The 72,089-nt window shown below is 38.8% G+C and overlaps 1 long non-coding RNA gene across 1 annotated transcript; it reads right to left on the reverse strand.

Annotated features, from left to right (window-relative positions):
* Nucleotides 1-35,270: 35,270 nt before the first annotated feature.
* Nucleotides 35,271-46,672, reverse strand: LOC140322999 (uncharacterized). Its single transcript, XR_011919290.1, has 2 exons — nt 46,547-46,672; nt 35,271-35,773 (listed from the first exon to the last, which is right to left on the reverse strand). It is a non-coding gene; the product is annotated as an uncharacterized lncRNA (long non-coding RNA).
* Between the last annotated feature and the right edge of the window lie 25,417 nt (nt 46,673-72,089).

Below are 72,089 nucleotides of genomic sequence, written 5' to 3' on the forward strand. Positions count from 1 at the left end.
TATTCATAAAATAAGACAAGTCAGCAAAAAAATAAGCTTGCCACCTAGGCACCAAACCAAAGAGTCCTGGCCAACCCCTTCTTGGCCAGCTGGTGCTTGTCACTCGATTGTTCCATCCAAGCCAAGGAGTCTTGGCCAACCTGTGCATGCCACTTCATCGTTTATTACAAACCAAGGAGTCTTGGCCAGCCAGTGTTTGCCACTCCATTGATTATCACAAACCAAAAAGTCTTGGACAGCAGGTGCTTGCCGCTCCGTCATTTAATCCAAACCAGGAAGTCTGGGCCAGCCAGTGCTTGCCAATACATTGTTCCATCCAAGCCAAAGCTCCTTGATTTAGATGAAACAATGATGTGGAAAGCACTGGCTGGTTGTAGACCCCTGAGTGGCCCCAGTGATGACTGGCAGCAAAGAGAACATACCACCACGTTAGAAATACAATATTTTCATAAACTTCTATTTACACACTCAGATTACCTAAAATCAGGTTAGGATTAGCAAAACACGAACAGGTTCACATAGCAAAGTGACTTATCCTCTTGCAAGATATTTTACATAGGTTAGTGAATGAGCTGAAGGTCTGATGATGTCAACCATGTGGGAACAATATTTTATAATAATTTTTAGGTTTCTTGGCCTATGATTGGATATTTTTTTGCAGAAATGGTTTCTTTTTCTTCATTATTCATTTCTTTATTATTCATTAAAATGATTCACCTTGAACAGCCTATATCATTTTAGTAAATCAGCTATTTTTCTAGACCTGTTATGCAGGCTTTTTTAAGGTGGAACTTGGTAGGAATTACTCTCACAGTAAATGGGCCTGACATATTAAAACTCTCGAAAGAGAAGACAGACTATCATGGTGAACCTGGCTAATCCAGCAAACCGGGAATTAATGTATTATTTATAAATCCTTTGCTATTAGCTGACTAAGGTTTAAAATCCTGAACCAGACCTTTTCAAGGTTTTCTGGATCAACCAGGTTCTCCCATGATAGTCTATCTTCACCATACTTTAAGGGCTTTAATTATTACATGCCCATTGGGTAAGGTTCCTCTTGTTGCATCTTCTGGACAGTATTTATAGGAAATTTTCCCCAGTGAAATACGGTATCAATAAAAAAAAATTTGATAGGGTTTAAGCCATCTCTGCTCATCTAAAACTTAAAAATTGGCTATAAACACTCTTTAAATCTTAGATTACACAGCATGTATATTGAAAATTGGACATGTGGGAAAAATGAGATTTAAGACACTTCATAATGGTAAGACCTATTGTTACATTTGTATTGTTAAAGTGTTGACTGGTTTTATTCAGCAGCCAAGATTTAACTCTATTTTCTATATTCTGACTCCTTCGTGTTTTGCTCCCATTCTATATAACATTCTGTAATTGCTGTCACTTGTCGCCGTCCTGTTCCCCAAGAAAGCACATTAAACTATACCTCAGCGGGTTACCTGTTAGCGCAAGGAGCGGATTTCTGCAAAAAAAAAAAACTTCATCTCCACTTGAAAATAATTGAGTTAAAATAAGATAAACAGTGCATTGTGTAGGACAATACAAAATGCTGAATTAAGAAAACAATCATTTAAATGCCTTCTCCTAGGAATAATTGCGTGCATGCAAATAGCTTTATGAGTTTATTTTGCCGTTGTTAATGCTACCAAGTGGGAACTGATCGCCTTACTGAAACGAATGTGAAAGCGGTTAGGCAGAGTGTCAGAAAAAGCAGTGAAAAGTTGGAGAGAGGAAGAAGTTAAAGGGAAAACGCAGTGTGATTTTATTGAGGGGGCATTTCATGTTGTCATTGTAACATTAATGTTGATGTCAAGGAAAACACAAAAGAAACATAGAAGAATGATGGTAGAAAAAGAGAAAGTGGTCTGTGGAGTTTGTCGTTTTTTATTTTTTAGTGTTTTTGTTTATGTTGGTTTGTTTTTGTTATTTTTGTTATACTTTGTTGACTATAATATAGTGAACAAATGATATCTGTATTTGTTCCAAACATGTTTACATTCACCTACTTGACTAACTGAACTCTGCTGGAAGTTTGTTCCAAGTATTAACTTTCCATTAGGGAAATAATAATTTCTATAACCAAAAATCCCTAACTTATTGTTTTTACATACTCTAATAGTAAACTATTTCTGACATTGTTTTACCCCTCAGGGATGGGTGAGAAGTTTGTGAATGGTAATGTGGATGGACAGCCTCCTTGATTTAAGGAATGAAGATAACAAAAAGTATTTTTCAAACAACTCACATTATTCACAATGAGGTCCAGCCCGCTGTGTCTGAAGGCACGAGGGTAATTTATGACCTATTAACTTGACAGAATATCACTGGCAATGTAAGAAAATAGGAGGTAAAATTGTGTCCCCGACGCGTTTCGCCTTTAAGACTTTTTAGGGGGCTTTTTAGCATGATGTTGAATTGCAACCTGCATATGAACATATTGTATGGATAAGTACATGATATAAAAAGAGTATATCAAATACAACATAAACATATTCTCTAAAATATTTACTCAAATAATGTTTAAGATATATAACGTTATAGTAGCTTAGGCATAGTAAGGTAGAAAGAGTACATCACATGGTTTCAGGCAAATATATAATATCCACATAAATTGGTCATTTCCTATGGAAAATCCTAAATAATAATGATATCTACACTTGAACATCACAAATGTAATGGCATTGTACTAATTATTATAATAAAATGTGATTTTGATGTGTTATGATTTATTAAAATCGATGTTTGTTTAATCTATCCAACATGATTCAATCTTGATAGGATTAATAAGTAGAAGGGTAAATACGTGAGGCAATCAATAGGTAAAGGTAAAGCCCTCTTCAGGGCTCACAACACTTTTGTACAAGCTCTAGGGCCCCCTAGAGGTTCCGTCCCCCTAAGCATGATAGGGGTGGACAATTACACTTGAGTGTACTCCATAGGCAGAAGTAAGTAATATGAATGGTAGCAAGTGTACACATCTGTTTTGGTCAATTATTAAATTAAACAGAAGATGCTTTCCTATAAGTTGGTGGTTTAATAACCAAGGTTGTATCCCACCTTGTGAAACCGGTTCTAACGACAAACTCATATTCTCTGGTCTTTGTGTTGGTTTGTCTACCCCGACCTGTAATACCACCTTGTCCGTTCTCTGCCTGACCCAGCCTTGGTATATGTATAGGTTATGCATTTGTCTTTCAATTCCATATCTGGTGTCATATTTGTTGTCAACAGTGGAGCAAAAACCAAGAATTGGTGCCCATCCGTGAAGTGTCAACCCCTTGTAAAAAGTGATCGGTGTTTGGTCTTTGCATGAGCCATATCTGCTACAGACTAGACGATCTGTTCCTCCTAACAACCTGTATGTAGAAAATGCCTCCAGAATTGGCCTTTTTTGAGAAATTTTGAGATGATTGATGCTGCAATTATTTTCTCATCCTCATAGAGTGTTCATAACTAGCTTTTCTTCTCCAGACATTTGGGATATTTTGTACTCTGTGAATAATTATCTTCTTTGTCTAACGCTTTGTAACATTTCTAGGCCTTTGACGTTGGAACACTTGCTGACATTTTATTAATTTGTACGACTGTAATAAAAGGTTTTGTCTTTTGACTTGACGTAGAGATGAAGGCAAAAACTGTCCTATATGAATTCTGTTTTGATCTGTCTTAATTTAATTTGCATCTATGAACTGTTTCTTATCAGTGCTTAATAATCTAGGACAGGTAAGGCGGCATGGGAAGAAAAATGATAGGAAATACCCATTAGCTGCCCAGTGCCTCTGATATATAAATTCTAAACAGGAAAATGTGTTTTCTGAGCAAATGTGTTAACTACTTAATGCTCAGTTGCATAACACCAATTGATGACTATGGTTCATCCATTTTTTTTTCTTAATCTGGTCCACAAAAAACACAAAATGTAAATTATGTAGTAGAATGATAGACAACTTATGTTTTTTTATGGATACAGTAGGGAAGGAATCAAAATTCTAGGTTGTGTCAATGACCATGACACTCTTGGCCAAGCTTGGGAAAATGAATGACCTCTTATTGGTTCCAAGTTGAATTTTGGCCAGGAATGGAATCTGTAAATTCTCTAATTCATAAAGGTTTCCACTCACATTCCCAAAACATATTGCTAAGTTTATAAGCTTCACCCCAAAAATTGAACTAAGATTATGTTAACAACACTGGGCTATGTCTACAATAGAAATAACTGATTGTGAGGTCTTCCGAGGGACAGGTAATGACATGACTATGTCTTCTATAGTGCTGTGCAGTGTTCTATGTTGATGCTATGTAAATATATAATACCAATCAATAGTAATACACAAGCTCCCTTTGCATTAACAGCATGCAAGATTAAGGGGATCTTTTCTGTTACTAGAAACCAATATTCATGAAAAAAAGGAGAAATTCACTTGGTCACAGATTATATATACTTGGGGAATATTTCATACATATGTTGTTCAATTTATCAGTTGTAATCTGTGACCAAACAAATTTCGCACTTTTTTCGGAATTCTTGGTTTCTGAATAGCAAATCTTTTGGTCATTTACTTTGTATACAGTTCAAGTTCTTTAACATTCAAATAGTTTGAGTCTCTGAAGCTCCCCTGAGGAAGCCTTTATGGCGAAACGCATCGCATTGGTAATTAAGAGACTTAAGGACTTCACTTATAAGGTTACAAATAGATCCGGTTTTAATACCCTATCAGGATCTTCTTGTCTTTTTTTGGAAATAATCAGACGTGTATGTCTAGTAACAAGAAAGACCCCTTAACCTTGTATGCTGTTAATGCAAAGGGGGCTTGTACATTATTATTGATTGTCACTTTCACTGTGAATATCATGTACAATATTTTTGTCTTAGACTTGCTTTGAATATAATCAGCCAATAATCGGTTCATTTATTGTAACCTATTGTTAACCTTAGGGATTGGCTGTAACATTTGGATACTATGCAAGAACCCTTCATTAACCTGTTGCTAAAGCTGTTGGGACCCTGCACCATCTTGCTGTCACAATTCTCACAGTTGGATGGTGGACCCTCCATGTAACCAGATTGCATGGCGGGGTTGTACACTAAGCAGAGATCTGAGAGCTTAAGGCACCAACCTCCGGCTTCACCAGTGCACGCTTGAAGGGGTGATGGACTTTAAAAGGCAGAAAGGCAGTGCTCATGTTGCATCCTCCGTACATGCAGAGGCTGGCGACTGCTGGAACCAAGGTGAGGAACAAGTGCAATAGGCAGAAGCGTAGTCACTCAGTCCAAGGTCAGGGCAGGCAGCAATCAGGGAAGGTCAGAACAGAGCTGGGATCGGTATACCAAGGATCACAATCTGGAGTCAAGGTGAAGCCACAAAAAAGATCTAGGAAGTGTGTACGGGGACCAGGAATACGGTGACTGGAAAGATCTCTATATTCAAGCAACATTTTCCACCCATTTCGAGTATCTATAAATTTTTTTAAATGAAGCTGGATTTTGAGATAACGGGGTTTATTTACAAAAGGAATATAGGCTGTTTACTTGGCAAAATTTTTTATATTATAGATATAATATAATAGATATTTTACTTAGCTAAATGAGGCAAAGGCACTTGATTGGGTAGTCCTTGCAAAGTGAATTTTCACTATCTTCACTTATTTAGGTGAAATATTTCTTGCAAGGAGATAAATCGATTAGCTAGATCAAAGGCCTATATTCTTTAAGTAATTTAACCCTTTTAAAACGCACAAAATCACATCATTAGTTGCTGCCCAATAACACTAGACTTAAAAAGAGATATTAGCTTTGATAAAGCAGTTGACGCTTGGACCTTGCAGCATTGGAGCACCTGGATGTGGGATTGCCATAAGGGCAAAATCCAGCAAAGGATTTTCATCTATGATGTAGAGTGCCATGCAGTGTAGAGCCCAGTTCTATATGCAGCATCACCATGAATAAACCTTAGGACAAAAATAGGCAAAATAACATTATCAGTGGCCATCTAATGGCACAAGAGCATCGCCATTGGCTCCCAAAGATGGTAGCTTTGAGTAATGTAGTGGTGACAAGTTCCTAGACCTCTCATTGTTGCAGAGAGTCTACGAAAATGTAAGTCAGTGCTACAGCAAACTTGCCAACTATAGTTAAACCTTATCTAACCCAACATGGGCAAAAGTATTTTTCCGGCACCACATAGCAAATACATTGCCATAAGGGCAAAAGTATTCTCCATGTTTAGTTCCCTTTAAGAAAGAAATCTGAAATGGAATTCCACATATTGAGAAGAAAGAAAACACATATTTCCCCTAACTGTGTGTCATGGTAGGAGTGCTGCATCTACTAAGTATGCATTTGGAAAATTGCAATCTGCAGTTCTCTGTAATGCCGTTTTCTTTTCATCTCACGAGCACGGAGGAGAATGTTTCGTTTTTCTTCCAAATATCCTTCCATTACAATTTTCTGTAAATACGATTCTATCCAAGACCCGAAAACATCAAAGCCGGAGACTTTTAAATGGAATAAACCTTCTTTCCCTAAGCTGCGCGGCAATGTAGCTATTAAATAGGACACGGCGAGAACGGCGGACTGACCTTTCAGTTCTGCAAAGATGTGTTGCGCCTGCTTCCTCCAGCGCGTGTGAGAAAGGTAAACCAAGGCCGTAGGCACACTCAGCTTGACTCTCTGATAGTGTAACCTCTCTGATTTCCATTACTTCTTAGAGGTTGCATTCTAGAATACCCGCCACTCTCCCTTGTTTGTTTTTTTTGCTAATGATTCCTAGCTCAAAGGGAATTACTGGCCTATTTTCTTCTTGTTTTAGATAAAAAATAATTTAATGAGTCTAAAATAAACCTGCCACAAACTGGTGCTAACACGAAGTAAAAGCACAAGTGGGGGTCACGTGTAATAAAATATTGTTTTACTGAATTGGTATACAAATGTTGACTTTTCCTATTAAAGTCACCACCGCCTTCTAGCTCCGGAGCCAGCTCATTGGTTGTTTGAAGTATACTTAGCATTGGATGTATACTACCACTCAAAGGGATCACAGTCCCTGGCAATGCTTTCATCTACTTTTCCCTATATATGGCTGGAACCATCATCCAGGGTTTCCATCTATATCCTGAACTAAGATACTAACTCAGAGATGATACAGTCTTGAAAATACAGGTGTCTTTGCAGTTCTTGTCTTTTTTAATAAAAAATTTAAAGAAAAAAAAAGATTTTCAAATATTATCAACTAGTTAAGTTTCTGGATCTACAGAGATCTGAATCAGAGGTCACATAAAGGTGATGGTCACTGGAGTTTTCATTGTAGGGCTTCTCTGTCGTTTTCAGGGCTGAACACCTGCTTATCAACAAATGCTGTTCAATGTACTGTAACAATAAACCCATAGTGTTGTTAAAGTACACAGCAGAAAATGTTCTTACTGGTATGTTGTTGTCACGGTTGGTTCTGGTCTGACAATCACCAGCCTGAGCACTTAAACCAGGGGTCAGCAAACTTTTTTGGCTACTAGGCCATTTTAGGAGATTAGGAAGGCGCACTACGCTGGACTCTTTCTTGAGTCCCGCGCTGATGGCTCCTTCCCCCACCAGAGAGGGAGAAATCCCTCTACTCAGCAATGCATATGGAGGAGAGGGAACGACCCTAAAAGGTAATCCCTCTCCTCCGGGTAGATTCCCCGGCGGCGGAAGTGGTAAGGGCGGCCATGGTAAAAAGGGAAAGGGAGGCATAACAAGGAGGCTCAAGAGCGAACCCCTGCCAGCTGAGATTAGGCTGGATGGACCAGGGGGCTTTAGGCGTGAACGGACAACTGGCCAGGCCATATCTGGCCTAAAGGCCAGAGTTTGACTACCCCTGACTTAAACAATGAGTAAAAAGACTTGCACAGAAGCATTTTATGTCAAATGGTGTTTTCCACACTATAAGAAGGAGGCAGTTGTTGCTTAAGGACAGGGGTGCTGTTAAGACTGCCCAACGTAGAAGAAAGGTAGGGACCTTTGGCTTTGGACAGTCCAATGGTCCTTTCCTTTAGTAGGACATTTTTTGTGTACAATGGTGCTGTATTGATTGGTGGATGAAATGGTCACCTTCATAAATCTCCTAGGATCAGTTCTCTTTGCAGCTCTCTGCATTTTTTTTTTTGTTCATATAACATCTCATAGCTGTACATGGAGTACAGCTATGAGATGTTATTTTTTATTTATTTATTATTGACTCCTTCACTCCATGAGCCATTTAACCAAAATTTAAATTCAATAAAATAAGGAAATATGTAAAACATGCTCCTCTATTTTCTTTACTTATTAACTGTTGTTGTCTCCCTAAATATGACTACCATTGTGATGCAGACCAAAGGGAAATAAGGCAAATAGTGAAAGACATTGTGCTGAATGTGGTGATTCATGTACCATAATTGTTGGCCATTGGGCTATGCCAGTTCATCACTTGTGGCATTTTTTTTTTTCAATATCTGAAATAGCTACAGTAAACATCAAACATGTCCGCCCAAGCCAAGATTCAATCCAGAAGGGGGAAAGTTTGTGATAACCAAACCTAAATAAAATTGCTTGACCATTCCTGTGCATTAGTTTTCTTCCCTTTAAACTATATGACTGCAGTGCTACAATTGTGAAACTATAGGACCAGTAGCCCATGTCAGTACAACATCATAGCCAGGAACTACTATGCTGATTGACTTCAGCACATACTCTGAAATCCCCTTCAGCTGTACAGAGCCTCAATTTATGTGCAGGGGATGCTGAGACATGCACAATCACAGCTAAAGAGAAACTAGGGATGCTGCAAGCTGAAGATCTGAGGACAGACAGCTAAATGCTTGATCTGTTGCAAGTGATCAGAGGGAGTAAACAGGACGTTCAGGATTTTGTTGGCTTACAGAAGGGGATTGCTGGCAAGACATGCATCTCCTAACAATACCAGTTCAGAAACATTCCATTGGGGTTCCCCTACTAAATTTAGAGTACTGTCATTCTCTCTGTGCTCTTTTTGTCTTTTGTTTTTGTTGTCTGGGATTCCCTTATAGAGATACAGCCTTTAAGTTTTTTCTGTGACTCGTCATTGACAACCGTCATTGGATTGGAAATCGAAATATTTATGGATGTCACTAAGATAAAATACGAGTAGGAACATTTATTCTAGTAACAAGCGTCCAAAATTTCTTTTAATCTGGAGAGATTTTGAATCTCCCCGGTTGGGAACACAAAGCAAAAACATGTTCTGGTTTTAGCTAAACACTTTCTGTTTTGTTTAGAATTTTTTCTATCTACTTCATTATAACCAGTTCATTTTTCTTTTTTTTTCTTTTGAATAACTTTTACATGAGCATCAAGATCTCTGAGCTTCAAAAAGATTTGGATAATATTTTATTACATTGGACTCCTGGAGATAAAAAAGTAGGTAGCGCAGAAGGAAAAACATCAGCGTAATGTAAGAGAGCATGCCTGGGGCAACTCTAATGCGTCTGGGAAAAGGGGGACTTTTTCTTTCAGATAATAAAAGTGGGAACATGTAATATTCATGCAGAGAACTGTTATTGCATTCTTGCCCAAAACCTTATGAGAAACCGATGATAAGAGAATTCCACTAATTAAATTTCAGACTGCTTCATGAATGCTCATTCTCTACCATGCTCCAGTCTGACTCTTTTACTTTCATCGATTGTGCGTTGTATGTTTCCTTCCAACTATCCTCAGGAATCACTTTGGATAGCAAAGTCAAGGTCAATTCTTGGGCATGTGTTACTTAAGGCCTAAATCCCAATATGTAGAGGATAGGCTTTATAGTTTATCTTCCTTAAGTAAAGGTGCCAACCCCTAAATAAACACTAAACATAAACTCTTCTCCGTGGCTAAGCACCTTTTACAAAACTTGTTACTTCATCTGACACTCTATACATCGGTTACTACTAATGTTATACTATCTTTATGTCTCATATAGAAATGTATTGTCACTTTGGTACGAATTATAAATTCCTGTAATAAGATGTCCTGTGCTACTTGTTCTTGAAATATTATCAATTAATTTTTATCACTCCCCACAATTACTAATAATTTTTCTTGTACAGCCATCAAAGTTTATTCCCACTAACTATTTCTGACCCTTTGTACTCACTACTCAGTATCCATAATTATATCAATGCTTCATTTTTTCCACTCCCTATTGAAATTTAACAATCTAAAACTAACCTGAACAGCATACTCTATTTACTTATTATACTATATTAGTACTACCACCATCCACATCCATAATTTTCCAACATGCTCAATACATAACGATTGTTTTATAATACATTTAGTGTTTCTGTATTATTTGATGAATATTCAATATATACTTTATATTGATGTTAGGTACATGTCTCAAGCTCCCCTGAGGAAGCCAGTTAGGCGAAACGCGTTGAGATTAAGAGGCTAATGGACTTTGTTTTAAGAGTTTCAAGCAATTTATTCCCTCATGAAAAAAAGGACTATAATTTACTATATACAGGAGATTTTGTTTAGTTATTTATTCCAAAAGAACCCCTCACTGAGCTGCAGGGCTGGTATAATAATCAACAAAAATTTTGAGTAACATATGGCGAATTTAACCTTTTGTAAATAATTTTGGTAATAAAAAACAAAAAAGAAAAAAAAACCCTGTGTGCCTCTCTGTATCTATGTTTTCTCTGTATCCCAATGTGTGATAGACCCAAAGACTTGATTGGCGATGTTTTTAACACACAACCTATTGATTTTTCAGAGCCTCTGAACAAAGAAAATCCAGCTTAGCTTGTGCAAATAAAAGATAGATATGCCTAGGATAACGAAGTCACTTTTTGGTTACCTGGTATTTCTAAATGGCATTTTCTACTACGTTTTTGACTTTTTTAGATATAACACACCAACCCACAGGGATATGTTGCACATAAATAGTTCCAACTATGTAGAAAACCTTTAAGATCCCATTCTCTGACCTCTAACTTACTATACAATTTAGGATTTGGAGAATGGAACCATGGGATGAATGGGGGGACATTTGGGCACAGGATACTCGTGTAGGTGTTAACTGATGAAGATTTTGATGTACAGCACTGAGTAATATGTTGGTGCTATATAAATCCTGTTTATTAATAGTAATATTAATAATAATAGAGGCTGTAGCATTGGAGCAGAGGAAAGGTTGGAGATTCAAAGCACTACAAAGATTACTGTAACAATTCTATCATGGCAGTGTTCTTTCTTTTTGATTTTTATTATGAACTGACAGCTCTAATGCACCCTATTGCTAAAACTGTCCAACATTTGTCAGTGCAACACAAATGGTCAGTTAAGTTTTTCTATACTGGTGAAGCAGATTTTCTACCCTTTCTATTTTTTCCATCTAAACTTTAACACCTTTAAACACCTTAAGTGTATTCCTGTCCATAGGAGGGGCAGTCGTAGCATCATTTGCAATTTTGAAGAACATTTTGGAATCGGTGTCTAAAGCGCTATCAAGATGTTCAATAGTTGTATTTTATGGACAGAGGTAAGGATGAGCACTATGCAGACAACGCTGTTCTGTTCCATGGGAAGGGGTGGGCGATGAGTGGAAAGCACCCTGCTGTGTCCTCCTCATTGAGAAATAACATTAGTCCTTCCTGTTGGTTGTTTTGTGCTTCAGCATTGGGAGAAAGCTGTGCACAAGCTATGTTTTTGCCAATCATGAATATTTGTCTTAGGCAACACAAATCTGGAGTCTGTACACAGCTTTACCACAGTGTGGAAGCAGCTGCATTACTTACTGAAAAATAACCAGTGCAGTTGTTATCACAGTAGTCACATCTCAGGTAACACATTTTAATTTAACTACAACCTCTTTAATAGTCAGGTTGGCAGAGCAGACATCACATCGCTGCTGGTTCTGAATGCAATCATGTTCTGTCTTTTTTAAACACTAATAGATATGTGGAGATGCATTACAGTATGTGTTCAATGGATGCTAACTGGCAAACACATTCGGATAAAAAATCCTTCTTTTGTCCGTTTTCTTTTTTAAGGGCTCTTTTAAACCCGTTATGTGAAACAGAGTGGTTTTCCGGTCCTGCTTGGGAGAGGAAAATTGCACTGCAGGAAACCAGATTTGCAAAAGGTTATGGTCTAGGCGCAAAACTTGCTGTGCTGTGATCTGGCACATCCAAATCCCAAAAAATGATTCTCCACCCCTCCCATTTAATTTAATGGGACGGCGGTTGAGCCTGTGGCTTACCATAGGTCTGAAATTGCTCCAAAACACTGCTTTTATGAACTTGAGGTTGAGGTCACTCCATGTGCTAAATTTGGCTCCACTGACTGGGAAAGAAAGAAGTGATGTTTGTGGACACCCTGGACATACACCACACAATGGGATTATTTAATAAAGGAATGTAGCAAAGTGAATTATCACTGTGCAATGGATAAATCACTCATCTTGAACGTTCACTTTTTAATCTGGTAAATGTCCCGGTAAAATTGCTTGCACATGATTAGATGGTTGAAGCCTACATTCCTTTAGTAGACGAACCCTATTGTACCCAGCACACAAAAATTCTAAATCATTGAGTTCAGGTCTCTCCATTGATGGGGTACTGTTAATGCTGCAGCATACAAAGACATTTTAGACTTGTGGCAACATTTTTGGAAAGCACTTTTGTGTTCCATTCTCATTAAACCACTGTATACAAATCCAGCAACGTAAGGCCATGGTTTGGTAAATCTGGTAAAGAAAATTGTAAGTAGCCTGCCCAAAACCTTAATCACAACAACACTGTAATTCTTTGGGATAATGTGGAAGGCTGATTGTGAGCTAGACCAGTACCTGATCTCACAAACACTTTTTTGCTTGAATTGGTACACATTCCCACAGGAACACTCCAAAATCTTGTAAAAAGCTTTCCCCAAAGAGTGTAGTTTAATATAGTCATCTTGTTGACCAGAGACAACTCCACAGGCATGGCCATGGTTTTGAAATGGACTGGTGGACTGATTCCTGTGTATGACCTCTGGCTCTGTAATATGCCTTTGCTGAAATCTTGGTACTGCATTATCCATGGGCTCCTGGTCCTCTGTCATTCCTTGCCCAGACACCATCCCTTGTCATGGGGGCAACTGTGTGCTTGGCAGGTCCATCTAGCCTCCTGAGGCTGAGCTGGGGCTTGCTATAGGCAAAGAATGGGGAGTTAAATTGGGGGACTGGCATCTGGTGAGCACTGGTGCTGGACCAGGGCCTTACACCAAGCTGGTGGAAGTATGGTATGAATTTAGGGCTGACCTATTAGCTTTTACACCAAGCTGGTGGAAGTATGGTATGAATATAGGGCTGACCTATTAGCTTTTAAACTAAGCTTTTAGCTTTTATATTATAGATATACTGTATGAGATGTATTGGCCTTTCCTGTCTAAGGTGATTGGAAGAGTCTATAGACCTTTTACTTTCTGCAGTCAATAGACTTTCTTGTCAAGCTACCACCTAACCTCCCGATTCTATTTTATTGGTCACAATATCTAACCAACCTGATGGTTATAACATGTATTTAAAGAAGGTTATGGTAATTCATTTCTCATAGATCTCCGACTTGTCACATGACAAAGTAGATGACAAAGTAGAACCAAAGTAGAATGCTTGTTGGGTTAGATGAGGTTTAGGTTGGCAAGTTTGCTGTAGCACAGACTTACCTTTTCGTAGACTCCCTGCAACAATGGGAGGTCTAGGAACTTGTCACCACTCTATTACTCAAAGCTACCATCTTTGGGAGCCAATGGCGATGCTCTTGTGCCATTAGATGGCCATTGATGTATGTAATGTAATTTTCCCTAATATTGTCCTAAGGTTTATTCATGGTGATGCTGCATATAGAACTGGTCTCTACACCGCATGCCACTCTACATCATAGATGAAAAAGGCCACAAGGAGCCAGGGATTTTTTTTTTGTCCGTAGAGACTACATGTCTATTCTTCCAAAAAAAAACTCTACCTCCTGCTGATTTTTAATTTCTTTTTGGATTTAGTTCCATTTTATCATTTTTTGCTGTTATTTTGGTATAGGTATGTGACTGATTAAACACCCAGAAAACGGTGGCATTGTCCAGTCCAGCATAAATGGTGTCTTTATTTGCAAAGCCCTTTTGGATTCCTATCAGTATTTTCTTGTCTGTGCTTCTCAGCAGCGAAAAGGCAGAAAAGGTTTTGAATTCAAAGGAGGAATGGTTAAAAGCTGTGTCTCCAGCTTCCTGCTTTTACAATTCATTGTTAAACAAATTTAAACCTCATATCTCCCAAAACTCAATTACAGTATATCCCACCCTATTCCCCTTACGATCACAGGGTATAAACGCTTCCCTGCGCAGTCAGAAATTCAGGTGAAATATTTTTTAGTTGATCATTTTTCTCAGCAGCTGTTTCGTTTGCGTCATTTTAATCTGACTTGTTGATCAATATCGCCCAAATTATTTCAACGTTCTTCATGTCATGTTGTCATCCTTAGATACAGTGCCTGCACAAAATATTCAATGTTACCAATCTGATTAATCCCAAATTTATGAGATAATAACAAATGCAATTATAAAACCTCCCCAAAGTCAAACGTTTATGGCAGAACAAATCGACTTATGCAAATGAATAAAAGGGAAAAAAAGGGAGAAGGCACACATGCAAGGACCAGCAGATGGCAGTACGAGAGAGCAATCTACTATCACTATTTTTATATATATGAAAGCTTAAATTTGTACATAAAAATGGTCTCATGTGTAAAAGGCATATATCCCCCAACATGCGATCTCTGGGCTAGTGGCAACCTTCCTCCAATTGGGACTTCTCACCTCTTCAAACTAACTGCTGCCAAAAAAGTAAAGACGGGTGATCTCTTTTTCAATTTCAGACACGTAATACTCCAAGATGGTCTTCTGTCTTCCTCTGTTTCTGGTGGGGTCATTTTTTGGTTTTCCATGTGATTGTCTGTTGGACATTCACACTTCCTTTTGGCTGATCCCAACAAGTTTTCAAAATAGTTTCAAGTTTTCAAAATAGACATCAGCCAGATAGGAAAGGCAGGAAGCAATCAGGTGCCTCTATGTAGAATTGAACCAATAGTTCCCAGGACAAGAAAATTGAACCCTAAAGGGACCTGGAAGGTGAATTTAGATGAATAGTTCTTCTTTTTAAGACATGGAAAAATTTGATCCCGGAAATGTAGTTAAAAGGGGTTAGGATAGGGGAGTCTGGCATTTTTTCTGGGAATGGGCTTTCAATTATAGGCCCTTTTGGGATTTTAAAATTTATTTTGTAAAGAAATGCCCTCTCCTCGTAAAAAAAAATGCCTTAAATGGCTACAATACTCAATCCAGACCTCCAAACCAAAATTGTAGGAGTAACAAAAGGGAGGATAAAAACAAACATTTCATTTTATAAATATCATAACACTAATTCTATGTGCACAAAGTCAGAGAAGACTACTGAGTCAACCAGACATCTCCAGACACAAATCCACTGACGCATTTCACCCCTTGGGCTTAGCCATAGAGGTCCTGCTAAAGAGGTATGAAGTGCGGCTCTGATGATTTTGGTTTTGGAAGTAAGTCTTTAAGGAGAGACAAACATGCTCCTTATCTCTGAGTATCCCTCCATTTTTTGTTGGTTGGACCAATATTACACCCAAGGGACCCATAGGTTGCTCAAGTACTGAGTGTTGGGTGCTGAGAGGCATAGGGACTGATTTAATAAAAACCTCCAAGATTGAAAAAGCAAGACTATTATGGGGGAACCAGGGGAATCCAGAAAATCTGAAATGGATTTCTTAAAAATAATTTATTATTAGTTGTGAATGTTTTCCATCCTGGTCCAGATCCATTCCATATTTGCTGGATCAACCATGTTCTCACATGATAGTCTATCATGCCCTGTCATGAAAAGCTTTAATAAATCAAGCCCATGGTGTTCATATAGGACCCATGTTTGGGTTTTTCACTGGTGTCCAATGATGGATCATGTGCCAGGGAAAAGTAAAAAACCTATGATGTCCAAAAAGAACTATGCTTGTTTGACTGGTTTACTTTGAAGTACTAGTCATTTATTTCCAATTAGTTCCCATTGATTGGTGGTTATACCATCACTGACATGCAACAGCCAACTGTAATGATGGGAACTTGCTGTACTGAGACTTGATGGGAGTTGCTGTACTGCTGTACTGCTGTACTTGATGGGAGTTGCTGTACTGAGTGGACAACATTCCCATTGGCTTGTAACCACTCCTAACTATCACCAGCCAATGGGAATGCTGCTTGCTTTTTATATTGGCAACCTGGCTCTCCGCCAACTGCACATCAGGTCTTGTTCACCAGTATGGGTTCTCAGTGAATGGATTCAGAATGGTAATGAACATTTGCCAAACCCATAGAAAACCCATTATGTGCATATTTGTCCATTACTATTACAGAATCATTGGATGCTATAGAAATATTGATTATTTTTACAGCTACTACGTTCTATCAATTAATTATTCCTAAATGTAAGTAAACCAAAACTCTATTATTCAGTGTGCTTGGCATTATGCCTTACTGTATACAGTTTTCTGAAATACAATAGACAGGCAAATAAAGTAGGGGTACATTCATAATGTATATTCTTTTTCTGCTTACTTTACTTCTACCCAGACTGTGAATCCTTGAAAAAGAACACAATCAATTTAGCTAATTTAAACCAAAATTGGACTTTATTGCTAGCCCCTCCAGTTTCATATACCCAGCCAGAGCTTACAAAAGCCTAACATATCTATCCTTTCCCTAAATAAGGGGTGCACAGTGTCTCACAGCAAGAGGACCCCAGACCCTACTCAACCAACAGGGACCCCTACAGCAGTCTTGTCTCTGCTTAATTTTTGTTGTGTTATAGTTGAGTTGAGTGGAGTCAGAGTTTACCTGAAGTTCTTTGGAAGGGATTGTGCAGTCAAGGAATTGACAGTTGCTTTGCTGTACTTAAGCAGCCAGTTGTTACATATTTTGTGTGGAGCCAACCACATGCCCATACCCAACAGTATTGGGCGCTAAATCTTTCTAAGACCAAATATAGTGGCATAGGAATATGTAGCTAAAGGACTGCCATTATTTGAATCAAAAAAATTGGCATTTTACCCCACTTACTATTCCATTGATCTAAATGCTGTTGCATAGCAAACAATGGCTCTGTGTATAAATCCAAAAGTCAGAGCATCATAGTCCAACATGACTCACTCCAGTAGGTACCCATTCAATTGAACCAAACCCATTGGAAGAGTTTGCTAATTAAACAAAAGTTAGTGTAATCAGAAGGAAAAATAAATAACTGATTTATTGTATATCTTTCGAAGTGGGTGATTTTGGAGGGTCTGTGTTTACTGGAATCCAAAATCAATACATCCAACTTGACATTTTGTGGACTGTGAGACCCTTTACCAAGGGATAGATTGTGAAACCATATTTATACTTTTGTATCTTTGCCTTGATTAAAGTAGTCAAGTCCTCAACACATCACAACAGTTGTATGGGTTATGAACCTCCAGTAAGCAGATAATGCCGGACCTTAGTGTGCTGGTTATCTGTTGACTAAAGTGAACCTGTTTTTTTGTTTTGCATTGAACAAAGCATGGGGTCACTTTAATGAGTCTTTACAGAGGCCACTAAAGTCTGTTTTTCGTATTTTACATTAAACAGTGAAAGCTATTTTTGTTGTTAGCCATTCTTACTAAATAAAGGGCTTTGTCATTATCTTAGGTCCTTTGTTGTTAATTCTCCCTCTACCTTAGCTCGTGCTCTGAAATTGGAGGATCACCTGTGATGGAGCTTCGTGTCAGGCAATTTATCCTTCCCCAACAAAGAAAGGGCTGAGAGTGAAGTTTGTAGGTACCTGGTCATTATTTCTTTTCTTACTGAAAATGCAGCTTTCAAGAATGAAAAATAAAAGTTAGTAAACAGCAAAAAATAAAAAAATAAAAAAGACAAACAGAAACATTCAGCAATGATGGATCTCTTGCATTTGTTATTCCGTATCCAGAAATTGCCCTTGGCTCCCTGCTTATCTCTTTGCATTTGTGAATTTCATTCCCAATTGTTTTATTTCTGGGCCGCGATGCCGCACCTCGCTGTCACGCTCTCGGTACACATTGCTGCTGTTAAACAAAATAAAATGCCCACGTTTTATCTTTTCAGAAGTGGAATACTGGCTGACTCTTTCAGGAACATAAATCTGCTGGATCAGGTGCCCTCTTTGATACATTCTTATTGCTTTGAAATGCTTCTTTTCAAGTGTAACCTTTTCCATGTCTGCAGTTTCTTTGATTGTTCCTTCTTTGGACAAAAAAAGCGTAAGTGGGACTTGAGGTTGTGTAAGCACAAGCAGTTGATACAATAATGCACTTTAAGTAGACTGGTCATTTTGTGGTTTAAGATAGTGGGGTAAGTGAACTGTTTATTAGCTCTAGAATGGCATTATAGTTTTATAATATCTTCCTGATTACTGTGCATTTGAAGCCCCTTCTGGAACAAGGGTCATTGCTAGGATTGTGATGGATTCAAGGGCACCCGTGAAGGTCCTCATTCATCCAAGTCATTGTGTATCTAGTAGTAGTTAGATCTTTTCTCAAACTTTTTACCCTTGAAATAACTTTCATGTCTTCAGGGAACCCTTTCTATAATTATTATATCAACAGCTCACATTACATTAGGATGGGGGTCAATGGAAAGAATTATGTTACATTGCGGGTCTTTGGGAAGAATATCACCATTACAGATAGCCAAAGAAAATATTGGTGTCACTTACACTGACCTGAGAGGCAAAAATGGTTTGTGGCTCAAGGAACCCCCAGGAACCTCTAGAAGTTAACAAGGAACCTCAAGGAACCTCAGTGCAGTCAACTGCACTGAAGATGTTACGCAGCTCTCCAAGCTGCTTCATCAGTTAAAGATGAATGATTGGTTAAGCATTTTGGTAAGCATTTTGGAGAGTTGTGTGTTTGGAGAACGTCCTCAACATTACAAGAGCAAGTCCAACTGAAGAGGACTAACTACTACTACTGAGAGGAGCAATGATGTGGCATGGAAAGCTTCCCACAGTGAAAGATGGGAATGGCCTATTTTGCTAACAATAGAAGGGGCATAAAGGGATATGGCTAACCTCAGCCTACTGTAAATTAAGAGATTAAGGTGAATATAACATACCAAGTACATAGATCTGGTCTACGTAACAATGTTATGTAACATATAGTGCAGGGGTTAGGTGTGTGTACTGTGCAAAGTGCAGGGGGCAGATGTATGTAATATGTTGAGTGCATAGGTTAGGTGCATGTACCATACTAAGTACATAGATCTAATTTATGCAACACAATTTTGTAACATATTATGCAATAGTCAGGTGTGTGTAATCTGCAAAAAGCAGAGGTCAGGTGTCTGTAACATGCTGAGTGCAGGGGTCAGGTACATGAAACATACTAGGTACATATATCTGATTTATGTATGAATATGACCAGGATAAACAGAATTGGTGATTTGTCCTACTTTATTATTATTGTAATTTTACCTGTTTTTGATTTGTATCATTTCTTTTATATACAAACATCTGCAACCATCCTTTTATTTTTTCTCTTAGCCTATTGACGCTACACTTCATCCTCTTCACTTAATTGTGTATCTGCGGCTCATCCGGAGTCACTGGCTAAAATCTTTGTTATAGGAGATGAATCAGGCCGAGGAATTATTGTGGGACTTGATTAGACAGGTCTGGGATCTGTAGACCGTGATCCTCTAACAACGCCTCTTCTTTCACTTCAGGAGGAGATTAAAACTTGACAACAGAGCTCACTTGGCACCATAATCAAAGTCCAGCAGCGGTAATGGAAACCCTCTGGTTCTGTGTGAGATGACAGCCCAAGAGCCCAGCAAAATCAATGCATCATATGCAGCGTGAATGAGGCAGATTAAACAAATGTCGGCGGAAGATTCATGCTCCCTCTGGAGTTTTTAAGCACATTTTATCGAATGCTAGAAAGGTCAATCCTAAACAAAGCAAATCAGGGGAGTCAAGCATCTGCTTCTGTGGATGTGTTGGCTTTAAAGTGAACCCACCATACTTAAAAAACAATTAAGGTCTTGCACTTTTTATCCTTTTATAGTTCTGTGCTCTCAAATGTTATGATTTGTGTTAGAAAATGTCTCAAAATAACCTTATCTCTCTGTGGAATTGCTGTTTTTGTCCTATTCACTGCGGTGCTCCGTGCTGTCCGAGCTGAGTAACAGACACACCCCTTATATGTCCTTATATCTAATACGGAAAACGGAAGTGGGCGTGGCTGCAAAGGCCTGTTACATTTACACTGGGTCTATTTTTTGGGGCTATTAGACTGCCCTGTCATATTGATACTCCTGGAACAACCTCTATAGCAGAAATGATAGCGTAAGTCTAGCAAAACAGGGGGTGTAGCTGGCTCAGTGATCGCAATTAGGTTTTAAAGCTCAGGACTTCTTTTTTTATTACTTATATGACCCAACCAATAAAACCAGTGAGCCTGTAACTTCCTGTACAAATGTTAAAACAGTGTTATCCACCCACCTTCCCCCAATGATTTTAGGCTGTTCACATGGCAAAGTGAATTACCCCTTTGCAAAGAAAAATAATCTTACCTTAGTAAAAACTAAAGGATGAAGCTCTGCTGACTTCAATCATCCAATCGTGCAAGAAAAAAAGAGTTTTCTAACATGATTTGGTCTTCTTTGCAAAGTGGACAATCACCACATTTACTAAGTTAAGTGAATTATCCCATGCCAATTCCTATTGGTAAGTGAACAGCCTAAACTTCTTTATAGAGAGGAATTAAAATTGTGGTGCTCTGCGTGTTTAAGATTCTTCCCATCAATGGGCCTGATTTATTAAAGCTCTCCAAGGCTGGAGAGAATACACTTTCATCAGCCAAGCTGAGTGATCCAGCAAACCTGGAATTGATCTGGTCTGGGATTCAAAACATTTGCCAGAAAAAAACAAATTACTTTGATGGAATCCATTCCACATTTGCTGAATCACCCAGCTTCAATGACGAAAGTGTATCCTCTCCAGCCTTGGAGGGCTTTAATAAATCAGGCTTATTGGGTGTCAATGCTGCTTTCCCATAAATGCAGTACAGTAAGTGTTTTCACCCTAGGGCAGAGATTGTTTGCCAGGATCATTAGGTGAAAAAAATAGTAAAAATGCCTAAAGAAGGAAAATGATGTAACCACAAAATGCAATGACTAGTAGCTGTATAATAATGATTGTTTCAAACTACGTCTTGGAACAATATTGTACCCAGAAGTGCATGGAAGCCACTTGACCATGAGAATGAGAAAATGTTTTTTAAATTGGAATACACATTAAGCATTACTCATCTGGATTCTGTTTAAACAAGTGAGTTACAATATATTCCACTTCATTCTTCATTGGTGCTGTGAACATTTTATGAAACAATTATTCCAGTTTGGGTTTATTCATAGGGATGACGTGCAGTGACCATTGGCAAACAACCAACATCCAACTTTTTAATAAGGTTGAAAGTGAAAAAAGTTCCCTTTTTGAATTCTTCTGGGGGAGAACCAGAACCATCATAAGAATAATGCTCACCTTTTAAAGCTCTCAACCCCGATGGAATCCTGGTCCAATTGGTTCTGCGCCAACCTGTCTTCCTTCTTGCCATAGTAGACTGGACACTGGGAGCCACTATCCTATTTCAACTTCTTCCTTCTTGTGATATCAAAGCCCAGGTGCAAGTTCAGGTGACGCGCCATCATGTAAAAAAAAATGTGCCAATCTCATGCATACACAGTTTTTAAGCTAGCCTCCTGGGATATATGAGGTATGCATGCCAGTAGGGTGCTGGTTTCCCCTTCAGTCTACACTGCCGTGGCAGTAAACACAAAGGAGAGGCATCCTCCCCTTTTGATTTAAAGCAGAATTATCCCTAAAACAAAAACATCCCACTTACCTTTACTTTTGCAGAAAGTGTCGGGCACAGCCATCTTTTTCCATCTTCTTTTTTCTTCTGGCTATGTCACCCGATCCCGCACTGCACGAGAGCAAGATCGCGTGACCTAGCCTGCTGTAAATGCGGGAACTGCTCATGCGTGAGATCAGCATTTTTTTCCCATGGCAGGAAAAAGCCTGTGAGATCGGACATGCGCAGAAGAAGCATCCCAAAGGCTCTTGGAATACATGATGTAGGAAATCAAAGAGACCCTGTACTCCCATGCTGGAGCAGTAAAGACAGAAGAAAAGTGGATTCTGCCCCCTTTTTTTGTACATTTTTACTTTATATAAAAGGGTTCTCTACTTAAACTTTTGTTGATAGTTCCGCTTTAAGAACACATATAAAAACATTATATAAAAAGACAGTCTTTGAATTTGATGATCAGTCTGAATACGATCTAAAGCAAAAACAATAAAAACTTTTTTGTAAAACTGCTGTTCAGGCAGTGGGAAATGTCACACAAGCGGCCTAGAAACACTCCGAAAAAAAAAAATACAAATTAGTAAAACTTGCGATTTCATCTTCTACCAATTGTGATTCTAAGCGTGCTTCCTGTCTAAAAGGTGGGGCTGCTCTTTACAAATGTCTTTACATGAAACAACTTGTAATTTATGCCTAATGAGCTTTTTACTGTAGTATCACAGGAGCTATAGATACAAAATAGGCTCTCAGAGGTACGCAACAGCCACTGTAACAATTCAGATTTCCAAATACACAAAGCCTGTGCTTTATTTAAACAATGTATTTTTCTACAATAGACATGAAAAAGAAAGCCATGTAATTAGATCGCAGTTTATTAGTCCTTGCTGCAAACGTGACATGCTGCTCAATTGTTCCCATTCCTTGTGGCTTGTGCTTTCCTTTAAAGCTTTTCTGTATGTGTGTTTTTCCAGCTTGTATGTTTTTTATTAGTCACAGTACATACTGTATTAAGCTAGCAACCATTGTTGGGGAGCTACTGGATTTGAAACAAAAATGTGTTTGCATATTTATCCTTACATCCCCTCTTTGCTCTTAATGTATTGTGTTGCTGTGGTAGGCAGATGGGTTGACAAGTGAAGCATTCAGGTAAGACAATCTGTCAGATCTTTACAGGGAACTTGCAATACTTGAACTTGATAGAAATTAAGAATGCTGACTTTAAAGGATCCCGATTCTGTGTTCCCTATCCTAGTTTTACCAAGTAGTAAATCTGGTACTGAGAACAAGCTTGGAGAGTCTGAAGCTGTCAGTTGTAGATAATGGGGATCAATTAATAAAGGGGTGTCAAACTCTGGCCCCCAGCGTCCTTTTTTTTGCCCCCCAAAGGAATTCTGAATATGAACTGCAGCTGGCCTGCCGCTGCATTGAAATAGGGCCGCTACTACAATTCCCGGCATCACTGGTGTCTATAGGCCAACCCGATATAAACCCTTTTCATATGGAAACTGAGATTTTGATTCACATTCAATCTGGAACAAGCTTATAATAGTGAAAGAAAAAATCTTATGCCTCTTTCTCTATTTGTAACCTTCTGAGTTAAATTTCAATAGTAACCTTTTTGCACAGGCTAACAATAATAATAATAATATTCTTCTACGAAAACCCAACCATTCAAGTCCATACCTTGGAGTAGGAAGGAAAAGTACAGATGAGGGGGAGTGCTACAAATGCCAGACGCGGCCAATGCCGAGCTAAATCTTATGTGGCCCGCCGCTGGAACTCCCTCTTCATTGAAATAGGGCTGCTACTGAAATTCCCGGCATTATTTGCACCTATAAAACAGTCCAATGCAGAGCCACGCATAGGCAGAGAGCCGGCTGGTCTATAGACGCCAGTGATGCTGGGAATTGTAGTGGCGGCGTTATTTCAATGCAGCAGCAGGCCCACTGTAGTTCATATTTAAGATTCATTTGGGAGCTATGAGATCGCCCGTAGCAATGGGGGGTGTTTCAAATAGGAAACAGGGCCAGCAGGTTTAATGTTCCTGAAGGGTTTTATTCACTTAACAATATTTTCACACAAAAACAGGCAAAATAAAACAAACAGCAAAAATAAAGCTTGCCCACTTGGCCACTAACTCACTGTTAGTTCCCTTAACTAGCAATCCAGCCCAACCTAGTGCTGTGCAGGACTATAAGGCCCTAACATACATCTTTTGCAACAAAGTCTGTGTCTTTACTCACAGTTCCCAGTTCCCAGTTCCCAGTTCCCAGTTCCCAGTTCCCAGTTCCCAGTTCCCAGCTCAGCAGCCAAGACAGAGGCACAGGAATAAGCAGACTGGGGGTTTACATCCCCAGCCTAATTTCCAGGATCCATTTCAGGTGAGACAGTTACACCTGATCATACCCAGGCCTCTTTAGCTCCCCCACCTGGCCAAGAAGCTCATGGTCATTAAGCCTGGTCCTTCAACCCCACCTTCAGGTTAAACGGAAAACTCACTAAACAGAAAAATAATCTGCGTATAACCTGTATCTGGGGCAAATGTACCTCTCATCTTGGACAAAACCCTTTTATTCATTTATTTGATTTTTATTGATTTATATGATTTTTTATGATTTATTTGGCCAGCCGTTACAGGGCCAAAAAAAAAGGACTTGGGGGCCAGAGTTTGACACAATTGCTATAGACAGTATGAAGGGGGAAATTGAAGTTTGTATAATAAAATAATCTTAAATAGGCATGGCCCACTGTTATTACCATCCTGGGAAATTCCAAGGAGCTATTGTTGGAGTGCATGTAGACAGAAAATGGTTGAAGAGGCTGCACAAGTTTAGCAGCAGAGAGATTCTTTAAAGGATGAAAACAGATTAAAAAATATATATTTTATTGGATAAAATAGTGATTGCTTATGATACACTTTGCTCTACTGAACTAAATTTTATTCAGTCATAATTTTTACATGCTTCATATACAGTACAGTGGTGGCTCATTTACATTTACATTGCCTAGAAACTACCAATGCACAGGCTGAAATTTCCGATTTAATAACACGCACAAGATATTGACTTTTCTGTTACAATTAGCATACAGTACATTGGCTGTTGATTGACAGCATTTCTCCCATTGGTCCCATTAAATACCTGCTCAAAGCTGGCTACGATGTTTCCAAGCATCCTTCAAAAACATTCCCTCAATTCACAGTCCGAGCCTGAAACTTGAAGCCTGACTTTCCATCTCCGAAACTAGAGCATCTTTTTTTTGTATTTCTTTTCAATATTTCTTTCTCATTAATAAAATCGAATCACTGGTATGAAAATATCAGAGGCGCAGAGTGTAAGGTCGCCGGTGAGAATAGTGAGGAAGTATAGATTTACTATGAAATCTCAGAACGCTTATATCTCCCAGCTATATTAGCATGCACGGGTTGTGAAGCACAAATGTTTTTTTTTCTTTTCACTAGTGATAATACGTGTAAAATCAGGCTGTATATAGCAATGGAAACTGTATAAGGCAGCGGAATTTAAAGGTCATTCCACCAAAATTTAAAGAATTTTTTTATGGTAGAAGATGGGGAGCAAAACCACCTGCCACCACCATTTTTCTTATGAGGAATCTATTGGATGGAGATTTGTCCTGAATTACCATGTTCGAAAACTTGCAATGACCAATATAAAGGATTTCCCATTGCTGGGAAGAAAAGAGAATAAAATAAAAAAAACTTAAGAATACAAAGAGGATAAAAATATAAAACCAGTGGACAGGAATAGGGGTGGAAATTATGGCAGGTAGAGAAATTGGGGCGTCTTACCCTGTGCTCACTTGGGTCTCATTCCACCAATCGCCAAGACAGTTTTAGATGTCACAACAATGTTTAGGCTATACTCCAATTTAATATAAATATAGAATCTGTCTTATTAAAAATCACTATCTACTTGACCCCATAATCTTTCTCCCAGCTTTAAAACAGCATCAAACAATTGAAGAATAATGATCACTTAATTTTTGCTTGACATAAAACATAGCCAACATATTTCAGGGGATTGGTGCTCTTCTTCATGGCTTTGGTGGCTCTAGATGTGTTGGTTGTATACATTTGGAGTGGCAAACATTGTTGGGTTCCTTACTAGCACCCAAGCAAAATTAATTGGAAACAGCAGAAGTAACCAAGGATTAAATAAAAAAATATTAAAAACATCTTATCCTTAGGTTTTGTTTAGGTGGCAAGAGGCTCTTTGTAGAGCAGATCTTCCATTTGGTCAATCACCAAGCAGTAAGGAAGAGAAGTGAGTCACGTTCTCCCTATACGTAGAAGTGGTTATCCTCAGAGCCCCTGGGAGCTGATCAGAGCTTTATCAATTCTGCAGGGAAGGTCTTGGCAATTTTTAATTACATTAGGAAATTTAGGAAGAATTTAAGGTGGTTTTAGGATACTGAAACAAGGTACAACTCCTTCCCGAGTACAGAATTCAAATTTTACTTTCATACTCCGGCACTGTGAACAAGAATAATTCCTATATTGTAGTTAGGCCAATGTTTATGGTTAGATTGATGTATTGATGCCTCATTTCGATAGTTCTCTGGTGTTGATTGGTTTGTTTCCACTTGACAGACCATTCCCCGCCATCATTTCTCGGGGTCACGGGAACGATGAGAATGATGCCGGCCGCACACTCCGTCAGCCAGAAAGCCAGTTTCTCGTACGAGTGAGCACAGCACATTGGCAGGTAGGTCATTTAGCAAACACATATTTTCCTTTTTAGTATGTAATGATAACCTGAATAAAAGGTTTGAATTACCAGGCATGCTGAACGCACTGTACCGCTGACTGATGAAGGCTATTTATGTCATAGAGAAACAAAACAGCCCAGCGAGGAAGGAAAACTGGAAAAAGAGAGAGAGAGAAAATAAAGTATAATTTGCCATGGAAGAAATTATGAACTCTAACCTGGGGCTATTTCTTTGTTTCTTTCTTTCGCTCTATCTTTTGTTCTTTATTTCTTTCGATCTTTCTTTCGCTTTTTTCTTCTCCTTTTATTCTCATGAGTGGTGGGAACTACTTTTCTCAGGAGGCTTTAACCCTGATGCAAACAACATCCTCTGGAATCTTTAATATATCAAAATTGGATGGAGCTTCATTTGCATATAGACCATCCTAGCTAAAACCCACATGTGATTCATGAATTGGATTGAAATCCAATCAATAAAGGAATAGCCTGGTACAATAATAAAGATAAGGAGAAAATTACTGATTTTCAATTTTGTAACTCCCAAATCAACACCTGATCACATCTAGCCCCACCCACTGCTTTCTGGTTGGACAGTGCTGCCTTTGTTGCTGAGTCCCTCCCACTGTGTCCTGTAGCGGCTGCAAGGGGGAGTATGTAATACACAAGTGAATTTTATGAGACTTGTGTATCAAAATGTGTTTTTGTGCTTGTTTAGACTGTTATATAGGAAAAAAAAGATAGAGAAAGTAAAGTCATATTTCCATAAACTACAACAAACCAATTCAAGGGACCTTTAAGCCACTAAATAAAAGGTATAAGCACCTTTATCATATTAAAAACATATTTTCTTCTGTTTAAAAAAAAACATCATTTATATATTTATTGTAACATTAAGAACAATAGAATGTACTCGTTCATTCAGTCTCACAGAAAGTTAGTCCAGGAGCTGGCGTGTAAAGAGTAGGCAGAAGGCCTAGAAGACCTAATGCCAGGGGGAGCCATGGGGACAATAAGGTTAGGTAAAATCAGCTGGAGGTCAGGTGGCCAGGAAACAATTTAGGGATTTGTCAAGGCTAAGAATTAGGCTAGGAGTGTAGAAGGGTTAAAAGGTTAAGAAACAGGAAGTGGGGGCCCTTTTTAGAAAATGAAAAGTTAGTCACCTACCCTTCAGGAGGCCAGGGGAGGAAATGTAGAGTTTTTAAATGGGGTTGGCAATTAAGGTCCTTGGGGGGCAGCATTGGGTCTAAGAAAACAGGAGAGAGAGTCATCTCTGGTATGATATCTCCTCAATTTAAAGGTACAGGGTGTGGTATTTGGGTATGGATGATAAAAGGGGGCTGCAAGGAAGTCTTTGTTCCCGAGCCAGTGGAGTAAGGTGTGGCTGGGGGCAATTACATAGGATACAGGCCCACAAACACGGAATAAGTGGGTGAGCTTTGCCTTTGAGCACCTGCTACCAGAAAAGGTTATTACTGCCGGGAGTTAGTTGTGGTTGGGATAACATGTTGTTATAATAATATATTTTGTTGTTCTTAATTTCATTGCTAATATTATTTGGTTGATGTAATGTTTTTATTTATGGTAATACAGTGTTAATATTTGTTAATACTTGTTTATTAGTGTTGAAATGAGAAGGCTTCATTTAAAAGAAGAAGTGGCAATAAAGGGGTGGAGAGCATCATGGTCAACATGTTTCGTAACATAAAAAACCTCAGAACTTCTTAAATGAATTGTTAAATTAATTTTCAGGATGGCAAATCCAAAAAAGGACTGGACAAAGCAGGGCCGATATCCAGCATCAACCTGACATCTCAATTTATACAAATGCTTCATGGGAGGGCCATATTGTAAGGTCCTTTGATCCTGCTTAGTATTCAAAGTTGATTTGAATTGATTATATTCTTCTTTCCACTCTTTGAATTGATTAGATCTCTTTCATCTTCAGGGCTGTGTGTAGAGAGCACTCCATGTTTTTTATAGAAAATTGTGCATTTGAAACATTTTGCTGTAAATCCCCTTACTTTTCTTTTTAGCCTGCCCACTTAATCAATCAATCAATCAATCAATCAATCAATATTATGATATATAGAAAAATAGATAATAGATAGAAAGATACCCACATAACTCTATTGTTCATATATACAATTTGGCATAAAGACAATGACATATATCAGAGTGGCACATATTTTTCTTTTTACTCTTTTCTATGTTTAGCTATTCCTCTAGCTTTAAACTTCTATGTGAACCTCTGTCCTTGCAATTATTATTAAAACTTTTCTATATTGAGGCTTAATAGGGCTGGGAGTTTTTCTCCTGCACCCTGTGTTCCAGCCCCTGACATAACACACAATTGCTGTCCTCAGTGACACCTAATAACCAAGAGGTAATTGAAACATAACTCAGTGGAAATGACACCTCGTTTAAGGGGCAGAACTGGATGTCTTGCTTCTCTGTTTTTCAGGAAAATACAAAGATCTGAAGTAAAGAGTGCTGTTTGTATCTAGAAAGACTGTATACAATACTACCTGGACATACAGTAATCCTGTTGTGGTCCATTTTGGCTAACCAAGCTTCATGCCTGGATAAGGATATATTGCTATTATGGGAGAGTCTGGGAATTCCAGAAAACTTGAAATGGATTATTACACAATGGGCAGTCAATGACAATTGGCGGTAAGTATTTTGAATGTTGGTTGCTCAACAGAGGGCAGGACTGCCCTTTGCCACCCACAGCTTATGAGAACACTCACCAGGACACTTTACGATGTACTTGTACCATGCCCATGAAAATCCTTCAGGGGCAGTTTGTCCTGGGTGGTTCAGTTTAATATTAGAAAACTACAAGATGTGTGACAATTGTTACTCCATGTAAAACCATTTGATATTTACCAAACGTTCTCTACTGGAGAATTCCATGTCCATGTGTTTTTAAAGACAAAGATTGATTCTGCTCCGGATTCTGTAAAATAATGAATATATAGAATAAAAAAATTATAACTAATGGAGCTGGACTTCAAGCCAGGAAAAAAAACCTAGTGGAATCCCATTAATAATAAGACTACTCTTATCCAGGCATGGTGCGTGGGTATCCAAAAATTAAGGAACATGCAACACCCCCTCCTCCCCAATCCCAATGCTACTACACATTCAGTACCATACCATACTATGGTGGGTCCAATGTTAAGGGATGGGGCTTTTTTCTTACATCCAATCACTGTAATAGGATCTGAATTTTTTTTAGAGGAAGGCTTAATTTTAAAATGAAAAATTGTAATGAGGCAGGTTTATTTTTGCAGAAGAAACAGGCAATGTACTTTCTGCAATAAAATAACGTCAGCCACCTGATCATAATTTTTTAAATACACCTACCTGTCCCAGTTTATTAGCCAGGCCAGGATGACATAACTGCAGTGCATGCCCGACATATCCCCGCATTGCACACAATTTTTTTTGCAGATCTACAGTTTTGATTTAAAGTGTGATTGTTCAATAAGGTCTACTTTAAATTTTTATTTGATGAATGGTAGCAATGGGTAAGGGGTACCCTGCTCCCATAGAATATAGAAGAATAAGCACAGGGTTAAAAACTTAAACTCTTTTTTAAGATGCAGAAATTCACTCTCCGTGTGCGTGCTTATGAGAAATACATTTTGTTCCTGCACCGACTGTCGAAGCAATGAGGTGGCTGCAAATGATGCAGAAACTTTGGCTTAGAGCAAGCAACAGCGCAAAGTCACGGATGAGGCCAAGAGGGTGACTAATGGCGTCTTTCATTGTCCTCGATGGTCATGTCCAATTTAAGTTCAGAAAACAGTTCTTTAAGCCGTGAAATGATGCCCACTGGCACAGCGGCTTACACATATGATATCGCCATACAGCCAAACGGTCCAGAGTTGGCAGCCCATAATATATGCTGGTTGACAGTGGAAGGTAGTTGAAAAATTAGGCAGCGTAAGTAATTAGACCTTGGGAAGAGGATTCGAGGACTTTCAGGGACTGCAGTTTTTGCCGCCAGACATCATTTAAGAGAGCCAGTGTTAGCCTTACCATTAACTCTTCCTGATTGCAGAGGAATAGTCAAAAGAATAATTTTACCTTACTGAAAATAAAATCTCAGGTCATTTTAACTACAAATAATTTTCTTTTAGAATCTTACCTGCTTCTGCTTTGTAGATACTGAAATAGGCAACTCCAATGCACCTACAGATGAAGTGTTAATAATCTGCCTACTATAACCACATGATAAATCTCAGCCAAGGACCTTTCTGGATCTTTTGTTAACATGGGGGAACCTTTGGAAAAACTTTCAGGTCTTTAGGGAACCCCTTCTATAGTTGCAGTACATTACAGTACATTAGTGTGATGGTCAGTGGGAAGAATGTCTCTTACATTGCTGGCCATTGGGAAGAATGTCGCCCTTACAGATAGCCAAAAAGATCATTGGTGTCACTTAAACTGACCTGAGTGGCATAAATTGCTCATCGTTCATGGAACCCCATTAACCCTCGAGTTGGAAAATAATTGGAAAACGCTGCTTTAGATCTACAACATTTTTGGCAATAGCCTTAATGTTTGGATTCAGGTCCATTGCAAAACTGATCCAAACATTTTATATTGGGTTTGGTTCTAATAGGACCAGACATTTGCTGTGTTCGAGCTCACTATGGGTCACAATGCAGAATTTGTACCTAGTCCTAACTATCCCTCATGGAATCTCTGCATCACCACCAATGATTCTCTAGCTACAGATCGGTGGGACCTAGTCTTTCACATGAGGAGCACCTCTTCTAATCTGGAATGTCTCCTTCACAGTAGGAGCTTCTTTCAGACCCCCCATTCATTAATGGTAGAGAATCTTTTCTTCTGGGTATATATATAGTGAGCTACCAGAAATCGCTCATAAGAGCTCCTAGTGGCCCTCTGAAGTGAAGGAACCAGATCTCAATGGTGGTTCTTTAAACAGCGGTTCCTCTGTCAGTGCTCACCACTGTTAATTACTGTTACTATAAATTGAACTGCCAATGACTAAAGGGTTTATAATTATTGTTTAAGTACTGTATAGCTAGAGCTAATGTGAGCCATATACTTGTATAAGGAGTTGTATTTCAATGCAATGTATGCTTTGTATGCCTTGCAATGTATCAAATAACACTATATATGGCCAAAACTTAAATAGCTGTACATAAATAACGACCACCCCTTGTATACCTATGTGTATAAAAAGACCGCCTTGTCAAATAAAGGTCAGAGAATATTTCTAAGACCATACTGTGTGCGTGTGTGTTATTGGGATATCTCTCCAGACGTCTGTCTCTGTGGGTGAAGGAGAAGTCACGGTGCTTTCGAGGAACTAGAAGTAGAAGCAGATCTTTTCAATGACAACTGGTCATGAGTCATTTGAACGGTGGTTGCAGGGGACCAGACTGTCCTTGACATCACCAGCCAATGGGATTACTGACCAGGTCACTTTACAATGTACTTGTATCAAACCCATGTAAGGTTTGGTCCAAGTACAGATCACCGGAGAATGTTTGGTGAATGTCCGATTCACTGATTTATAAATAAATCTCATATTATTGATATATTTAAATCAAGATGATCACATTTGTAGATGTATCTATAAAGAATCAAATATTAATTGCCAACAGAATGAAATTTACTAAAAAAATACAATAATACAAAAGAACTTTGTTCTGGATTTCCATTTCTTCTGTTTTATAAAAAAAAGGAAAAAATAATAATTAGTCCTCCAGTCTTTTTAGAAAGAAAATTACTGTTACATTAAACTGATGATATTTTTATTCAGAAGACAGGGAAATCAAAAGTGCCTCCGCCTCATAATGACAGGAAAACTTTTAAAAGCTTTGGAACACTTCTACTTTCCGGAGTTAAGAGTTCACTTTGTTTTTTTTTTTTTTTTTTGCATTTATTGAATTATTAATCTTTTTTTTAGGGTAAAAAGTTTGCCAAATTATTTTGCATTGTCATATTAGATAATGTTGCATTTCTATGAAGGAAAACATAAATATGTACTTATAAATAAAATACTTGTGTTCTGACTTTGCATCCTGCTGATCTCTAGCAATCTCTTTGTAGCCATATGTAATTCATAGATGGCTGCATGGAATTTCTCTTGGCAGAATTGCTGATTTCCATGGATGTGGACTTTGTCTGTGTCTTGTATTTTCAAACAACAGCTTGAATAGAAGCCTTGTGACAGGTCAAGGTTCCAAGTTTCAATCTGGAGTTGATTCCAAATAGAATTTTAGCAATTCTGACCTTGGACTGAATTTCCAAGTTTGGATATGCCTACTAAAAGTGTTTACAGTTGGGAGCATCTAATGACAGGCTTCCACATTGGCATGCCTACCTCTGTCTTATGATTGATGTTCGTGCAGCCCTTAATAAAAGATGGTGCATGGCTAGCCAAGGCGCCATTTTGTCTTAGTCCAGAATAGAGCTTGAAGGCTGCTAAGAGGGACAGGAAAGAGCGTACAAAAAAAAATAGGAATATTAAAAAGGGGCAAAGACTGCTTGCCTTTTTCTGTTACTGCTAAGCAGGACAAAGGTTGGAACTACAGTAATAGGAACAGATAGAAGTTGGGAATAAATGGAAAGGGGGCAAGCATAGTTAGCCAAGACACAAAATTCTGATACTGCTATTCTGGGAGAGATAGAAGAAAACAAAAACTAAGTTGAACTAACTAAACTAAAGTTAGGGTTTCCTCCCAAGTTGTCCAACAAATACATAATAAACAATAATGTCGACAAGGAACCTAATTAGAAGTCAGATCATAAAATGCCAATTAGTATAAAATACACCATGGAGCATAATGCTGCACATTAAAAATACATGATCGGCTCTATCTGATATATTCAAAGTATCCAAACAACTTGTTAAAGTAGATCAAGGCTTGGTCTTGACCGCATCTGCTGGCTTGACCCCAACGTCTCTTCTGCATATTAGACCACCCTAAGTTCAGTTTTTCTGGCCTATCTATAAAAAAAGGAGATTGAGAGCATTTGAAATGAAATTACATTATTGCTGGTTCTCACATTTTGAAGAACATTCTTGGCTTTTTCATTCTTGCCCCCTGGGTTTATCATATTACTGTCTATGATATACTGGCTAACCTAACCTAACTTGGGAAAAAACACTTTGCTCTATTTATGTTTTCTTCTACCTGAAAATATTTTGGGGTACAGCCTGTTTATCATAAAATATCTATACTACTTTCACTAGTCAGGGACAGAGTTTTTTTTATCCAGGGACAGAGGGAAAAAAAAGTGCAGACAGTGATTGCTAATAATTACTTTGGGGTAAAGTGCTTTTAGGAAAAGTGCTTATTGGGGAATGCACTTTGGGAAAACTGATTGGGTGCAGTGTGACTGTTAACCAAGTGAAATCAGAGTAATTATTTGCAAACTATTTTTTTTCTATTTTGGTGAAAATATTTGCCTGTTTTCAAAGTTACCCCTTCCAAAGTTACTATATCCAAAGCATACAGTATATTAGCATGGAGGCCAGTGGAAAGAAAGCCCCACAAATTGCTGGACACCCTTAGAGTGAGCCAATTGTTGTCATGTACACTGACCGGAGAGAGATCCCAATTGCTCATTGCTCAAGGGATCCTAGTTGAGATACACTGGTTTCAACAAATACATATACATTGTGATGCACAAACCTCATAAACTAAACAAAATCTTATTTTATCCTCCTAATACTGAGCCAAATCCTCCTTTATGTTTTCTCTTTCCAAAACATGGAGGGAAGGGTTCAATTCAATATAGCAGCTGGTAGAGCTAAGTGTGGCAAGATATAGTCTTGTCAATCAGCGGGGACAATGCTTTTAGACATCCTGAAGACATGACATGGTCATGACATGGACACCATGTTATCATGAGGGGTAGCAATAAGATTGGTGAAAAGCACTGGTTATACTTCAGTGGTGAATCTTAGTTCTTCACTGCTTGACAAGGTGCTACTGATGGTCAATTTGCAGCAACGTCAAGAAGAACTATGATCTCCTATTACAAAAAAATTGTGTTAGTCCCTCTGCAAAGTCCTTTTATATACCTGTTTTGATAATGAAGTCAACCAATTGCAGCGTCCTACAATGGTTTGGCATTGATGCTGCACTTCCCCTAAATTTGGAGAAGAGTTTTCCATTATATATAAGCTGTGTTGGCTTCCATTACAGTTGGATGAGAAGATGTTGGAGATTGGAGGTAGTGTGGCTCTTTACATGGTCACCATGACCCACAAGCTTGTCAATCAGAACCTGCCGACACCTTGACCTGGCCACTGCCTTTTTGAGTTGCTGAAACCCACCTATATCAAGCTGCAGTGTTTGTGAGGAGAGCATGTGAAATACAAACAAAGAATTAGGCTCAGACAGGAAATTTAAAGAAATGTATTTGACTTATGAATATTGTGCATCACATAGTAACTGAATTCAGCACCCAATTAGACTGTAGTAGGATAGCCTTTAGTTATCTTATCATCCTTTTCCTTGCATATGTTGTCCATGATCATAGAGTTTATCATTGTTTATTCACTACAATGGACTGATATCAAACAACAACACATTTAATCTTATCCGGTGATCATAGTTGATATGGACATCTTTACAGTTGTTTTGACAATTCATCATCCCAACCTTGGAAAAGCCCTGACAGATCTCACCTCATGGGGTTACCTATCACATTATTTTATTTTCTTGACAGATATAGATGACCATCAGGTGAATTGTCTCATTACATAGTGATAGACTAAACATTTTGAGTAGACGTGAAATAAAGAATGTTTAACATTTGTTATTTTCTAAAGGCTGTTTATCTGCCTGATTTCAGCATTGTTGTGCCTGGATACATACACCATCTCTAGAGAGCCTCGAAATCTGTAAAATATTCACAAATATCTCCGGATCCACTACATGGAACTGACAGTGACAGCACTGTTAGATGATAGGCTGTATGGGTCATTGCAGTTTGTTTTCCTGAAATGCTTCAGTGCTGACGGTTATATTTCCCACACATTCTTCTCACTGCAGTCTTTGTGCTCTTTTTATTTCAAGCTGTAATTAGGAGAAGCAAATCGCGTAAAGAGTAATTTAAGATATTGTAATATATTTGTCTTTCACCAATTATTTAAAACAACAATTATTCAATATTTATTATTTTACTTTTTAAAAAAAATGTAGAGGTCATGATGTTGGGAGAGCAGCCTATCCATTCATTGGAGACCAGTGACATCACTGAGAATGCAACCTATCCAATCACCAGAACCCAGTGACATCACCAAGAATGTAGCCTATCCATTTATTAGAGACCAGTGACATCACTGACGACGCAGCCTATCCATTTATTGGAGACCAGTGACATCACTGAGAATGCAGCCTATCCAATCACCAGAACACAGTGACATCACTGAGAATGTAACCTATCCATTTATTAGAGACCGGTGACATCACTGAGAATGCAGCCTATCCATTAGAATGCAGCCTATCCATTCATTGGTGACATCAATAAGAAAGCAGGGCAAAGAATTAGTCCCCTGGATTAGAGATCTTATTGCAGATGTTTCCCTATTACTGACCATACCTTGTTCTGCACTGTGTGTCATGATGGAGACAGTCACTTGGTAGTAACTGGGCTTTGCGTCCTCAAGTAAGCACCTCCAGAAAGGAGCACAGTGATCAGCGGAGGAGGTAAAAAAGGTGCAAAGTTCTACTGCACAAGAGCCCTAGACCCTTCACAGCCAACATGGACCCCCACAGGGGTATCAGGTTAGTTGAATGGGGAGGGCCCAAGTCAGTTTTGCATAGGGGACACTGGTGACCAGGACAATAATATAACATCATCAATTCTAACAACAGGTTTTCTGAGACATGCAGGCAGAGGCAACAGTGCCTAGGACATGACATTGCTGATATATAGCTATGAGGTTACAAAAAGGAGTGCTCAGGTACCCTAGCATACCAGAAGTAAACTTCTATGTTTCATGACATTCTACTAGATAAAAAGTACTGCTTAGGCACAATTTACTTTTCTAGTTCATGACTGCTTTGTTACAATGCTGTGCCATGAACAGCCGGCAATGACAGCCTTGATTGTTCCATGAGCAAAATAAAACTATGTAAAGCCAAATATGTTTCAGTCAAACCCATGCTGGGATCTAACTCAAACATCATCCCAAGTGGGAGAAATAGTGGAGCTGAATCTGTTCAGCAGTGCTACAGACAGAAATAAAAATATCAAAATTCTTGCCTACATCCAAAACTTTTTTTTTTATTTGCATACTTTAAATACATATATTTTAAAAAATTATTTTATAAGAAGACCATATACTTTCCATTTTTAGAAAAAAATCTCATAAAACAAAAATTCTCAGAATTCTGTTTGTGTGTAGGGATTAGAATGGGACCCTAATTGTTATATTTGTAGTGTGGAACAGATGGTGATTGAGGACCCAAACACAGCTCTGGGATATTGGCTTTGGATAGAAGATTTCTTGCTGCTGCTTACAGACTCTACTTAAAAGTATTTATTGTACATTTTCTGCATCCCTGCTGTCATCTAACATATCAGCACATAATTATAAACATATATACAAAACAAGTAGCGATGCGGTAAGATTCAACCGCGTCTTATGCCACAAAAGAATTAAAGCTCAGTATCTAAGACTTTTCTGCACCCCCCCTCCCCAAGCCCACCTTATTCAGCAGCCACCTATTATTTAACCTCCCTGGCTGTATGATTAATTTAGTTTTTTTAAATGTCAAAGCAGTACATTTGACATTTAAAAATATTTTTTATTTTTAAATTTCCCACCAGTTCTGCCCCCCAAACACAGACGCCGCCGGCAAACACGTCGCATGCCCACCCGGAATCTGCATCCCCTAGCCTCGCGTCTCCAATGTTCACAGGCTGGGATGCGAGGCCAAGCGACACAGATGCCAGTCATTGCCAACGGGACGCAGATGATGGACGGGCATCACCAAGCAGACACAGATGCAGGGCCAGCATCACTGGAGATCGCCGCGGGCTTGTGATGACCAGGTAAGCCCTCAGTTCCACCCCAAATGTGGCTCGGGATTACCACTTTTTGTAATTAAATTTCATAGTTACCCACACTGGGGAATACTGCCACGGGGGTTAAAGTCCTTTTATGTCTACCATAAAACAAAGCACTAGGCACCACGTTTCCCCCCCTTGGGCCCACCATTGCGTATTTTTATTTAATACTTTTCCCAAATGTCTTTAGGTCAGCAACATAACCTGCAGGATTCTCTTTCCCAGGCCACGCTAACTAATGCAGACACCCTTATTATTCCACACCTAAAGCCCCCTACATCATGAGGTTGACCACCATTAGTCGTAATGCACAAATGAAAAACAGTATTTTTTTGTATTGTTATTATTTTATGAATGTTAGCCAAACATGATGAATATGTGTCTGTTGTCTACCTAAAACCTTAATACTGGATAAAGCAATTGTATGCACGTAACATCCCAACATAAACCGCAGGTTCCTCTTCATCCCTTTTACAGGATGAGCAGTGCCCACTAATGTAGAGAGCTGCATTCAACTTAAGATTTCAGCATTGGTACCCTGTGAATTAAGAGTTATATGGTAATGGCCTCTCGTGACACACTGCATATCCAATATGTCCTCAGTCTTCCACACCTAAAGCTCCCTTCATCATGGAATTTGACCACAGCTAGTCCAAAGGCAGTATTTTCTTTGTATTGTCATTACTTGATGATCATTAGCAGAATATTTTGAAAATGTGTCTGTTGTCTACATAAAAAAGCCCAAAAAGCCCAGAATCAATGGGAATCATCCACCCGATTGGATAAGCAATTGTTTGAACATTTCCCAACATGACCTGCAGGTTCATATTCATCATTCCCCAGGCTGAGCAGTCCCCACTAATGCAAACAACTACATTCATCTGATGATCACAACATCTGTACACCATGAAGGAAGAGTTTTATGGTAATGAACTCCTGCGACACACTACACTTCCAATGTGTCCTCATTCTTCAACACCTCAGGTCCCCCACATCATGGAACTTGACCACCAATGGTCCAAAGGCACAAAGGAAAAACAGTATTTTCTTTTTTTGTTGCTTTTTTTATTTTGATGAATATTAGCAAATCATGATGAACATGTATTTGTTTCCTACCCATAGAATCTCCAAAAAGCCCCATATCAATGGACATAATTTACGCTAATAGATAAAGCAATTGGACGTACATTTCTCAACATAACCTGGTAACATAACCAGCCCGAGAAGTGTTCAGTGATACAGAGAGCTACATCCTTCTTATAATCACAACATCGGTACACTGTGAAGGGAGAGTTCTATGGTAATGACCTCTCGTAATGGACCGCACTGCCAATATGTGCATATTCTTCCACACTTAAGGCCCCCTACATCATAGAAGTTTACCATCACTGGTCTGAAGGCACAAAATAAAAATAATCTTTTCTTTTAATAGCTATTGCTTCCTGATTTTTTTCTTATTAATATGCTCTGTTTTCTACCTACAAAATCCCAAAAAAGCCCAAAATCAATGGACATCATTCACCCTGTTGGATAAGACAATTGCAGCTTCTTCCTCATCCAAGGCCAAGACTTTCCTAGGCAAGCAGACACCATCAATGAAGAGAGCTGCTTTCATAATTCTTTTCATAAAGCTTTTTTATAATCTTAGCATCAGTACACTGTTAATGAAGAGTTCTATGGTAATGACCTCTCGTGATGGACCGCACTGCCAATATGTTCTGATTCTACCAAACCCAAGGCCCCCTACATCATGGAAGTTGACCACCACTAATCCAAATGCACAAATGTTTGTGTGGTGTCCGTACTTGAATTCATGCGTTAAAATAAGTTGAGTTACTGTCTTGTTTAACCTAATATGATCCGGTATTCTTTGCAAAGTCTTTACTGCACCCACTATGTGACTTATCCTTTGCAAGGTGATAATTCATGAAGGTATGTAAACAGCTTCAAGCCATCTCATCAACTTTACAGTTGCTGCCATTTTCATATAAGCCTACCCACATATAAGCCTGCCCAGACAAGGGGCACACTGCATTCTTTATTTTAGACTTGCTTTAAATAAAAAACACAGTTTCAGCACAATGGAGAGTTCCAGCTGGCAAACGCACCTTTAAAAGGTTATAATAGCTCAATGTAAAGGTGATATTTGACAGCTGGCCATATACACCGGGAGCATTTATTTTGTCATAAATCGAGTGAATATCGGCATGAAATGCCAGGCTAAAGTGGTCAAATGTCAGAAGGGTAAATTGTTATAAAAGATTCACTGGTGAACATCCAAGAGAATCTCTCATAAATGATAATAATATATTAAACTAAATCTCATAGCCAAAGTTTAAAGTTTAATGGTGTTGCTCAGTGGGTGTGACAACCCTGCTGATCTGTACTGCAGCATGAACAGTGTCATAGGCAGAGATTTTTGTGACCATCGCTTGATCAGTCTAACCCTGGTCTAACCCTGACCTTAGTTTAATCCTTGTGGTCAAGTTTGTACACATACCTTGGTTCAGCTGTCTTTTATTTGGTGGTCCCAAATAGGAATGAGGTTTGAGTGCACCTAAATTTCAGTGGCAAATGGTTTGCTCTGTGTTAAATGTGCAAATTGCACAAGATGCAAAATACAAAGACCGCTGCCAGCCAATTGTTTACCTTTCAGATAATTTTCTGAATGGTGGTTGTGTGGGGTAACCACTAATAACCACTAGCTCACAGGAATGGATTGCCAAACATTGGGAAGTGTTGCAACCAGATGGATGTTCTTAGGGGCATTACCCCATCAAAGACCACGCTAAGGGTTACTGATTGGGCAGGAAACATGTTTGACAATGTTCAAAGAATGTGTTTTAAACATGTAATGTTTGCTCAACCCTACTCTAGAATGCTGTAGCCCAAAACTCTCACATGAGCCTAGGGTGGCTTTATGAAGCTCCAACCAGGGGGGTCTATGACTTCTTAGTCTGATAAGAAGTTGGTTGAATGAAGTGGGATGTCATTAAACCCTAAAAGGGAGGATAGAGGAGGACAAGAAAGCCGTACTGAAGCATGGAGATAGTGGGCTGTGGAGGCAGAGGTAATATTGTCAATCAAGAAACAGTGGGCAGGCTGGGTGTGCAGTTGCTAAATGATCAGATAAAGAATCGGCAGTGACAATGCTTATAGCCATCCTGAAGACACTAGTGGTCATCACGAGATATGAAGTAGTCCTGGACATGGTCATGACATAAACACCATGGGTCTAATTTATCAACAATCTCCAAGAATAGAAAAGATAGACTATCATAGTAGAACCTGGATGATCCAGCAAATTTAGAATGGATCTGGCCAACATTTGAAAACATTTGCCAACTTATATCAAATACATTTTTAAGAAATGAATTAGGTTTGCTGGACCACCCAGATGTATCCATGATAATCACCTTTTCCAGTTTTAGGGGGATTTAAAAAATGTTTATTAATGGCCCAAATGCCTTTTTTCAACAATTTTACAAATATTCAAATGTATAACATTTATTAAACTTCAATATAAACTTCAATATAACCATAACTTAAAATACATAACAAAAAAGCAAAACCATAAATAACATTGACCTTAATAAACATTATATAACAATTAACCATTTCACCCCTACTGGTTGCTGGTCCTCCTCATAGACGCCCAAACTACACCAGTGGTCTGCTTTACCAAAATAAGTATGTATATAATTGCTCCCAGACGCCAAACCTCCCAGCTTGGGAACAACATACCTTTCTTTAACCACAGACCACCACCCCAGATTAAAAACCATAATCCACGAAAGCAATGGAGACTCCACACCAAAGATGGGTCCCCAGTCCACAAAAACTATCAACCCTGAGGACCTCAACCACTTACCCTTACTTACAACCAACCCAACCAACTTTACCATAAATAAACAATCCTAAAACAAAATAAAGGGTGGGTGGACAAGAAACATTCTTCTCACCCTCACTAAGGTAATGGCCTCCTACTTCCTGTACCTGAACTTTTTATTCACTTGACCCCTCCTTCACCTCCGCTCCTCCTTTACCCCACCTCTCACTAAATTATGAAACTAAATATTCCTTCCTCTATGCTCCTTTTCTCACTCGCTCCGGGACTGACTGTATTGCCATAACAGCAGGGCTGGAACTTTCACAAGGCCAACCTAGTTCTTAGTGGTAATAAGGGGTGGCATATCTGCCCATTGCTAAGTTATTGAGGTTTACAGGATAGCTTCCACCTTTATTTGGCATTACATATTGTATGGTATGTGTAGTTTTGGTCAGAAATGGTGAGCAAGTAGGAATATTTGAAAGTCTTGCACTGTATGACAGCTTAAGTTTTGTATGGGGAGTGGGGGCACATCCTCCTGGTCTGGGGGTAAAAAAAAGCATAAATATGCCCTCCATAACAGATTACTCCACATTTTGGGGTGATTGTAAAACTATTTTAAATCCATGCTTTTTTTTTTCCAGCTTTTTATTCTTCATTTTAGGTCAATAATTTTGAACTAAGCACAAGTACTTTAACCTCCCTAGAGGTAACCCCGAGTGTGGTAGAAAAAAGTTGCTAAAAGCGGTAACCCTGAGTCAAACTCGGGGTATGTAATCCTATGGGAGGTAATAGTAAACAGAGCCTTACCTGATCCGCTGGCGTCCCGCGTCGTCCATCGCCGCAATCTCTGTCTTCTTCTCTCTTCTTCTGTCTGGCTTGTGCATCCGATGAGTCACCGGGGAGTTCCCGGTGACGATGATGCGTGTGTACGTTGCCGGCGGGGCGGGAAATTCAAAATCCATTTGTATTGCATTCAATACAAAATAACTGTATTGAATGCAATACATTGGATTTATATGTGTAAAAGCAGTACATTGTTTTCAAGAACATTTATTTTACGGTATATCTAATAGTATGAGTATAATGTGTATTTAAAAAAAAAAAAATATTAAAAAAATATTAAAAAAATATATTTTTTTAATTATATAGATTTTTAAAATATAAATTTTTAAATTTATTATTTTTACATGACTTTGTGTTTCAAACTTTATTATACTCATACTAATATATTATTTTGTAAAATACATTTTCATGAAAAACAATGTACCGATTTTAGACATATAAAACCGGAAAGAAATGAAGCGCTAGGGAGGTTAGTTTAAAAGTCTTTAGTATGTGTCTTTCCACCAAACACCTTGCTGAAGAATTATCATTTCCTTTTAGTTGTATCCTTGTTGGTTTGCATAGGAAGGAGACGTGACATGATCATCAAACAGTAATGAAATTTCTCTGCTTTAGGCTGTGGCATAATGCTGCCTCTCCACTTGTAGTTCTACAACTTTCTGAAAGACGTTTGGCAATGATCTAGCCTTTTTTTCCGAAGATTCTGGGTGAATGTGTACCTGCAGCATTATGCCGCTGACAGTCTGTTTAATTCAGCCTCTTCCACACAGTTTAAGCCCCGCTAGAAAACACATCAATCACAGAAAGTTAAACACTAAACGTACAGCCTTGATGTTAATGTTTCTGTAAAAGTTCTGCTAAATGCCTCGGGCCTATTTTTGCTGAAATGCTTTACATGGAGAGGCGTCGTGCGCGGCCCTGACCTATCATGTTCAGATTTACTGGCAACGTTATCCCGCCGATGATGAAAAGAGGCACTCGCAGGCAGAGATGTTATGGCCCTTTGCTTATTTTAATATTGTACAAATAAATCTTAAAGTTGTCATGGTGGGTCATCAATGATGCCGGCAAGGTTCAGCAAGTGCAGGTGCAAAAATGATTCAGCGCGACAGTATGAAACAATGATGATATAAGTGACTGCACCCTGAATGCGGATATGACTTGTTGAGAATGCAGAATAGATCTGTAGCCAGTGTGTTGTAATATTATTAAACTTTATAGTTTTGTGGACAATGAATGATGACCTTTGTATGGAAGTATTCAAGTTCTTGGTTGGCTACACAAAGTTTTCAGAAATTGGCTAGATGGGTCAAAGTGTTTCAGCATGCTATGGGTCATATTGTGGAAGTGGACAGATTGTGACATGGCCATCAAATAGGCGAAAATATATATGTGTATTAGGCTTACCTGAAGCGGGATATGCTGAAAGAGCAAATATGAAAGCTTTGTAAAAGGAGACATGAATGTGGATAGCTATGTCTAAGAAACAGAGGCGTCTAGTTACCACATTGAGCTTCTGTGGGTAGGATTAGAGATAAGGTTTGGGACTAACGGGTTCTGGTGTTCAAGGTTTGGGGTCACCCAAAATGTATGTTTCACCAACTTGAATCCAATCATAATGAACTGTCTGGTCTTTGAACCTAGGTCATCTGTCTTAGAAGGGCCAATATTGAGGGCTTTGGTATATGCCAGCCCCCTTCTATATTCACCATATTTCGAATGTTCTTCATTTATGATAGGGAACGCATGGGGGTGTTGTGCTAAGGTGCAAAGAGAGAGATTAGTGTAGAGCAGATCTGTTAATGCAGATGTCATTCCTTGCTTAATGATAAGTAGATAGCAAAATGCTGTGATATTAGGGTTGGAAAGAGACAGGAGTTTTGACCTTTTGGTATCCAACGCTACACCTAAATGCTGCTGATACCCAGCAGCCCCATAACAGCATTCCCTGGTTTATGTACACTACGCTGGAAACAGGTTGCATGTGTTTTTTCACACAAAGCATATTTCTAATTATAGGAAGGATGATACCAGAACGCATTAGTGGATAATTGCAGGGCTGAAGCAGTGGACCTTCTCCTGATAATCCATTTTTGCTAATTGTTGCAGAGTGCAATAGTTTATTTATTTTGACAGGACTTTTATATTGTTATTGGTGGCAACAGTGCAATATGCAGGGCAATGTGCATCAGCACAAAGTTATGCACAAAGTTTTATTCACAATTTTCATTTACAAAATCGATTCAGAAAACCCTATAAAATTACACTGGAACACTGTTCTAACAATCAGCATTCTAGTTAATCTTATTGGTGTTTAGGAAGGGTTAAAAAATGCGGAATAATGAATTAAAAGTTTGAATATATCCCCATTGGATGAGTACAATCATCCAAAGCAGAAACAGTTCCAGCAGCAAGATCACACAATCCAATTAACCCCAGGAGAGCGCATTTTTATTATCATGTAGCTGGGAAGAGTCAGGCAGGGAGAAGCTGGCATTTCTTTGCAGGTATCCAGAAAATGTCAGCACTCAATTCTATGATATCTGGAGTTACCAATTATGCATTTATCTCAACCAATCAGATCCTTACATGATCATTGCTAGCTCATTTTACTCAAACCTTTTTGTTACATTCTTCTGTAAAAATGTGCACTTGTTAGTATGAGATTATATTTTGTTTATTACCAGCTGCCTTCTTTCTCATGACCCATCAGGGCATAACAAGCATAACTTTTTTTTCTTATTAGGTCACTTCCACCCCTACAAGTGTGGGAAGGAGGACACAAAATGATGACAACGGCACAGTGTAAGGACCTGGACCAAGCACCAGATGCCAGTTCCCTAATCTATCGTCTATCTATCTATAACAAGCCCCCACTCCCAGCACACATAAAAAGGACTAGCCCAAAGGACTTAATGTGCAAGGTATGGTGTCTGGTGAAGAGCTGGCAGAGGACCGGTAGCCCACAGATAAAGCAGAGCAGGGTTCTACAATGGCAAATCCAGAATATAAAGCCAAGGTCATACAGGGCAGAACACCCCACCAGAAAAGTTACAGAGGTAGTAGCACAAGCAGAGTTTGAGTCACAGACAAAATTTCAGTCCAGGGGTTGTACAATCCAAGGGTCAGGAACAGGCAAAGATCAGCAACAGTAAATCAACTAAAACACGCCAGCACCAGATTAGCCCAGCTAAACAATACAATAGCCACAGATCACTGAGACAAGAGAGGTTATAAAGCCCCAACAGCCAATGGCAGCACAGGATTTAGATTTTGGAACTACTGTGCTTATTAGTCTCAGCACAACTCCAAATCCTTCTCCTGTGCACACAGTCTCAGAGCAGGGGATGCATCCCAAAGGAATACCAGGGATGCAGAACAGAGGGCTGACAGCTATTTGCCCGATCTTCCCTGCGGCTGCAAGCGATACTGAAGAGAATGAACAGGGGGCCCTGTCCTGCGTTGGTGTACAACACGGGATCGGAGGTCATATAATTTTATCCTAACACACAGACTACACAGAACCAACAGTACATTCATAGTATGCCTATTCAATATTCCATGTTTTTGTACGTAACATGCTTAAAAGAATAACCCTAGTGGTAGCATCAAAAAGTTTCATCCTTCCTTCTACAGCTCGTACCACAGTATCCTGCACATAAGTATTAATTCAACTGAACTGAGCTGATAATGTCAGTGCCTATCAGCACTGTTGAGGACTCAATCACTGGAAAAAGATCCAAAGAGAACCCAAATCAGTCTAAAGATTTGTAAAAAGGCAAATAATGAACAAAATTGTAACATACACGTGAGAGGGGCCTTCAAGGAGATGGAGAGTCACTTTGGAAGAGGTGAGGCTAAAGCCCGGAGTTGAGCTTGAGAAGACAATGGGGAAATAAATGCAAATGGTACGTTAATCATCATTATCCTCCTCCACCTCCTCACGGTCATCATAATTTCATCTTTCAATTTATAGGCAATGCACAAGCATACCGGGCCCAGCTTTATACAAAACATTTTGCTTTAACATTGACTAGAGTGGGAAGGGTTGAAACCTCTTTTAGGACTGTATTGATTTCTGCCGATTCAGGAGCATTACCTTGATTTAAGTATCTCCATCAATAAATCTCATAGCGAACAACTTTGCACAGCACGTAGCCATGTGATACAAGGACACAAGAGGACACAGGCTACCCAAAAGCACTCGGAAAAGGCTAGTTAAATCTGAAAGACAAAAAGAAAAAAAAAGTTAGATTAATGGCAAACAACCACGTGAACTTTCCTACTTTATTACATTTGCAATGATTACTAGACAGAATCGGCGGCTCTCTGAGTGGTTTTATTTGTTGGACGGATGTGCTTGTTTGGTGTCTTAAAATGAACTATTATTAATATCTGTATAAGCTCTACAAGTTTTCAGCAGATGCGCTCACTGCCAGTAAATGTCACTGATTCACCTGTATTTACAATGTCCTTGACAGATCTGCTTAGCAAAAAAATACTTCATGTACCATGTCAGATCAATAGAGATGACAATACAGTGTAGGCATTTGAAATAAAATAGAAATAGAAGGAAATATTATGTGAATAGAAGATGGAAAAAAGTATTTTTGCGAGGAGAGGAACATTAACTAAATGAACACTTGAGAAAATGTTGTAAAGAAGAATGTTAAGGCAGGTACTGTGTCTGTGCTGCTTGCTTGATTGTTGTAGGTGGCAGTTTTGTGGATTTTGAGAGGTTTGCCCAGTTATAGTTGAATTTCAGGCTCATTGAAAATAATTTTATGGACCTAGGATGTACTTTTTTCATCCTGGAATTTTTCTTCACTCAATGTGTGGTTGCTTGGATCTTCTGTTGCTTTGACAGGCAAGGTGCTGATCCCGTGTAGCAGATCTGTTGTCAAAAATGTGCTCAACACTGATCATCTGTACCAACTGTAACTGCATCAGTGATCCCTAAAACAGTTATGTAGACTGGCAAGACCATAATGACGTAACTCTTGTACATGTGCACGGGAGTTCATCCATTCTTGGCACTAAGGTACGGAGGTGTTCATGTGCAGGGCAGTGTACGTTCTGTAGAACAGAGGTCCCCAACCCCAGAGCCATCTGACAGGTGGGCCACAGCTCCGGCCAGTTCACCCACCACCAGGAAGGACCAGTAACCCGAAGAAGGACCCCGCTTGGGGGCGACGGACCAGCCAGAGCCGCCGGCCACATCTCCCGGAGACATCGCAGGCTCAGGTAGGTGGGCAGGTTGCGTCTTTGGACACAACCCGCCCACTCTCCTATTACAGGTTCAGACCTGTGATGGGATAGTGGGTGGGTTCTGGCATCATGACATCACACTGGGGGGAAGTTCCTTCCCCTTTGAGTGACTCATGACTCCACGCGCATGCACTGTCCGGAGTCCGTGCATTTAGTGGTCTGCGACGTGCAAAAGGTTGGGGACCACTGCTGTAGAAGATTGCAAACAGGCAGGTAAGTTTGTGTTATTGCAGAAGAGACATAACCACAGCCTGCTGGGGTACATACGTCAGATATTCCAGGAGGCTTTGGGCTGCTCCTTCTGCACATGTCGGCGATTGGGCATGCGTCATAATGGGCTTTCCTAGAATGTAAAAAATGTATGATCTCACACATGTGCAGCGTGAGACTCGAGAAGACGGAGAAGGATGGCGGGACCTTCAGGACTTAGGTAACGAAGGGATGGAGGGTTCTTCAAAAGTAAAGCTAAATTACATAGTAGGTTAGGTTGAAAAAAGACATAAGTCCAGTCAAGTTCAACCACTAGGAAAATAAACATATCCCAGATTTAAAACCCCATGGACATAGTTTGTCCAGAGGGAGGCAAAGAAAAACCCCTGGTACAAATTGCTTTAAAAGGGGAAAAAATTCCATGAGGCAGTTGGATATTCCCTAGATCAACAGTCTCTGTTATTGTGCTTTTTTTCTTTTTCTTTTTTATGAAAGCTCACTTTGTCTGATTAAAATATTTAACTGAACCAATCATTCCATGTTAAATTATTTAACACTATAAACATTGTTTTTTTCTACAAAGGACAAAATAAAGGCAAAAAATCTATTGATTACATAAAAATAGCAATACAAAATATGAATGTAGTATTTATTAATTTCCAATACTTAAAATACATTTTTATTTAGTGATGATTATAGTGAATAAAGAAAATACATATATAAATATATAGATACAATGACTACATGTTTCTGTTAGGAAAAGGTTCTCAAACTATACAACTTTTTAAACTTTAATTTTCTATTCTATTCTCTTTCATTTTGCTGTGTTTTTGTTTTCATTATAATAATATTATTACGTGGAGATTTTTATGCCTTTTAGCTGTTATTCTTTCTATAGTAAAAATAGGAGCTACAAAGCTTTCTCTTTAAGGAAAAGGGAATCTTCTCTTTCAAAAGACTGTATTTAGATGCCTAGCATCACTACTTAAAACTGTCCTGCACCTAGCCAATTTCACACTACTGTATCTTCCATTGTATCTTAATTATTGTAGCAATTCATGAGTATATATAAAGGAAACTTGTATTTGTGGAATTGTCCCAATCTGTCTCCCTTTTGGTTCACTGCCTTAGACATAATATTTAATTGTACTGACAACTCTGTTACCCACAAAACAGAATTGGCCCATGATTTTGGGGAGTAAACGACATAATGCTTATGGAGGACCTGATGACCTTTCAAGGTAACTGACAGAACACATTTTAACACATTTGTTTTATTGGCTCCAAAATTGTTATTCACCTGTCTATCTTTTACTTCTTATGAACTCTCAATCCTAATAGCCCTCCATGGTAATAGCATGGTAAGCTGTCCCGCTTCCTCCTTCTTTTTATCAGCTGTTTTCTTCTATTTCCCCATTCCTTTACTTTTCTACCTCTCATCTCTATACAGTTCTTGCCTCTTCTTTCCTTCTTCTTTTCTTCACATTGCATATTTGGGTCTTTTCTCTGCAAGTAAATTTCTATGGTTATTTGGTTGTGTTGACTTCAGTTATTTGATGTCCCGCCATATTGCTCTCCTGTTGGCTTTGTCATATTGGCTGATGACCATCATGTGATGACTTTTTTTAACATACTTTTTTATTTTCCAATGTACTTTTTTTTAGCATTCATAAACAAGAAAAAAAATTTTGTAGTTTTGCATTTTTGGTGTATTCTGGCAAATGCAATGATTTTTGTGCCATATTTTACTGGATCTGTTGCAGTATATTGGACATATTTCGATTTGCTGTGATTTTGTTATAAACAATATTAAAAAATTTGGTATGTGTTGACTACGTGGCATTTTTTGTTGTTTTTTACATTTACTGTGATATACTTTCTGGATCATAATGGTGAACAAAAAGTTGCAAGATGAAACAAAGTTTGCTTGTTGAAACCTCTAACAAAACACGCATGTCTAAACCTCCCGAGCTTCTAACTCAATTAGATTAAAAAAATGTGCTGAAAGAGCAAAATATGGAGCTGTCTGAGATGAAGAGCTCAAAAATAGGCAAGAGGAGGGTAATTTATCACAATGTGTGCAATCCCACCCCTGCTGCCGTCCCATCCTTATTAACTTAACACAGATGGATCCTGGCCATTAGCTTTCAGTGCCTGAGAAAGCCACCTTGCTTCAGAAAGCAAATGTTTCCTTGCTAATGCCACTTTGATAGTGATTACAGAAATTGCAGACTAAGCTGGATATGCAAACTGTCCCAAAAAGAGTAAACAAATATTCAACAAAATCTATATTGCTCCAGATAAACATGGCTGAACACTCAAATGTTGTCATTAAAACTCCAGAAACTCTTCTGCCCCATTAAGAAGCATCATGATGATAAAGAAAATGAATAGCGCTCTTGTAATTACTATCTTCATGTATGCAAGCTAATAAACGAAAACAGAAAACAAATTTATCAATTTAGAAAAAAAAATATTAAAAATTAAGGATGAGTGAAATTGAGAAAACAGATCTTTTGGTTGAATTTTACATTAAAAAGAATAAATATTCTGAAAATATGTATTATGAACATTGCTGAACATTGAAATGTTGCCATTAAAAGTCTGAAAACTCTGATTCTTCTGCTCCATTAGGAAATATTATGATTAAGGAAAATGAACAGTGATTTGTATTTACTATCTTTGTGCATTTAGAGCTATGTTAAATAAGAACAACATACACAAAATTAAACACATAAAACATACAAAATATAACAATGAAAAAGGTATAAACACACAAAAACGGAATATATATAGCAAAAATAACACATACTCTGGATAGACTTGAGGGTCCTGAATTATTAAAGCTCTCCAAGGAGAAGATACACTTTCATCAGTGAAGCTGGGTGATCCAGCAATGCTGGAATGGATCTGGTCCAGGATTCAAAACATTTGCTAGCATGTAGCAAAAGACTTTGAAGAAATCCATTACAGGTTTGCTGGATCACCTAGCTTCACTGATGAAAATCTATCCTCTCCAGAGAGCTTTCTTAAATCAGGTGTGTCCAGCATCTGGGCATTTATGGAATTCCATGTTGATTTGCTCTGATTTGGAGTTCAAGTTCCCATCTGGCTTGAACTCTGTGTTCCATTGGAATGACTGCCCTGAGGGAAAGAAGGGATAACTGATATACTTTTTCCAAAACTGAATATCTTCTCCTTTACATTTTTGATGTCATCAATGAGTTGTCTGAAACTTAAATGTCCTTCATTCCCCGAGGAAGCACCAATGCATTGTAGAATAGGGTCAACTTTGTGTACACAATACAGAACAGAACAGTTTTTGGTAGTACTAGACTTTTGATAAAATTTATGTTTCATTTGCATATCCTTGAAACTTGTTTGTTTTCTGTTTTCCTTGGGAACCCCAAAATACCTCTTACGTTTGTTCCAGCCAAGCTTTTTCCAGGGGTATTGGTTAATATATATTTTACTTTGTAATGGGTACTACCAACTTGAAAACTCAGAAGGTAAGTTCCCAAATTCCCGCATTTAGTTTTGTTATATATAAAAAACTCTAACTGGGAGCAAAGCACTAATTGAACTTTACATATCGCAGAAAAAATATTTATTTATTTTTCCGCATTTGCTCCATGAAAAAATACTTTTAATTTTAGTTAAAATTCATGCACCAGGATATTTACATATACTTAATGATTGGAAAATGTTACATAGACTGCCCTTATTAAAATGAAATAAACTAAATTACCCTAAATTCCAAAACATTCATCTTTTACAGTTTACATGAAATTTTTTTTTATAAAATGTATTTGCATGTTCTCCTCTAAATCAATACCCTGTTTCTGTAAAATTCCCATTTACTTTTCGTAGACTTGATGCCAGATACAGAAAATGTGTGAAGAAATGTGATTTTACAGAAGAGGTGAAAACATGAAACCTTTTATTAAAAAAAAAAGACATCTGGAGCTCAGGTACACCTAAATAAATAAAAATGTTCATTTTGTTTCAGCAAAAATTTCTACCTTTTTGAGCCGCAAGAGAAATCAGGAGAAAATAGAAGGGGAATAAAAACGCTATCAGCAAAATTGTTAATTATGCGGCCAAAATCAATTTGTTCATCCCTAGTCAGGATTTCAAAAAATAATGTATAAGTTATTATTCCCTTTTTCTAAGTCAAATAAAAATTAAAGTGTGACAACTCTGTAAGAAGGGATTTCTCTCTCATTGAAGCTATTCTTTCAATTCTAGTTGAGTCTACAATGCAGGAAGGTAAAGGGAAATCTCTGACACTAGAAAATAATAACACCAGATTAACTCAATACTTAAAACATCTGAAATGGTCCTGGTAGTCAGGGATCTTGTGTAAAGAAAAGAAAAAAACAACCAATTAATAGAACTACTAAGAAGGAAGCTAATTAAATAAACAAATTTGGTAACCCCACCCGGTAAACAGATAATAAAATATTGTACATAAAAAGCACAATAATAAAAAAGGACATAAAATGTATTTAAGAATATTGAAAATGTAAAAAAGTTCTTTTTCTGTTTTGGCCAGTTTCTTATGTCTAACTAAAGACCTGTTGTGTCCAAATCAGAATGGACAAAAAATTGTAAAAAACCTATATATAGAACTTTAGGGCATTTTATGAAAAATAGAAGAATAATTTGAAAGTTTGTCAGAGTTGGATTGCTGTCTGGGTCTCCATTGGTGAATATTTCTTGAGTTTAAAAAAAAATCTAGTTTATCTCCACTGAGAGCAAAAAAACATAGGAAAATGTCTTCCATCACATTCTATCTTTAACCAAATGTTGACTGAATATCTAAATTACTATAATAATAATTACCTAACATTATGTAATAATAATTTATGTTGACGTGTCTAGCATTGTACTTCCATGTAGACATCACAAATAAGTTCTTTGAATGTCTTCCCTAATTAAATAATAAAGCACAATGGCTAGCACTCTTACCTTTGCATCATTAGGGTATCGAATTCCAATCTTGGCGGGGGCCCTATCTCTATAGAATTTTGTAGATTCTCTTTGTGTTTGTTTTGGGTTTGCATGTAGGTGTAAGGCCCTGGTCCAGAACCAGTACTCACCAGACGCCAGTCCCCAATTCTAACACCAGAGTCTTCACCTATAACAAGCCCCCGCTTAGCTAGATTCACCATCCGAGCACATGGTTGCCTCAAGGGCTTCTGTGGACAAGGGATGGTTCTGGAGAAGGACTGGCAGAGGACCAGGAGCCCAAAGATAATGCAGCACAAAGGATTCCAGCAAAGGTAAGTCAAGAATACTGAACTAGGGGTCATATACTGGTAATCAGTTCAACAAATGTATCCAACAAGTATTTATGGGTAAAGACAAAGCAGGGTTGCGGTCCCAGGTAAGGGTCGGTCCAGGCAGCATACAATCACAGGGTCAGAAACATAAAATCTAACAACTAAACACAAAAGCAGCAGGTCAGCCAAGCCTAATGCTGCAACAGGCAACTGGTGACTAGGAGCAGAGGGGCTTAAAAGTCCTAGTATCCAATTTTAGCGCAAAATTAGAGCCAACGACTAATTTTTGCCTTCATCTGAACACATCTCAGAGAGCAGTCGATGCCGAGAGATAATTCACAGCCAAGGGGAAACCGGGGATGCTGCAGACTGCATAACAGAGGACTGACAGCTAATCGCCTGATCTTTCCTGCCGCTGTGACTCTATTGAAGAAAATTACCAGGGTGCGCTGGCCTGTGATGGCTTTCCGCATGGGATCACTTGCCAGATAATCATTTATCAACTTTCTTCGAACATTGGCTTAATTATTAATGACATATATATGGACTTTGTACATTGATGCAGAATATGTTGGCAATATTTAACTACAAGATAATAATCTAAGTATAAACAAATATGTTACAATTTAAATGTTTTAGCTGCACCATGCTCAGACTCACAATGGGCAAACTACAGAAACAAGAACACGACACACAATCATTGCTGCAGACCGCCAGATATCTGGGTGCCTATGCTTTAGCATTGTAGTAACAGTATGTAGACAACATTATTACAAGTAGTATAATCTGTGAAATGGTCTGTTCTCTATTCTGAAAGCTTACAGTTAATAAAACCACCATTGTATAGTATTTTAAGGCTAATGGGCTGCCATGACAGCCTTGTTTTTTCCCCTCTCCTATACTTACTAGCGGCATATAGAGCTACGCTAGAATTTATCAGCACCCTGTCAGCTGGTCTCCATTTGGAATAAATTCACGAACGCCTTTCGCTGCTTCGACATTATTTTGTCTCCTCGAGTCACGCACATTAGTTATCGTAACAAGAAAAACAACATTTGTTTCCGAGTGATGTATTATTAAAATGATCATCAACTTGTCAGTGGTAAATAAGTGCAGAAAATAATGGAAAATAGATTGAAAGGGCTTGGCGACTTATTTTAATTACCTGGATAATGATGACAACCAACACATTTATCAGATTGAAATGAAAGTAGTTACTGGGACTTTGTCCTGGTTTTGGGACATTGGAAATCATTTTTTATAGTTAGGATGGCAAACAAAACTTTTTGCTTTATTTTAATTCAGATTATTAAGAAATATTGCAGCCAGTGGGTGAAGCTTTTCTCATATGTTCAGGGTTCTCCATCTATCTGTGCAAGTGAACAGGTCTAGGTATGGGTCTGGGTCTGTCTAGGTATGAAAAGTAAGCCAAGATTTACTTTTCACATTTTCTTTGGGACCTGGAAGTTATTTCAAGGGTTCCCCCATGTTGAAAAAGTCAAGAAAGGCTGATCCAGGAAATGGCTGATTGCCTTAAAAATTCATTTTTTCCCCTGTTGTGGTAAACTGAATTTTGTTTTATAAGGTTTTTTTGCCTTCCTCTGCATCAACTATGCATATATATTTCTACTTTTTTAAGGTTTTCTAGTAGTTTTTTATTTCCCTAGTGGTTGAACTTGATGAACATTTTTCAGCCTGACTTACTATGCAATATAGCCAGAGCGAGCATTCATTAGGGATAATATTTAAATGTGATCCTTCTGCGGGTTTAAGTCATACTTTCTATATTGATACCAGAACTTTAAAGTTCCCTGCTGGACATTTCAGGGTTAGAATGAGCATGACCGGAGTTGATGTCAAGATAACCTTCATCATTTTCCTAACTACCCAAGCAACTTCTACCCCTCCATTAACCCCAATGACTAAAATATCATTCAGACCACTATTGGGTTTCTACAGCTGCATCGTATGATGATATCTTTTTCAGGAGCAATAAATATGTAATAGAATTCTAAACTAGTGTAACACATTCCCGATAAATCATACTATAGAATACTTAAAAAAAAAAGCTGAATTATATCTAGAAGCACATCATTTAACTGAGTATTAAAGTTTTAAAGTAGAGATAGAGACTTTTGATCCTGAGAACTTCCTCTGGATCAGCTATGTCTATGGAGTTTTTTATGAAATGCCCTAGACAAAATCTATGGGTGAGCTGGAAACATTTGCCTCCATTGCCATTCTATGCTCTATTTCTATCCTGATACCTTTCCTAATGTCTCCCTTGACCCTCCTAACCAATATACTCTCTGACCCTTCTATGGCCCTCTTTGCTCAAACTTTAAGCCTTTCTTGTCTTTCTCTTTTCATACCACTCTTCACATACATGGTCACACCACCATGTCATATAGTCCATCCATCTTATCCTTTTCTTCTTTCTGCACCAGATACCGTGCTAGTTTTTGCAAGTTAGTAACAAGGATTATGTTTATTATTCACATAATTCCAGATGGACTCTGAGAAGATGTCCCAAGTATAGATTTGTGACATAACCAGTTACTGAAGGGAATGAAAATGTGAGATTGACAGGACTGAGAAATACATGTCTAAGGTGACAGTGATGGAACAAAGCCTAGGGCTGACACATTCTAGAATAACATATAATAGATACTGAGAAAGGAAAAGGAAAGAGCCCGACCCAAGAGGGTCTTTGGAGTAGACCGTAAGAATGAAATGCCGTGGGAAATGCCATGGGAGCAGTAAAACCTGATTCTGCAGTAATTAAAACAAGTGTTAGCTAAGGTAAGACTGACCATCTGACAGATTTTGAATGGCAAAAAGTCACCCTGGAAAAATTGAACATGAAATGCCAGCCTGTCCATTGGTAATGTGTATATTTGGGGTGCAGGCTCTAAGCACCAGACAGGTTCCCCTCGGAGACATCATGGTCAGGGTGTTGCATTGCTGAGCCCAAAACTTGCTCAATAAGACTAGCCAAAGTTCCAAATTCCAAGCAAGGAACTAGGTGATGATATAGAGCGGGATGGATAAGTGATCAGCAATTGAATATCAATAATCTAAGTAAGCTAGCAAAGAACAATCTAAAGCCTAGTTAATGTAGTACAGTTCAACAGGAGGTCAGGAATCAGCAGATACCGAGCATGGCACAAGCACAGGAGCTGGCAATGTAGAGGAACTGTGATCACCTAGCAAAAATAATAATAAAAATATCTCATGGAAGTCCAATAAGCCAGAGTGAAGCTGAGACTTGTGGAGCTTCTGTATCAACTAATTATTGATTTTAAAATGTAGAATAGACACATAATTGTTGGATTCACATTTTTGGCAGGGTTGCATAGCTTGGGATTGGCAACAGAAAACATAACTTGACGCTTCATGTATAAGCAAAGCCCCTTTAGTTCTTTCACCTAGCACAAGTTTTGCTTAACTTGGTGTGGACCAGTCTTTTGTAGCAAGATATCTGTGTGCTCAAATCCTGGGCAGGTGGGGAATAGACATGAGCCAGAAGACCTCTGCCACTTCTGATGGGTCAGCGAAATTTCCGCAAACTGATTTCGCAGAATCATCGGAAATTCAAGGATTACAGGATGATTCCCATGGCTGCATTCATTCATGAGCACAGCCATGGGAATCCTCCTGTCAGTGTGCGATCCCTGGGCACTAGAGCCTAAATGAGGACAAGTCTCCCCATTCATCACATCTAGTGCTCTGTGATTGGCTGAGGAAAGGAAAATTCTGATCACGCTTGAGCTGTAAGAAAGCACTAAAGGTAATGAATGGGGAACCTTGTTCTCATTTAACCTCTAGTGCCTGGGGATCCCACACTGACAGGAGGAGTCCCGCAGCTATACTCATCAATGAATGCAGCTGTGGGAATCATCACAGGATGATTCCTAAGGCTGCATTCATTGATGAGCACAGCCGCTGTACTCCTCCTGTCAGTGTGAGTCCTGTGGCTGCATACATTTATGAGCACAGCCGCGGGACTTCTGTGTTCTTGGATAGAGAATCTCTGTCCAACAACACATACTACAGTACTGCTAGGGCTGCCAAAGCAATCAGGGGAGTAGAGCTGTCAGCTCTGCTCCCCTGGTTGCACTTGCAGGTCCCGAAAAATTTGAATTCAATGCCCAAATTCACAAGGCCGTACTTCCTTACATGTTCAGTAAGCGAGAAAGGCCCGATTCGCTGGGAGATCGAATTTACAAATCTCGCTCGCTCATCCCTAGTGGGGGATTCAGGAATTCTATGAAACTTGGGAAGCAGGTGTAAGGGGGAAACCTTGTTTACTTAGCATGGAATCAGGCCAACAATGAAATCAGTCTACAATGAAATCAGTTGTAATATAGCCCCAGGGCTCATGGGTAGTTGGAAACCTGCTGGCTTGTCATATGGACACGTGTTTCTGACACCTCTAAATCTTTTTTGCTAAACCCGGCCATTAGACACCAGTTCGGGCAATTTGTATGATCGGTAGTGTGTTGAGTGCCAACATTTCCATCTAAAGGATGGTTATAGATAAACTGGAGGACCTGCTTGGGAGAGAGATTTGTCATCATGGAATAGGAAACCCTCCTTGGGGATCAGGTCTGGTTGGGACAGAGTGGAAATAAAAGCTAGCTAGCTACCTTTGGAGAGGTACCTAGGGCAGGGGTGCCCAACAGGTGGATCCCAATCTACTGGTAGATCGCAAAGGCAACACGAGTAGATCGAGGAGCCCTGCCTTTCAAAATAAACTCTACTGCGCACAGGAGTTATTAAATCTTTATTGTTAGTAAATCGTTTTGACTTTGTCATTTTAAAAGTGTCTCACAAGCCAAAAAAGTGTGGGCACCCCTGCCCTAGGGTTTCACAGAACCATGGTTGAGTAAAATGGGTATACAGACAAATGTAATTATGGCATCATATTTTATACAGACCACAGGGGGAAGAGCAATGGCTTTCCTGAGGCTCAGATTGCAACTACTGTTGTAAAATAGGACCGAATAGCAGAAAGATGAGATTATATACACTGCCGATCAATTTACAAAGAACGGACATGGAGAACCTCCACTTCTCTAGTAAAGCTGAACAAGCAGAACCAATCTCTCTACATGTGCCTAGCAGTCCAATGCTTGCCAATATACTTATATCATAGCAACTATATTTTTATCTGCTTTTCTTGTTTGCAGAATCACTGGATGGTAGTTTTTCCAGTGCTCGGTATCATCACCATTTTCCCAGCAATGTCTTTCCTGCTGCCTGTGAAAATTAAATGTTTCCATTGATGAAAATCTTAGGTTTCAGCATACTTATGTGTCCAGCTGTCTAAAAGGTTTACGTGTCTGAGGACTGCAGGTTTGATACATTGCATTCGCTCAGGAGATTTCTCGTAAGCTTTCACAGTTCTTGGCTACTAACTCAGCAGGTCAAGATCTTCCTCATTTGTCATCTGTATAAAAATGTATTGGTAGGATAATAATATGACAGGGCGAGTGTCTTGTTTCCAGATTGTAATTTAAGTGGCACAGAATCATTTTAACTGTGGATTAAACAGGTTTTACTGCGGCAGTAACCATCTGACTTTCGAAACAAGGCAACATCTTTTTCAGTCTGCTCATAAAGACATAATGATGCTGCCAAGTACTATGGAAAGCAGAAGGAATGGGACCCTTTATGTTTACAGCAGTTTTAATAAAACAAAATTACATAGATATCCCAATCGGCAATGCCTGGTAGCATGCAAAGCAGTAGGAGGCATGTATTATGCAGCAGCAGTCATATACATAAGTAGAATTAATGCACAGGAATATACAGCAGACTAGTAACAATATCATGTTTTACATGCAATGGGCAATACTAAGAGATCAGTGAACTGCTGAAAATTGTGAACAGTTGTTATTGGATCAAACATTTAAAGCTGAACTTAAAAGTACCATCAAACCTCTCTACTATTTCCCTGTGTAGTCCCCATTAGTATTTTGTATCCTACACCAATGTTAGAGAAGGGAAGAGGAAACTCTGCTGTGCATGAAACCCTATGTTTCTTCCATTTGCTGAAATCAGAATAATCCTCTATTGTAGGTTAACATGGAACTGATAGATTAATCTAAAACTTGTGTCACAAACAGTTTTTCAATGACATGTTATTAGTTCTCATCCAATGCTGACAGCTCAATAGATTATATATGTCATCTCCTTTGTATTGTGTTTTGCTTGTGCAGGCACATAGTTAGCACAGGAGGTAACACCCTGTAGTACCATCTCTGCCTAATGAGACGTTGGGACAATAAGCAGATAGAAGATAGAAATAGTCTTTGGACTCTTTTTTTCAGAAGCCATTTGGGCCTGAACTGCTCTTTGTTAAATATCTTATTTGTATTCTTCCAACTTGATGGCTTGATTTTGTGCAACTCCCTGCAAGCTGTAGCCTCTCAAGATATCGCACGGCAGCGCTGGTTCAAAAAGAATTAGCATCCGTGCAATTGACAGATGGTGGTAGTGAGCAATACAAATACCCTCAATTATTCCCTATTGGGATGCTACATGTAGCTAGCATGGCTGGATTTTTTATTCCAGCTCTGCTATCTCCATCTGGGCTGATTACACTGGGGAGGAAGATGTGGAGGCTGAAGAAGACTTTGCTCACTATGCAAAGTCTTTATCATACAACTAGAAGAGAAAACCAAACCCTTTAGTCCTTGGTACATGGAGCCACAATGGGTTAAGTATACCAAGCACACTATTTCACCAACAAAAGTGCAAAAAGACAACCAAAGACAACCAATCCAGATTGCACGGGCAGAACATAAAGAGGGACAGCTGAGAAGGGAAGTAGGATGAATGGGTTTGTTATAAAAGATTAGGAAACTATTTACAGTGCCTAGCTGGGGGATCTTTGCTCTAATCGGAGTCGCCTGAATTCCAATTTGACTTTACTTGACTTTAGGCCTCTGTATAATGACAGCCAGAGTGGTCAGATTGGCTCAGCTGTACCATATTTGCAGTTGACAAATACAATATAATCTTTGTGTTTTTGCACCTCTACATCCAACTCGGCAACTTGCAATGCTACTCTGAAAAAACTGACCAGAGTCCTCTGTAATGAGCAACAAAAATGTTATATGCCACAGCTCAAATCTACCATTTATGACTTTTGGGACATTTTACATATTCTTCAGCTTCTGAAAAAAATAAATTAATGTTCTCTCTCGCTCTGCTTGAATTTATATATGAAGAAATGCAGGCTTGAAGGCACAAAGGTAAAAGCAGAGAACTTCACAGAAATGAACTTACAATGCACCTCATCTCCTTCTAGACAGTGCAGCATATTACGGCTTTGGCAAGGTTGCCGTAACCTTTACTCTCAGCGAGGTGACACCATACCGAACTGTCTTCAGCTGTGACCATGAGAACCTCATATAGCACAAAAGTCTGCACCATCCATAGAATCCAGGATTTTAAAGCTGTTTTTCTTGGTTCAGTAAGGAATAACAACCTGCTCTCTGGCACCCCGGTGCATTTTGTGCCACCCATGGGATTAGGTCATAGAGATCCTATTTATTAAAATGATAAACCCTAAAGCCAAAGAACACATCCGGCACTTAAAGCCTAACTCCAATTTTTTTAGTCTTGTATCAATTGGGATAAGTTGAAATGTCCCAGTCTATTGTCCATTTACCCCCCCCCCCCCTCTATCCGATAAAAGGGGGAAGCTGAAGTTGAATCCTCTATTTTTATTCTTGGATTTCTGCTTTCATTCCTTCTTTCAACTTTCGAAATAACATTTTAAATTCAGCATTTCTGTACTGATTACATACCAGATTATGGATCCATTACTAACTCTCTGTACTTTAGTTTTATTAACTCCTACTTGTGATGCAAAGTCTCCATAGTTGAAACAACTGAATCTAATGAATCAAGAGGGGTTGATCGGAGACAATTCAGGTGGGCTAGAAAGGATGAGATGATGCTGGATGTCCATCAGTTGGGCTTTTTTTTTAACTTACTGTGTTTTCTAATTCAGCTTTTCTTTTCCATACTCATTAAATCAATTATAGAGCTCAGACACCTCCTCTATGACAAATTGTTCGAGAATCAATTGGAAAAAAACACTAAACCGGTGGCCACTGGTGCCCTTCAACAATGGAAGACAGAGAACCTGATTTATAAAGCTCTTCAAGCTTGGAGAAGATAGACTATAATCCTTGAACCTGAGAGATTCCACACACCTTGAATGGATCGCTTAAAGATTTGCTATTAGTTGGCAAATGCTTTTATTCCTGGACAAGATCCACTCTAGGTTTTTTGGATCACCCAGATTCTCCCATGATAGTCCATCCTTTCCCGTCTTGATGAGCCTTCACAATTCAGGCCCAGACTAACACCCTATAGACAGCTAAAACGTCATTAGACTCATGCAGTTGGCTCTATGAAGTGGTGGTGGCCCCAGAGCTATTCAGTCATCATCAAATCAGAAATCAACCCTACGGTTCCAAGGACCCATGGTTAAGAATGGCAGTTCTAATGCAAATCATAAGAGTTTCAGCAAATCAGAGTAAGACATTTCCCCAAAAGAAGCCTGTGCAAGTGTGCAAGACATGGCTGGAGTTTAGCTTTCAATACACACAGAATAAGTACATGAATTTGAGTTTCTTGAGGTCCCTATATAGCAGAAATAAGCAGAAGGACAGAATGGAATGAGCAAGTGAAATGAAGTGATTAACTTATCCATGCTGCTTCTCCTTTCAGTATCCATTCATAGGGTAAGGAAGTGACCTGTTAGTGAAAGTGTAATATTTATGTACATTTGTTTGTGTGGAACCTCAATAATAACATCATATCCTGCAGATTCAGCAATTTCTCAGAGCCAAGAGTTAACATTTTCTCTAGCCTCATCTCTGCGGTACCGGCACATCTAGTCCTTCACGTCCTGTTTAACCTTCCACAATCTGTATGCATTATGAAATCAGTTTTCTATCCCCGGTTCCTGCCGTACTGCAGGGAAAACAAAGAATATCAGCTTGATACAAGAGGAGAACTATTACGCTTTCTGACAAATGTATTTGCCTCACATTCCTTGACAGGGAAAGAAGCAAAATTAATGTCCCTGAAAGCAATCTGTTGTATTGGGCAGAGAAAATATTGATAACATTGTACTTATTAATAGCTGGAATTTCCCACAGGGCGTCAAGAGTTTGTGTCACATGACACGCTGGGATAGAAATCTCGCAGATGAGTTTGCAAGGCTTTTGAAATGTTGGATGAGAATTCCGCATTGTAAAAGGTTTATGTTCTCTGCACAAAAAGAAAGTGTGATGCAACAGTCATGGGGGTCAGGTACAAGTAGGGACTCTATCTGTAGGGAGTTTGTATGGTCGGTTGGTTGTGTTTGGGCTCTATTAGGTGTTTTTTTTTATCCCACATTATTAAATAAATAAATACAAATAGTTTATAACTGGTGTAAAACTTCATCACTAAAATTTCATCCAATATCTACATGTGTTTGTTTCAAATCTGCAGCTTTTATTTTTATAATCCCTGTTGGTCTTCCCATGAAGGTCCCATGAATGTCAACTGTCTCCCAATGGTGTTCCTACATTGTCACTCCATCACATGTCCCCCCTGGTGGAGACTTCCAGCCACAAAGGCAGGGAAATTATTATTATTATTATACAGTATTATTATACAGTATTTATATAGCGCCATCATATTACGCAGCGCTGTACAAACTCCATAGTCGTGTCACTAACTGTCCCTCAAAGGAGCTCACAATCTAATTTCCCTACCATAGTCATATGTGATTAATGTAGTCTAAGGTCAATTGTTAGGGAGAAGCCAATTAACCTAACTGCATGTTTTTGGGATGTGGGAGGAAACCGGAGTACCCGGAGGAAACCCACGCAGACACGGGGAGAACCTGCAAACTCCATGCAGATAATGTCCTAGCTGGGAATCGAACCTGGGACCTAGTGCTGCAAAGGCCGGAGTGCTAACCCCTGAGCCACCGTGCTGCCCACTAATGAAACTTTGGATTTATTAAACAGCTGCAAAAATATCATTTGATATTTAAAATGTAAATGATGTTTCCTATTATCATTCAGCAATTCTTTCATCATTTAGCATTGAAGAGCAGGGGTCCAGAACCAGTTACTGCAATTGAAAACACGGGAATCTGTCCTGGTAATCATATAGGCTCCATTTTATGTGCTGGCTTTTCCTAGGGTGGTTTGCATGCCAATGCAGACTGTCTGGGAATGGTGTGCTGATACAGTGAGTGAGAGGCAGTGTTGTGAGCTGAGAAAGCAGAAGTAATTGGTGATGTTTACTGTTCTGAAGTCAAGGTGTTTATTAAAATGATGCAGTTTCAATGCAGTTCAATGAGTCATGATAGTACAAGGTTGTACTTTATGTAATAACTATGTTCCTATCCAAACACAATACAAAGGAGCTGAGGTTTGTAAATGATTGTTCTGTCAGCATTGGCTGAGAAGAACTGATGACAAAGGTTTGTGAAAAAAATTCAGCATAAAAAAACTCAGCATAAAGGGAAAAAACGTACAGAGGAAGTTTCTAGTTTGCCCCGAATTCAGTTATAAAACATAAAAAAGTTTTTATGGCTGCAGTAAATGGGAGAGATAAAGGATTGCCTGCACACTGAAATGAAAAGAATGTCCACAGGGTATGATTACATTAAGGGAGCTCTGCTCCCATGATTGCTGTTGCTGCCCTGTAGTATGTGTTCCTGGATAGAGTTTTCTCTATCCAGGATCACTGGACTCCTGTGTTCTTGGATAGAGAAACTCTATCTAGGAACGCATACAACTAGTAAAGGGCTGCAAGAGCAATCAGGGGAGCGGAGCTGACAGCTCTGCTCCCCTGATTGGTCTTGCAGGTCCCAAAAATTGGGTCTTGCCGGCCAAATTTACAAAGGTCGTTCTCGCCTACATGTTTGGTAACAGAGAACGACCCGAATTGCCGCAAGACCGAATTTAAAAAATGTGCTCGCTCATCCCTACTTACCATGATTGGCACAAAATATAAGCAAAGTGTAGAGAGATCGATTCCTTTCTTCTGTGCATTGACACACCCGTGAATCTGAACATCGGGTCATTGGTCGTAGAGTTTGGCAGAGACTGTGGACTCCTCCTATTTGCTCCCTGAAATTTCTATTTTTAGCTAGTAAGTGCTACTTTTCGTCTTTCTTGTAACATGACGGACGACCACATACACAAGAATAAGAATACTCCGAACATTTTTACTTGCATATATATCTTATATCAGCATACGATTTCATACCTGCATACTTTGCTGGATTTGATGTTCTGATATCAGTTATAATTCATTATAATTCTAATATACTATGTTAAAGTTTGATTCAATATGTTTGATAGGAACTTCAAAATATCTTATTTCATTCCATTATGCAGTCTGCTTTAATGCTCTCCATATATCCCCTGAGGAAGCCAAAACGGTGAAACGCGTTGGGTTGAGAGGCGTTTAAACTATTAACTTTATTTTTCATAAATTTAGCCAGGAACCCCAATATGTTTAGTTAACAGGTCTTTTTATCCCATGAAACCTTAATGGGATAGACCATTAGTAACCACTGTATTTGGTACTTATTTTAATTTATTTGGTAATTTATCACTACAATATATTTTTGTTTTGCCTAAAAAAAACCCAGCTTTCTCTGTATTTTTACAATCATATATTGATTTCAAAGCACTTCAACTAAATTGTGAACTTTACAAGAATTTCTTTCTTTTTGCAGATATTTCAGCAAAATGAAACTTCTAAATTTTCTGATCCATAATTCAAACTGCCTATCAATGTCTTGCAAATCATCAAATGCTACCACAGCATAAAGGAGCTCCAACATCTTTAGATTTTGTTCATACATGCATTCTATCGTGTTTTGCTTTCAGATTTTTGTTTTACCAGAATGGCGCTGGCAGCAAGACACTTATCCAGCACATACAGTGCTCATCCTCTCACTGCAGACACCTGCCGCCGAATGAATCATTTCTCACTGAAAAGAAAGAAAGAAAATGAATTACAAGTCATGGAAGAACTGTTCTGGTTCCCGAGACCACCTTACGTTGCTAATGATGAGTTCAAATTTCTGGAGGAAAAAAAAAAATGTTGGGAAAAGGTTTGGCAATTGAATTTGTCAGAGTGAGGAGATAAGTGGACTTATACGAGCTCACGTCTGCTAAAGTGCTCAGGAGATACTGAGATGGGTAAAAATGGCTGACATTAACTTTACCTAGATGACCTCGGAGCATGAGACAAACAGAAAAATTGACAAGCTTTTTCAGCTGAAGCGTAAAAAAAAAAAAAAAAACAAAGAGCTTTGTAGAAAGTAATTTAATTCAAAGCAAACAGTTACATTGTATTTACATTTGGTTTATAGTACCAAAGTTAAAATGGGTCGAAAAAGTTGTTCAGCTAAAATTTATAAAAATTGTATGTTCAGAACTCACAGTTGTTCCAAGACTTGATGTCATTTACCCAGGATCAGACTGAGAAGTAGGCAAACAGCGATGCCAGGGGCCTCAGTCTTCTACATGGTCTCTATTGACAGAAAGGTAGTTGGTAAAAGAAGTAGGAATATTGTACACGTAAGAGCCCCACCCGATATTTGACCAGGGCCCCATTTTGTCCAGAATTGTTCCTGCATGCAATTGGGAAAATGACCTACACTAGACTTCACATTGGTAAGTCTGTGTGGGACAGCGCTGGAGATTGAATAGGGGAGTATTGCAGCTATTCTCCTTTCACTCGCATGCTCCAGGCTTTCCTGTTAAACTAAATGTCAATCAGTCACAGCTTAGATCTACTTTATTTTAGCTGAACTTTTCACTGTTTTTATATGTTGTTTATTTGTCTTTTGTATTTTTATGAGCGCGTCACTGTCTCAATTCCTGTCTGGATTAGAGACAGCCATAGATCTTTACTGGCCTTTAGGAACTAAAATCTTTTTCCCCTTTCCTTGTTTCTTGTGGCTCTGATGTGGTCTGATGCTTAGAACTCTGTCTAATACTACTTAAGAACCGGAAGTATTATACAATACATAACCCTTTATACAACTAATATATTATTCAACCAACCCATGTATTTAATAAACCAAACATATTGGTTTTTAAAAGGACATGTGGGTTAACCAATGTTTTGTTGCATAATAATTCCTAATAGTATTGTAGAAGGTGCAACCCTTACATTGTTCTTTGCGCTGATAGGGGGTCTTTCAGTCTCATCCCAGAGTGTTGGACATTTTGGACAAGTGATCACACTGGTAGTGGATAGATAGTTCTGATCACAGTTGATTCCAAATGGAATCAGAGCTATTCTGACCTCAGATCAGAACATAGATTTTAGGAAATCTGATTTCAGATCCAACATGATGTACTATATCTGTTATTGACAGGTATAGTAGGCCTCTGGATAGTGGCACCTGTCTTAGACAGGTAAAGTAGGGTTTAACTAATCTGGACTGGCTGAGCCCTCTCATACCTGTCATTGACAGGTATAGTATACCACCAGATGGTGAAGGTTGTCTTTACTATAGACAGGTATAGTAGGGCTCAACCAATCAGGCTGTGAGATAATGACTTGTCCGGCGGCTGGACTGGGTAACCGCTATTGTAGATGATCAGATGGTGACAGCTGTCATCACCATAGACAGGTATGATAGGGCTTAGCCAATCTGGCCACCGAATGGTGGCAGCTAGATAGGCTGAACAATAGTATATTTGTCATTGGCAGGTATAGTAGACTGCCAGATGATGATAGCTGTCATTGTTAAGTGGCCAATTGCCTGAACCCTACCATATCTGTTTGTGACAGTTGTCATCGTCTGGCATTTTCTAGTAGGGCTCTCCCACTCCAGCCACCGGACAATGGCAGCTGTCATTATCCAATGACCAGATTGTCTTAGGCCTATTATACTTATGTCTAATGGGTATGGGAGGCCACCACTTGATGACAGCTATCATTGTCTAGTAGCTGGATTGGGTAAGCTGTACTATTTTACTAGACTGCCAGTTGATGACCGCTGTTGGCAGGTGGATTGGCTGAGCCATACTGTACCTGTTCTTGACAGGTATAGTGCAACTCATTTAAAAAAAATATGAATCCCAATTCATATTCTAAATCCAACCAGATTTCATGCCTGTCATAATTTTTGTGTTCCAAGCAGTTATAGTCAAAACCAACCACCACAATGATGAAGCTCATGCCAGAGGTGGGAGGGCATAAGGAGGTGCAAAGTAAGCACTGCACAAGGGCCCCTGAGCCACATCATCCAACAAGGACCCCGATGAACCCTGAACAGAGGCCCACAATTGGCTACATCCACCACTATCTCACTCTATGCATTTTTATTATCTGTATTATTTATATTGAGACGGATTCACCAAAGAGCAACATTTATTCAAAAGAACCATTATTGTATGTTACTGTACATAAAGATTCCAGTTTTCATCACTCTATGTGGTTAAGTCATTTTTATATCTGTACTGCTCTCTTGCTCATCTGTGTCTGAGCTAATGGTCTGCAGAAACAATACTACTTGTCCAGATATCGATGTGGCCTTCTGCATAAAACACAAATTAATGGTCCCTCATCTCCAGCAAATCTATATTATATGGGAGACTTAAGGCAGAAGAGACATTGTTAAGACTGGAATGCATCAATGTGGATTTCCTTTAAGTACTTGTAGTCCAAGCTAACCCCACGCAATGGATATACGTGGCACTGGAGTGTGGGAGGAAAGATCCTAGAAACAGATGTAAACTTGTCAAAAATAGGTCAGTTCAAAAGAAGCATTTTATGAAATTTAATGTGCGAATCGGAGCAGACTTCTGGGAAGAACAGTGAACCAATGAGAGAGCAGGAAATAGGAAATGATGACCCTCCCTTTTATATAATGTTAAAAATGTCATGTTAGGTCTGCTTTAAGCTTTAAACTCCTGTAAGCTCAGGGGCTATACTGTAGATACCTGGGTAAGCGCTCCATTTGTTTAAAATGGCCCCCAGAACTGAGACATATTTAGGGTTGGGCAAGCTGGGTAATTGCTGAAGGCGCAAACCTACTCTGGGGTCCCAACTGGCAGAATATTAGAGGTGCAGAGAGCTTGAATGTTGTCCATGTGAGTTCCCCAGATCATTGATGTACTGTATTACTATATATAAACAAATAATACATAACATGAACACATTTTTTGTTGACTCTATTTTTAAGCTCATTTACCCTAAAATTGGTATGCTGATTGTAAAAATGCAGTTAGTTTTCTTCTATCACGTCAGGTTTTTTTCTCTACCGCTTATATTATTGTGATTACTGTAGTGTGGATTTGTATAGGCTATTCAATTACACGTAACACAGTGTGGTCAGAGGTTGTGCGCTGCTCTACGTAGTGAATAAGCAAAATTAATTTTTCTACTTACACAGGTAATTCCTTTCTCTCAGATCATGTATGGCTCTGCTGTTTCTCGGTGTAAGTGCCTAAACAACCCTGATTCATTTTGTTATATCTGTGGCAGTTTTACCATTCCTAGTCAAAGGGCGAACATCAGCACATTTGTAGAGTAAGCCTATTTGGCATATTTCAAAGTTAAACTTGGTGACCAAGATAAGTCTTGGGCCCCTCATAAGGTGTGCAGTGTGTCGAGGGTTTATGGATGTGGACAAAGGGAACACGTGATAAGATGCCATTTGGTATACTTATGATTTGGCGAGAGCCAGGAGACCATTTCAATAACTGTTAATTTGTTTGTATAGTCAAAACTTCAGGATACAACAAGAAAAATAAATGTAACATAAAGTATTCTAATCTATATGCCCAGTGGCTCATTTTGATGACATCCAAGTGCCGGTTTTTGTTACACTACCCTCTCTTGAAGAACATAATTATGGTGATGAACTAGGTGACAACAATGATGAAGAGTTTGAAATTGAAGAGGACTCTCTCTGTTCGTAAAGGATTTGATCAGCATGAGTTGAGTGATTTGGGACTATGGAAGAAGGCTTCAGAACTCCTAGCATCAAGACTGCGTGAGAAAAACTTACTTGAAATAGGAATAAGGGTATCGTACTTTCGAACCAGAGAAATTGCATTTCTGAAGTACTTTAGAACTGACAGTGGATTTGTGTATTGCCATAACATAACTGGTTTAATGGAGGAATTGGGAATTTCAATCTATAACTCAAATGAATGGCGACTATTCATCAGTTGCTCAAAGTGGAGCTTAATGCGTGTCCTCCTTCACAATGGCAATATATCTGGGTCAGTACCAATCGGCCATTCAGTTTCTCTTTGTGAAGAATATGCAGACATAGAGAGAGTCATTGAGTTGTTGCAACATCACCAACACAATTGGGTTATCTGTGTTGACCTTAAAATGCTATGCTTCCTTCATGGCCAGCAATGCGGATACACCAAGTATCCCTGTTATCTGTGCATGTGTGACAGCAGAGCTTGTGAGAGGCATTGGGTGGAAAGGAATTGTCCTCCAAGATCTGCCATAAAACCAGGTGATCCAAACATTCTACATGAGCCATTCGTTGATAGAAAGAATATTATATTCCCGCCTCTGCACATTAAACTGGGTCTGATGAGGCAGTTTGTTAAAGCTTTGCCAACTGAAGGAGAATGTTTCATGTACCTCATTTTGGCATTTCCTAGCCTGTCATTTGAGAAAAAAATAAAGGCCCGTGTGTTTGATGGTCCACAGATTCGGCAACTCATCAAAGATGAACATTTCATCAGGACAATGACAGAAATCGAAAAGAATGCTTGGTTATCATTTAAAGCCATTGTCAAGGACTTTCTTATAAACCCACAAGAAAATAATTACACAGAAATTGTCCAGAAACTCTTGGAGAGCTACAAAATGCTTGGTGGTAATATGAGCATCAAGGTGCATTTTCTGCATAGCCATCTTTCTAACTTCCTGGAAAACCTTGGGGCAGTCAGTGATGAGCAAGGTGAATGATTCCCCAAAGATTTGAAGGTCATGGAAGGACAGTATCAGGATAGATGGGATGTACATATGATGGCTGACTATTGTTGGAGCATCTGGCGGGATTGTCCTAACACTGAACACTCCAGGAAAAGCTATAAGCGTAAATTTTAACCTTAACCACATACCCGAATAATTTTCAAATGTTTTACTGTAAAAAAAGTCATAGAATATCAATAAATCCTTTGTATGAACAAAAGACATTTAAATAAACTGTACATTCAAGTGATTATTTCATTATTTTTTCATTGTATGTAAAATTTGTATGTTTTTTTTGACAAAAATGGAGGGTACCCTGTATCATAAAAACTTGATGTGATAGCAAAAAACTGGATTTCTGGATTCACCACCCAAAAATTTGTAAGATCTAACTCAACAAAAAATGCGTTCCCCAGGGTAATTGATAATTGTTTAGAAAGATGTCAACATTGGCAATAGAGCTTGAGGAAATCACATTTCGGGAGTTTAGGTGAATATTATTCTGTTTGTTTGCATTTGCATTTTTTTGCATATGCATACTTTTATGTGTCTTTATGTGGGTCACATCACATGCAGAGTCTTCTTCCTTCTAGGTGGAGACTGGAGGGAGAAGAGATTACATGATGACATTGGCACTTCTGTCTGCAGTTTTTCCCTGTGGGTACAGGGTGATGTGGTAAAGACCCTCTCCAAAAGTGGGCTATGACAATCCACATTCCTACGGCTTCCTCATTCTATTTGGTTCATCTGGGCATCATTCAACCTAGAAGACTGAGAAAAAAAAGCACTGCAGAAGAATCCCTGGATAGGAGGCCAGTATTCCAGTGATCAGCGTTGATGGGGACGCATAAATGTATCCATATTGGACTTTAATATTCTCTCATAACTGGTATTCTTCATGAGGACATTAGGTACACACAGTGCAGTCACTAACGTGTTAACTTAATAGGATATTAGGGTAATGTGGCTACAAACCCTTTGTAATTCCCATTCAGTTGGTGCTTTTTCCTGCCCATTGGAGATAAGGCGCTCGCAGGCTCACAATCAAAAAGTCAGGAAATTTTTCATGACTTCGAGATTATCAAACTGGTAATGTATATTGTGCATTCCTCCTTTGTTAATCTGCTCCATATTGACATACAAAGAACATCAATATTATTCCCCGCGTCTCCCTGACTGGCAGGCCATGTTTACCGGACAAGCGTGCCGCTCTCACCAGCCATTATACTCATTTCCCTGACAAACGTAATTGCAGCCTGTGGGTTTTGAAATCTTTTTTTTTTAGACTACTGGGGTTGTTAGCAGGAAGCCTGCAAAGGGTTAATCGTCTCTCCCACCATGCATGTCAAGCTGCGTCCATAATTGCCCCTCAGCACATAAAAACAGGGATTACCTATAATACATACACTTGCAGAGAAACCGCTGTCAAGATTTAAGTGAAGAGAAGAAAAACAGTGTGCTGACTTTACTGTATTTGTTTCCTTTACAGGATTTGATTGACTTGCATGGAATATGCCATTGTACAAAGTGCCTGTTGCAATCGGTTAATGCTATGTTACTCTTGGCGGAATGTCACCTATCCATTTGCTGTCAAGTTGATAGGCCAATGCAGAGTACTATGTGTGTGAGTTTTTAGCTGTTTTTATTTTATTTCATTTATTTGGAGCAAACAGGCATTGCATAGCACCAGGAAGTGTTAATTACTTCTATTTCTCTGGCAATTTATAGAAATATGATTTTTACTGTTGTTATTTTGCTTAAGATAATTTTATGAAACATCATTATTGACTTAAATAGAACTAGTAACTGTTAGGTTTATAAAAGAATTGGAATATTCAGTATTAAATGATAATCTCTCTATCCATTTATACTAAA

The sequence above is a fragment of the Pyxicephalus adspersus genome, chromosome 1, assembly GCF_032062135.1.
Source record: "Pyxicephalus adspersus chromosome 1, UCB_Pads_2.0, whole genome shotgun sequence".
Lineage (NCBI taxonomy): Eukaryota > Metazoa > Chordata > Amphibia > Anura > Pyxicephalidae > Pyxicephalus > Pyxicephalus adspersus.